Consider the following 72,089-nt stretch of genomic DNA (forward strand, 5'->3'; position numbering starts at 1 on the left):
TCAGATCCAAAAGACTTACACAATTAATTCAGTACAAGATAGGCAGATATCAGCAAACTGCTGTTAAACCTCAAGTCATTAGGAAAGCAGTTCATGACATGACACTAAGAGAAAAATCAACATTCTTCCTTTTATTTAAAATACCGTATATACTCGAGTATAGGCCGACCCGAATATAAGCCGAGGCACCTAATTTTACCACAAAAAACTGGAAAAGTTATTGACTCGAGTATAAGCCTAGGGTGGGAAATGCAGCAGCTACCGGTAAATTTCAAAAATAAAAATAGATACCAATAATGTTTTTGAATATTTATTTCAAAGAAAAACAGTAAACTAGCGGTGTATTCAATGAAATACTTCACTCACCTCATGATGCTGATGTCCCGCTGTGATGATAATGTCCCGTGCAGCCGCGGGAGCGATGTCCCGCCTCCTATGACACACGGCACAGTGATTCCTATCATTGGATCACTGTACCAGAGGAGGTGGGACATCGCTATGTGGCTGCTTGCCATAACAAGGAGGATGTGCGACATCGTTGCAGAGCGGCAGGAGGGGGAGGAAGGGGAATCGTAAGACAGCCCTGCATTACATTAGAACGTGAGGAGGGGGGATGGTGCGGTGCGCGCTGCGCGGCAAACTGACACAGAGGGAGGGGAAACTCACAGGGGCACTGGGCCATTCACGAGTGTCACCCAGCGGCATGGCCCCGCCCCTTTTTCTCCTCCATTTCAGGCAAATTTTTCACTGACTCGAGTATAAGCCGAGGCGGCTTTTTTCAGCCCAAAAAGTGGGCTGAAAAACTAGGCTTATACGCGAGTATATACAGTAGTCTATGAATTCCAGCTATATTAATTTTAACTCCTGTTTTTTAATAAGAGCATTTTAAAAAATATTCTGAAAAATCAGCCAATTGCTAAAACACAAACTAATTTCTTACATTATGATTTAAGACACCTTAGGTGAAGTTATAAGCCCAAACATGGCTGATGGAACTTCTCTTTAAAATTATAGATGGGGATGTTCTTTGAAATAATCTGGTTCTAAACAATTATTTTGATAATTTTAAATACAACTAGCAGTCAGTACATTTCTGATTAATCAAATAGGGTCCAGGTATACCAACTAGAAATACTAAAAGCCAATTTAACTTTTTAATATATTAGTCCATTTGGCAGGATCACCCTGAGTCCTTTAACTCCACAATCTCAGGGTGATTCTGCCAAATGAATGAATACATTAAAAAGTCAAATTGGCTTTCAGTACTTCTATTTGGTATACCTTGATGTCTTGGATGAAGAAGTACAGGGAATGCTCATTGGATCTAGAGATTATTCATTACTCTGGAAAGAAAGAAAGTCTAAAAGATTTTGAGAGAAACAGGCTTAAATTAGCATAATTATACTTAAGAGATACAAGAGCACTTTTTTTCCCCATTTTGAAACAGAAATCACATAGTTATAGGATAAGCTTAGAGTGGCATGGTGGCCTAGTGGTGAAGACACTCACCTCCACTTGGAAGGTTGAATGTTAATTCCTAAGTAACAGATGTTTCTCTCCTAGGGCACAAAGAAAAAATATCTACTGCAAACTCTGCATGGCATCAAGAAGGGCATCCGGCCAGTAAACACTCAGCTCCATCCAATCTCCTGACTCTATCCCGAAATAAGGTATTACAGGGTTGTAAAAACTGAGTTTTAGGATAAGCATACCTAATGTTAATAGTTCTAAGGAAGAAAGAACATATGTAATGTGGTTACAAAAAAAAGCAGATGTAGTTTAAGCCTGTATCAATAAAACCATATTTTTTTCGAATGACAGAAAGTGATCATTCTATTATATTCTACTTTCTTCAGATTCTTCCTTGAATGTCCATTTCTGGGTAGTACATTTTAAGAAATAGAGAATAAAAAGAGACTGGAGTAGCTGGGGACATTTAGTTTTGTGTAAAGAGTGGAGGTAAGAAATATAACACTCTTTAACTACCTGAATTAAATCAGACAGAAGAAAGTGAAGACTTGTTAGAATGATAACAAGGTGCAGGATACAGAACAAGGGATTTAACCCGACTAGAAAGCAATTCCAACACACAACAAAGATGGGGTGGGAGCGCAGAATGTACAGGGGAGAGAGATGTAATCTGTTATTGGTCCATCAGCCACCTCCAGAATGATAATGGGTTCCCCTTCATTGGAGTAGTGGCTTGATTGGTCTGGCATGTTCTAATTTGATCCTGTGTTAAGGAGGCAGTTGCATGGTTCCCTCCAACATCAGGTTTCTATAACTCTGATGTCTGATACCAGTTAAAACTATCCCAAATTACATGTAGGTCATGTGTTAAAGACAAGTAATGACAGATTTGTATGAAATCAGATTTTATTGTAAACCATTATTTAGGTACAACACATATGCTTTCCATTTTCATAAAATACCAACAGTAAAATTATGATCTGGTGGGCCTTATGGTTTCCTTTTGAATGCTGTAGGACTGACATTCATTTTCATTTTGAATCCTTCAAAAAACATTGTGTATTAATTAGCAATGGCTGGATCCAGTTCTTATTCTCCCTCCTTCTACCTTGTGCTTTCTAAAAAGTTGTTTCATGGGACAATAATGGAGGCAGCCGTGGAAAAGGGTAGAACTGGTAAAATCACTGTTCTGACCCCTTCTTCCAGTGAGGAAGATCTCCTGGCTTCCAAGTTTCATTCTCTCAAGTTTTCCCATTTATGGACACATCAATCTGGAATACCCCTTTAACTAAAAAAAGAAAAGAGATTCAAGATGTTTCTATATTTAAAGCCACCATTTCCCCCTCATTTACTGAACATTAACAGTTTTGATGCATTGCAAGTCTCCTATGATCAATGTGGCTGAATCTGTGTGTTCGCCATTATCGCTCTTGTCATATGGAAGCTAAAATCTGCAATTTGCTATGCACAAAAAGCACAAAGACCCAACTTGTAAAGAAGCAAATGTAAGGCTGCACATTCTGGCCCTGCCCTGTTCTTTTCCAGCTAGGCTTAATGGAAAACCTAAGCACTTGCTTGTGAAAGAATGGCTCTGGGACATTTTGCATTGTTTTAGTTTGGTTCACAATTCAACGAGTTTGAGGTCTTTTCCCTGAAGAGAAACACCAGCAACATTTGTACAGGACATTTTACTTTTTACTTAAGAGTAGTCGGGGAGACATTAAAACACTGAAGTCAAAAAAATGAAGGCTGCATTAATGACCATAGGGTTTCCAAAACAATTCTGTTAGATATCAGAAGTCCTGATTTCATGAGGAATGCTAATCTTTTGTTAAGATTAATCTCATTTTATTTTTGTTTCTTAGTCATTTGGAAACGGGAAGGCTACCATTTTGCTCCAGCAAATTCAACATTCTATTACAAATTTCTAAGTGTAGAAAGACCTGAATCTCAAACTCATTAGAAAAAGATCAGCATTATTTTACAAAAAAGCACTGACAGAATCATACTTAAGAAGAACATTATTCCTTCTTTTGAGCCTTAAATCAGGCTGCTGGACAATGCCATTCAACACAAAACAGTAAATCTGAACTCTGTTTAACGGTGGACTATTTAAACACATTTAAGGCTTTAGGTTTAGTGTTTTAGAACCCCCCCCTCCCTCGGCAGCAACACACCTATCCCAAAAGTAGTCTGTACACAATAGACGCCACTGGATAAAATGAAGAAAGTTTTTGCATTTTGCATACTGTTAAAATTCATAAGGCAAACAGAAAATAACAGGTGTTTGGCATTGTTTGTTTCATTATCTCTTAAAAAAAATACATTTTTCTGAGTTTTCATTCTGCTGAACAATTAAGAGGACCATGCTACTATCTCTTTAATGAATTGGTACGAACAAAACCTGCTTTAAAATATCATGGTTGATAAACAGTGATTTACAGTATTAGAATTATATAGTAAAAACATAAAAAACAGTATGGTTGGAAGCAATATTAATCATGGGCACTGCCCTATCGCTTTATAGGAGCTTCTTTTAGTGTTATACTTAATAAATAATTGGGTTTTCTTTTCATCTAAACACAAAAAAGGAATGTCCTGGAAATATACTATAGAATAAGACAACACTTTCTAGTCTGTCCTTCTCTAAGACAGGACCTTAAGAACATCCCCTAAGAGAAGTAAGCACTCTTCACCTTAAAATTACCACCAGTCCAAAAAGAAAAGGGTGGTGGTAGTAGAGAAAACCCCCACTCAAAACAGCAGAATCCACTTTTGCATCCTAAGCCCAATAATTTCTCTGAAAGCTAGGATCAGCTTTAACTTGTTCTCTGCTAAATAAAGTATTCATAGCCAAAGTATACAAAATGCCTTGGAAAAGATCTGAGCTCCTATCAATGAATATGTTTAAGGCTCAAAATATAACCTCTCTCTCTTTCTCTGTTTTATTATTAGATTTTTTTTCTCCTGACATCTCTTGCTGTTTGAAATGAGCATGGAAACCAGCCAAACAATCAATGGGGGCTGGCCCCTGGAGGCTCATGCGGCACTTCTGTAATTTGGTTATCTGCCCCCAGTCAGGACTTGCCACCCTGCAACCTACAAAGGATTAGCTATCTTGCTCCTTAGTAAGTCAGCATTGGGTTTGTAGATTCGGGAAACAACTTACGAGGGCTAGAGAAGAGGGTAAAAACAAAGGAAGCCTCTTTTTTCAAGAAAATGCAGTAGGGAGGAGTATGCCCTACCCCCATACATTAGGAAGGTCCTTAAATATTTAGCTGTTCCCTAGGCCTTGATTTAGCATGCTTCCAGGCACCCTCTTTACATTAGGGATGATGGGAAAGACATTTATGTTTTCTTTCCTTGAGTGTTATCTTTCTCTCCCTTCACAAGTCTTTTTAGTGTATGTGTGTGTGTGTATATATGTTTTTGTAGATTTTCACTGGTGTAGGTATGCTGGTCTTGTTGTATTCAGGTCTTTTCCCATGTAAAATTGAGATTGTCTTGGCAACATTTCGGCGAGGTTTCACTCACCATCTTCAGGCTGGGTTTTGGGCTTAAAGCGTGGTCGGAGCTGCCGTATTTCTATAAATCTTGGTGGGTATGTGTGGAGTGCTGGCGTTGTTTTAGTAAGTGGAATGATTGGTTGTGTGGTTGTATCATGATTGGTAGATTGGTGCTGACTGTGTGTCCATTGTTGTTTCGTGTTGTAATGGGTGGTGGGTGGGGCTCGTTTCTTGATTAGGGCTGGTTTCCAGATGTCTGGTAGGTGGGAGGTATTGTCACATTTATTCATGCTGTGGGGGTTGTGGGGGGTTATTCATGTTGAAGCCTGTCTTGATATTGTGTTTGTGGAGAATTTTGCTGATTTTATCTGTAGTATCAGCAAAATTCTCCACAAACACAATATCAAGACAGCCTTCAAGACGGCAGCTCTGACCACGCTTTAAGCACAAAACCCAGCCTGAAGATGGTGAGTGAGACCTCATTGAAACGGTGCCAAGACAATCTCAATCTTACATGGGAAAAGACATACATACATACATACATACATACATACATACATATTTGTTGTATTTGTGCTGATAAATAAATAAAGGGAGACTAGTATAGATCTATTTCAAGCTATTTAGCTCTCATCAGCTAGCCATACCATTACTGGGAATTGAACCTGTGCTGTATTGCATCTTAGGCAGATGTGTTAGCCACTAAGCCACAGAGCTCGACTCCTTATCAGCCAAGCCAGGGTGAAAGGTATCTATTTAGATTTTACAACCCCCGGTATGCCCAAATATGGGAGGAAGATCACTACTTCCATTATATATATATATAATGGGAAAACTGCTCAACTTCACACCAGTTAGGCAGCCTACGAATTCAATAAATTTGAAGAGAAGAGGTGGGAAAAGAAAAGACAGAAGGATATAGAACCTATTAGTCACTTCACCAGAATGGATGCAAATAGTGTCTTGAAGTGCATGCTAGTGCCAGGGCAGGATGCGTGTAATTTAATCCAGACTAACTAAAGAAGTGTGCACAGTATAGTTTTGTTTATGCAAACCAAGAGCAGTATCTTTCTTCTTGGAAGGGTCTGTTATAACAGTTTTTGAATGGAAATGCATCTGGAATTCAGGGATGCAAGTGGAGAAAATGTTGATTTGTCTTTTGAACAAATAAGGTTAAGGAAGAAGGTACCAAATACTTAGGGTTTTCAGTAAAAGTTTGCATGCTTACAATATGAACACTAGATATGTAAAAGATTTGGTAGCCAGTGTTTATGCCAGTCATTTGGAAAAAAATATCCTGCAATTTTATTTCTTTTGGTAATTGAAGAAAAAATTAAAAAATATTAAATTAAAATTAATTTTTAAAATTATTTCAAAAAGCAATTTTAGAGATATTCTGGTATAGTGTTCTTGCATTATTTTTGATGTGGTGGCCAAGGGTTGTATTTGAACATCTCATCTTGAACTATATAACAATCTTTTCAATTTTTGGCCTCACGTTTGCTTTCCAGATTGGGAAGGGTGAGTAGCCAGGGAAGCTTATGAATGATAGAAAACTGTATCACAGAAAACAGCAGCAGTTGCTTTTCTCACCTCCAATAAAAACATCATCAAGGGAAGTAATTCTCAAGTAACCTGAGAATATGACAGAAAAAAAAAATATTTAAGATATTCTAAGGCAGGCTTTGGCACAGCACTAGTTTGATTGTTTTAAAAAAAATGTGATAAATAAGGAAGGAAAGAAATTTTGATAACTTTTTAAAGCCCTTGATTTGGGCTTTTTCTGTATTTGGGACAGAAAATAAATATGTGGAAGGATAAAAGTGACCTAGTGGAAAGTAGTCAATACAAAACCTAGAAGGGAATCTCTGGGACCATTCTTAAAAAGACAAGAGTTACAAATTTCAGGTCCCTAGATCTAGAACAGGTCTGTCAAACTGGCGGTCTGTGGGCCGAATATGCCCCGCACAGACCACGCCCACCCTGGTTCCGCAAAGGCAAAAACATCCCAGTATGGCCCCGGATACGATCAGGTTTGACACCCCTGATCTAGAATTTGTGTTCATTGTGCTTAACATTGCTTCTCTCATTCCCAGAGGTACAGCAAATTTCCAAAAATAGTTTTAAGTATGACTTTCTAAAATGTAGCATAGATACTCCTCTGCTGTAAACAGGCTTATAGTAACTTAAAGGAGAGGTAAAGAACTATATGCCAGTCCGCTACTTGTCATTGCCATTTCAGAGCAGAGCACAGCAGAGGAGAGGCAAAGCCATTAGTTTTTAATTAATTGAAAACTAAGAAAAATGTTAAGGTGACCACTCTTAAGACACCCTTCTCTCTGTATATAGACAGCACCACTCTGTCCCTAAGCGTTTCCTGGAATAGATACTCAATGGAATGGTTGGGAAAAGTAATAGGAGAAATCATCAGAGAACCAAGTACATTAACATATCACTGTCCCAGTGTCTTAAAAGATTATTATTAATCTTTTTAGGTCAATATTAAGGAATTGCACTGCTGTCTACTGTTGAATATTTTTAGCATCATCAAGAGAGATGAGGATGAGGACAGAACTAGAATTAGCTGGCTCTTCCTACCATTGGCTACTGTTTCCTTTGCCCTACCAAACAGGCAATAGCCATCAGTGCAAGTAGTAAGGAAATGGGCTATCAAACATCACAATTACAAGAAGCCTAAAAGTAGTTCATCAACAAAGACACTTCCCAGTAACCCTAGGTAGGCATAATGACATTAACATTAATCACCAGATATGTTCATTATACTATGCTTTGACTCTGACTTAGCCATCTGAAATGAGACTTAACAAAAAGAAAAGAAAAGAAAAAGAGAGAATAAGCCATAGTAATTCATGGTTTCTCTAGTAGCCAGCTGAACTGCACTGAGAAGAAGCAAAATGCTCTTATCTGTATTACATTAGCTTTTGAAGACAAGGAATGTTTGCTGAAGCTTTGGAATAGTTTTGCTGTGAGATCAAAGGATTTGCAAATACTGAAGAAACCATTATTATCAAAATAGCTTTAAGTGTTTAGTTTATATATAGAAGAAAACCATGTATTTGTTGCTTTTCTGCTAAAGTGCTCAGCATACACACAGAACAACACCCCTGTTTCAAAAGTGATCACTGCTGCCACTTCATTGTTCTTTGTTTCGGATTCTCTTCGGAGCAAGACCATCTCATTCTAGAAAGCAATCAGATGCTACTTCCCTTTGTCCCTGCACTATCCTTCTTTATGTGATATAGACAATGGAAAACCATTTTTGTTGCACATCTGACCTTTTTAACCACACACACTAATCAACAGTACAATTTCTTTGACAAAGAGACTTCTTAAATATCCCAGTATGAAAATATAACTTAAATATAAAAGTTTAAACAGGTTAGAAGAGATCTGAAAAAAAAACACCTTTGCAGCCCATTAGTTCCATAGATACCATTAATTTGTAACTGTAAAACTATTCTGCTTCAGCAGTATGCTGCAAAAATCTGGATACTGGAAACATACTGATTCAAAGTTTGTCAATCCTCCTGTTATTTCCGGAGTGTCTCTGAGGAACCACAGTGAAGTGATGGTATTCTGTGCCTCTTCTGAAGGCTCTCCTCCATCTAAGCCACCGTGGTGACAAGAATTTGTGAACACATGTTGAGAAGAGATTCTTGCATATTTTCCATAGTGCAACTGAACAGGTAAGTGTTTCCAATGGTCTGTGTTCCCTTTGATTCACAGTCTTGAGGCAACAAGCATCCTATGGCCAAGTGAAAATTCACTGAGGTGGAGAGATCCCTCATTAACCTGCAAGTATCCAAACTGCAGAGCCTGTCATACAGGCAGACCAAAGCGATGTTTCTTTTTCTTAACAGACTTTAAATTAGTCAGTCTCCTAAGATCTTCTTCCATGTCAGATTCCTCCATTTCATCATCTGCTGAAATTAGAATCTAAAGACAAAAAGAGATGCAATTAAAATTACACCAAATTTCACACATTTAAAGATAGCTCAGCAAATACTTTGGCATTAAAAGTAACTTGTAGCTTTGATTTAATATAATATAATATAATATAATTTCTCAAAGTATAATTTAAACTGGTTATTTTATCTGAACTTATTTGCTGCAATTGAAGGAATTTAATTTATAAGTGTATGTGAATATTTGTTTCTATTAAAATCACTTAAGATATACTAAGAAATTGAAATATAATTATGGTGCAGAAAGACAGAGAGACACAAAGACTCTGAACTGAGTAGTTCAGGATAAAGAAACCTAAGGGAATTATTAAGGATTCTTTGGGGCAGGATGTGATCTCTGCCTAATTCAGGGAGATACCATATTTTTCAGACTATAAGACACATTTGAGTATAAGATGCACCATGATTTTGAATAGGTAAATTTAAAAAAAAGTTTTTGCACTCTGCAGGCCTCCCAAACCCCTTGCACGCCTCTTTTTTTTGTGTGGGGGGAAAGGGCATGCAGAGCTTTGGGAGGCTCTTAGAGTGTTCCTGGGGGCTGGGGGGGGGGATGGAAATGGCATATTTTTGGCTTTTTTTTTTTTGCTCTCCCCAGCCCTCAGGAGCACTTTGCAAGCCTCCCAAGCCCTCTGCAGGTCCATTTTTGCAAAGGGGGTGGGGTTTCGGTAGGCCAAAAATGCTGTATTCAGTGTATAAGACATACCCAGATTTTCACCCTCTTTTTTGAGAGGGAAAAGATGTGTCATATACTCTGAAAAATATGATAAATTATAGGTTTCTACTGAAAACACTCTTGCTTAATGAGAAGTTCTAGATAACTGCAATCCAGCCTCAAACATTTAGTTTCTGGGAAAGTTGATTAAGAAAGGGATATCTCCTCACTCCAGACACATCTGAACAATACTGATTATCTAGAAACATTTCAATTTGGTTTCTAATTTGTCTCTGGTACTGACATACTTTGGTTGCTTTAAATGGATGAATTATGCTGTCTGCATCTGAGGCTGGGAAGGGATGCAGACTGACTTGTTTTCCTGTTCTGCTGTGGAACATCTAGTGGGATTGAACTGTTTTGCAGTGGTACCTGTGCTTCCTATTGCCTTTTGCTGGGAAATTTATTTAGAGGCAATTATTCATTGCCTAAACTATGGGTATCCAACCTTTTGGCTTGCCAGGACCAAAAGGGTCACTGAGTGAAGAGGAATTGTCTTGGATCTCATAAAAATATACAATATAGTTAATATACATAAATCACATAATGATGTTAAAAGTTTACAATCTTGTAGAGTTTCATTACTAGCTGTCCAGGGTTGCATGCAGCCTGTGGACAATGGGATTGGCACACTTGATATAAACTGTTAATCTTTGGTATCCCACAGAATTTGTCTTATTTTATATGTTTAACATCTGCATGAAATTGATTTGGGAAGCCATTTGGAACTATGGAATAAGTTGACATCAAACTATGACTCCCAATTCTACCCTTACCATTCAACTTCAATAAACTAATTGGTATCCCACCTATAAACATGGCCAAAATATTAGTGCACCTCAACTTTTCCCCACAGAATCCCAATTTGCTGTGAAATATGCTGAAACTAACACAAATGATATCTACCATATGTTATTCCATGGTCCACAGAGCAGACACTTTGCTTTTTTACTAGACCTCCAAGGTCCCTGACAAATCTGTTCTTCTGTTTTCTGATTTAGGATTAACATACTTTTGTAATTAATAAAACAAATTAAATTAGCATGGATATAACTATTACTCGTAAATAATAATAGTAGTAGTAGTAGTAGTAGTAGTAGTAGTAGTAGTAGTAGTAGTAGTAGTAACCAATGCCAAATACGGCGAAACAACTGGCTGCTGTGATAGAATTGTATAATAATAATAATAATAATAATAATAATAATAATAATAATAATAATATGGCATTGCATGGCCAATTTCTGGAAAAATAAAAGATAAAGTGGACAGTTAACAAACTTGATTATGGTTAACAACAAGTACATTAAAGAAAGAAACAGAGTCACTAATTCTGGCTGCGCAAGAACAAGCTATCCGCACAAATGCCATTAAGGCCAAAATCGAAAAATCCTCTGATGATGCCAAATGCAGACTTTGCAAAGAAGCTGATGAAACTCTTGATCACATACTCAGCTGCTGTAAAAAAATCACGAAGACTGATTATAAATTGCGGCACAATTCAGTAGCACAAATGATCCATTGGAATTTGTGCAAAAATTATAATATTAAAACAGCAACAAACTGGTGGGAACATCAGCCTGAAAAAGTCACCGAAAATCAGATGGTCAAGATCTTGTGGGATTTCCGTATACAAACGGACAAAATACTGGCGCATAATACACTAGACATCACATTGGTTGAGAAAAATAAGGTAAACAATCATAGACATCGCAATACCAGGTGATAGCAGAATCGCCGAGAAGGAACATGAAAAAATCACAAAATACCAGGACTTCCATGCCATTTATGTTCAGATATATATCAAAAGCAGTGTCTGCTCTATTCTCTATGAACATATTTGCTATTTGTTATTAGGAATTTAGTCTCTGGGACTGAGTTGCATGCTGCTTTAAATGCTGTTGTAGTTCATTGAAAGAGAAGTTCAAAGTCTGAAAGTTCTCAGTTGTTATTAGATAGATCTTACAAGGAGCAAGTCTGCATTGTTACGTTTACTGAACCATCCCCGATTATTCCTGCAATCAGTAAGCTGCTATTCAGTGTATGGAACCAAGTTCATATAATGCCACCTCTGAACAAGTTGCATAGGTTGACAATTGTTTATTGGACACATTTAAGATGCTGATGTTATTATTTCACCCCTGAATTACCTTAGGTCTTGGCTATCTGAGCGATATTCTCCCCTATTAGAGGCATGCCAGGTCTTTAAGATCAGCAAGACAGGCCTTTCTGAAGACACCCTTGCTGTTGGAGGCATACTTACTGATATTCTAATTTTCAGTAATTGGCAGGTTCCGTAGTTACTCATTATACCTTAAGAAGACCAAAGGTGCATGTCATTTGCCAGATTTTAAGTGTGAATTGAAGTCTGCTTTTAAATTTTTTACTTCCATGTTTTATTTACTTCCCATGGCTGCCTTGATGCTCAAAATGAACAGAAAACAGGGGAACGTAAATAAATAAATAAAAATTAGAACTTGCCTCTGACTCTGATTCCTCATGCGACGCTGCTCTCCTGTATCGGATTTTGCTCCCATTTCTTGAATCTTGACCTGATTCTTTTTCTTCAAGTTTAGCTTTTGTCTTTCCTTTCTTCATAAGGAAGTTATCAACAACCCAAAACATTAATGCCTATTAAAAAGGAGCAGTCATGTTAAGTTCCCCTTATCTTTCATATTGTTGGACAGTTATTAGATTCAAGGGATTTACAGTATAGAAACCTCTATCCAAATATATACAATTACATGGCTCATTAAGAAAGATAGAATTTTAAAACTGAAGTTCACTAGATCTTTTCTCAAGGTCATAAACTCAAAAAATATAAAAATAATTTCAATAGCTATTCAATACTTGTAATTTGCAAGTGGCACAAAAGTCTTTATGCCCATAAAAGTGTGATATGCATTGGAAAGAACTGAACAAATCAGACTATCAAAATGTATTTAAAAATACAATTTGTAAATTGTATTACAGAATCTTTAAATATAAAATCCTGCTAGTTAACTATTAAAACTAATGGCAAAATGCCAAAGCAACTACTGGTATTTAAAAAGTCATTGACATAGCAAAAATGTCTAGAATGCAAAATAAATGTATTGCAGATAATGTTTTTGAATTGTACCTATTATTTCATGAATGTGTATATACACTCCTGAACTAGTATGGAACCCGAGTCGCACAAAACCACGAAGCAAGAAACTCTCTCTGGTAGGTTGACTTTGGCTGTCATTCTTGGCCATATACAGGATTTGACAACATAGAAAGCAACTGAACATCTTTGCAGGATTCATTTCCCTATTTTTAAAATCTGCAGATAAAAATATCCTGAAAGCATTCTAAAGTTCTATATCCAGATGTTTAAAATGTAAACAATCCATTTAATGATAGATGAAATTTTAGCTGCTTGAGCCCTTTTAATTTAATTGTCCTTTTTTTTTGTCCCTTTGTTTCACTGCTGTGTTTATAAATGTTGAAGTTGTATTTCTCTTTAATGATGCTGCCTTCATTTGTATATTTATTTTGTGGATTAATTTAGTATCAAGTAATAATTATTTCCATTCATGAAAGCAAAATGAAGGAAGTAACCTACAATTATTTTCTTTTGAATTTTTGTTAAAATCACAAACATAAAGTACAATCACCATTTTTAAAAGGTTTGTTTATGTAGGAATAATCTAATACCCCTGCATGCATTAAATAGGAGGTTCACAAACTACACACCAGAATTAATTAGTATTGTAAAAATTAAACAAGTCCAACTTTATGGGGCTAGCATATATGTATCTTGGATGTTGCCACTATATATTTGGACTCCAAATATTGCAAAAAAGATCAAATATTCAAAAGATGTTATTTATACTAACATTTACAAAGAAGGGGACTATCAGCATCACAATAGCCAACTCCAACTCAGGATTCTCTATAGGGTTCAACAAAGCTATCTGCAAAGAGGAAAAATATGTTAACATCATGGAATTACATACATATACAACTGAGTTCTGCGCTTATACTGGCACTGTATAAAGTAGTAGATTAATGAGACAATTGGGAAGAATAAATTGGGCAGAAAACAATGCTTTAGATTAAATTAAAAATGGGGTCTTTAGTACCCTACAAATTGGGTTTACTTCCTTTTAAAACAGGAATCTACATGATTTTAACTGCTGGTACAAAAAAGGTGAATATTAATATTAACAAGCTTTAATCTACAGTGATTTAGCAGTTGCTAAAAGGAAATTATTGATTTTTAATTCCTTGAACAATATAGCCTCAGATGTTAAGGTCATCCAGATCATAGCACCAACTTTCCTATCAGCTTCATGCAAATTTTGCTCAGTAAGTATTAATCTGAAAAGGAAAGAGAAGTAACTCATCTCTATACCTTTTGTATTAGTTTATGGCATGATGGAATCATTTAAGTTGTTGACAGGAATGGTGAACGGCCCTTTACAGCAAGGTTTCATGTTTTAAGTGATCATTTATTTAGACCATCATCCAAACTCTGTCAAATAAACTACAATTTTATACTTTGCCTTATAATTTATGTTGTTTACCAGAAATATAATTTGCTATTATACAGTTATAATTTGTATATGTGTATGTTTTATTCAGAAAATATTTCTGGAGAAAAAAGTGAGAAATGGAAGAACATCTAATGTACAGAACATTAAAAAAATAATCTAGTAACTATATTGTTATAATTTAGAGTTCACGTAGAATGAAATTACACAATCTTAAGAGTTGTCAACAAATGCAATTCCATTCAGAACAATGTCTAGTTAGCCTTTGCCTGGACATTTCATGTCAATGGGAAATTATTGCTCCCCTCAGTAACTGATTTCACTCAGCAAGTTTTTCTAACTTTCAGATGGAATTTGCCTTCTTGAACTTAATATTGTTTTACTAATTTGAACAGAAGCACACCTATGTTTTAGTAACGTAGTAAAATCAAGCCATTAAAACTTGATTGTTAAGGATAACCAGAGGCTTAGTTATGAATATTTGTATTACTTTTATTAATGCAATCTTCATCCCGCCTTATGTTTTTCAACTGTGTTGGACTACATCTTCCATTCCCTGATCATGGCATTGAGAGCTGGAGGATCAAATTGGAGAACACAGTACACACCAAAAATATACATTGCTAATTCACGTATTATTGAGTGTAGTTTAAAAAAAAAAAAGCTTCAAACCTCTTTCCACTGAGGTATTAGGAGGACTATAATTATGATTGTTTTCTCAAACATCATGATAATTATGTACAATGCACACTGGCCTACCCAAGCACGGCATTGCAATGGGTCCCCTGCAAAAGAACACAAATGGTTAATACAGGTATCTGCTAAACAAGCTGACAACTATGTTGACATAATCACAAAATTCTGCACATCAATCAGCCTGTTGTCTTCATAAAGCAGATAAACTTTAGATGCGGTAATCATCTTTATATTAGAATATTATTTATTGATTTAATTTGTATAGCAACCCTTCTCACCCAAGTGGTTTTGAATAGCTCACAAGAATCCTTTGAGTTATTAGTTGTAGTCTGCAAAAGACCCATACATGGTATTTCAGAATTCTGAGCCCTGGAATTTGAGTCCTAGAATTCAAAGTCCTTTGTTAGGTTCCTCCTCCCTACTAACAACAAGCTTTCCTCAAGTCAGCTGAGTAAGTATAAATAGGAATTACTTCGTTCCTTTCATTGTTAAACAGTTGGGAATAATAAAAAGGGTTGCAAAGTCATTGGAAATCATTCAAAGACATACTTGAAAATCCAGATTTACTTTCTGTTTATACATGTTTTAAGGTATATTACTTAATCTGCTTTGTTTGTGTGCATGGATGTGAATAGTGTTGTACAAATTTGTTTCATGAAAGCAAAAATTGAATAGCACACAAGTAGAAATACTATTTTTCCATCTAGAATGCCTTATTTGAATTTACATGGCCATCCATCTCAGCAATGCAAATCTGGGTAGTTAATATGAATTAAAGGACAATATAAATACAATGTGTTACAACAGCAGCAGCAACAATACTGTTCTCAACCAACTAACACAAAGTGGCTCTCCAACACACCACTTACTACCATAGTAATGTGAGATCCAATTAATTGGACTTCAATACAAGGAAATAATAATAAAAAAGTGAATTAATAAAATTAAGAGTACTCTAATTTGTCAACTATATGTTATTTCATTTAATCATTTTATTTTAGAAGAATCATGTATTTAGAAATAGTTATGGAATCATAACAGGACAACAAAAATAGTTTGGTTTCATGGTTGCAAAGCAAGTTATAACTTAAGGCTAGAAGGAATACACTGTACTGTGCAATGTTATGAGTCAATTGATTCTTCCTTGAGGGGAGCTTGGAAGAGGATCTTTTTAGTAGCCACTCCGTTTTGAATCACTTTCTGGCAGAAACTGAGTCAGCTTTGTTTCTCCTGGACTCTAGGAAAATGTTGAAGATTGCCATATTCCATATTGGACAATATTGTGACTAAAACAGAATTCACAGGTACAAGATATTTCTGTTTCTTAGGATTTTACAGTTTATTTTGGCTTTTTCCCCTTATATGTTTGAGGGTTTATGTTGAAATTGTTAGCATACGAGCAAAGTAAATATAATTTAAAAATATAAATTGTTTGGATGAGGGTATTCTTATTTTACCTATTATGTAGAAAAATATTTGTTTATCAAATAACTTGGAGTTAACTTAGTTTACACAAAATACATCAGCATAAAAATTGGCTTAGAATAGTATGAGAATTTCTTTCTAGCTATTCAAAACTTGCCTTAATATTTGAATTAGACAAATATTCAATCTTGAATATTCTTAAAGTTCTTAGAAAATGTTTTGTAATACCATTTAAGATTTTTTGTGTCTGTATCTCTTCAAGTGTATTTGATATTCTATATAAAAGATTGCTGAATTGTAACTATTTTAAAAAATAGCTGAAATCATTGTACAATATTTGGTGATTTTAATCATTGAACAATTAAAAAACCCTATAAAATTGTGTTGTCTAAACTTCAAATAAAATCTGTAAAAATATCTGGCTGAGGACTCGGGTAGTTGAGAAGAATCAAGAGAAGAAACACGGCATCAGCAACAAGAGAAAATTTAAATCTTTGCAAATGCAATTTACTATATTATAAGTTAATTATAATGGCATCAGATCTACACATCAACTACTGTTGACAATTTTTTTTCTAACACCCTTCAAATGTAGACACAGAACTCAACTTGAGAACTAAGCAATGGAAAATCAAATACTTTTAAACACCTGTAATGCAAAATGGATCTCAGCCATTTCCTTTTCTGGAGAAGCTTTAAAAGACATACTCCAGATAGTTTACTAGCTAGTGTTGATGTTTATAATATTTATATCTGTGCTACATAATACTTAAGCATTTCATTAATTTCTGATAAAAGTTAGTAAATAAACCTGCATTTCCCTTTCTAAACCCATTTAGACTATTAGATAAAAGTTAATTATAAAGTGGTATATAGTGGTACTTAAAAAGTTTTTGAATGTTTTCAATATTTCTGCATAAATAGGATCTAAAATGTGACCTGTTTTTCATATAAGTCCTAAAGCTAGATAAAGAGAATACAGTTAAACAAAGAAGCCAAAAGCATTATACTTGATTGATAATGATCTAAAGCTACATATCTGTGGGTGGCCAAAGTATCTGAATCTTTAGGGTTATCAGTTCATTTGAAAGGGGAATTAGAGCTAGGTGTCTCTAGAATCAATGACGAGGAGTTCTACTTTATTTGAAGAGCAGGGTTCCGGGTATTTACTGTCTGATGTTGACAACACATGTATGTAGAAGTGTGTCATGGTTTGAACAAAGGATATTTTTGAGGATTTCCAAAATATAATTGTTGATGCTTGTTGATGCTCATCAGGATGCTCACTAGGCTGGAAAGTTTACAAAACTATTTCCAAAAAATTTGGACTCCTCTACAGTCCAAACAGTAGCCAGGCAACTCTTGTACAAAGAAAGGCACAATTATTGTCTTTATAGCAAGTGCTGCCCTTTGCATTTCATCCTCTGAAGGTGTGGTTAGTGACGCGTATTAGGAGGTACCAGTTTGGTATTATCATTTTTGTAGAAATGATGGGTGGTTAAATTAAAGCTACAATATTTCCAGGAATTTCCCAATTGTAATTTCACTGAACTCAATGGGACCCAATTTCCAAAAAAGTATGGACTGAATTAGAATGTACATCAACTTCTGAAGCATATCCTATCACTGAAAACACAGCAAAACAACTAGGCTCCACCTTTGAAAATTAAACATGATTCACACTACAGCAGAGGTCTCCAACCATGGAAACTTTTAGACTTGTGGACTTCAACTGCCAGAACTCTGAGAGTTGAAGTCCACAAGTCTTAAAGTTGCTAAGGTTGGACACCTCTGTATTATAGGTCTACACGGAAATTGCCTTGATAATAAAACAGACAAAAAAGTTTCACATTTCCCTGTGATCCTTTTTATCTTCAGTTTGCCTTAATTTCACATGCCCAAAAGCACATTGGGCAAACTAAAAGAATTTCAGTGTTAAGTAGAACAAAAGAAATAATTTTCTTTTCTTTAGGAAAAGTTAAGTTTAAAGATAAGTCTAAAAAAATTAAATCTTGGTAACTGAATCTGTTACTCTTGCCATTTTGTTAATTTATGCCTCCTGGTACATCACTATCTTATTTGTAAAACACACCGGAGTTTATTATGGTCCTTAGAGATGAAAAAGTTAAAATAAATTATTTCAGTATTTGCATACCAACTTTACTTTTTAAAACTGTAAGAATGGTTAATACTGAAAGTCCTTTTCTCTTTCTGCAATATGTATTCCTCTTTCTGCTGGGATTCCCCTACTAGACTAGTATTAAATAGGCTGGAAAGCCAAAGCAAAAATTAGATTCATCAGATTGAACTCTATCATGACAGAAACACACACTTATGCCTCCCCATCCTTCCTATTGCAAAACTATGCAAAAGTGGATGGAGATATATAGCAATCAACGTAAAGTATATTTTGAAATTAGGAATAGGAGGAAGGGCTTGAAAATCATTTTCTGAGATTGAAAACCAAATAAAATGCAAAATGAGACAATCCAAGTAACGCATAGAAATTGATGTTCAATCTGCACAGTTTTATAGTCGGTTGACTGTTTATAGAATACATGTTCTGCACAGGGCAACTAAATTGGCTACTAACACCTCCGCTGACTAACAGTGGATTAAGAAACCAGATTACAAAACTGCTTTTTACTTTAAAGGTAAGTGTGGCTATTGAGAACAGAAATGACACTCTCCCACTCTTTTAAGCATCCTTGTCAGTTTGGGAGAGACTTAAGAGGATTGTGTGCAGCCATCTTCCAGAGTTGTGAAACCATTACTGATTCTAACCAGTGCTGATGGATCTATTTCAAATTCAAATTAACTAACAGTTAACTGCAATAAAATGAAATGCTATGTTACTGTATGATTAAACTGTTAAAGTGAGGGTAAAATCTGGGTAAGGTTAGAAAATGTAAAAGCTTTAACTTGTGCTTGGGCTGTGTGACCTTTATAGAATTGCATTTACAATGAACCAAAATAGAATTGGTTATATTTCACAAGCGTGCATTTTCAACCCAGGTAGTGTTGCTCTATTTTGAAATAATCTTCTCTACAATTAAAAGAGCAGCATTTCTCCAAAAGCCCAAATACCTGACAAAGTCTGCTCAAGTGCAACTTAACCTGCTGTAATATCTTGCATATGTTATGGTATCAACTCTCTTCTTGAGACTGGCAAATGAAACTTATATGCCAATGGGCTTTCAGTCTGAGAAATGAGTTATTGTCCAGAAATAACAACAAACACTGAATCACTAGGGAACAAGTTCTATGTGCAGGAAAACAGATGAGCTCATGGATGACAAACAATCTGAAAATTAAAGGAAGGTTAAAGATGTTTCATTACGTTAATGTTGAGACAAGCAAATGCTGGTTTTATTATTCATACATACAAAATAAAACATTCTATGCCCTGACCACTAACTTATTTCAGGCTCTCCTCTTGCTATCATTTTCCATCACTGTATCAGATAATCACGTAACTGGCATTAGGAAAACCAATATTTCAGACCCAGCCCTACTTATATTTGACATGCTCAAATTGTTCCTGTATTTCTGCCTTGCAAAGAAGCATTCAGTGAGATACCAGTCCCTCTCTGTGCTCTCTCAACCCAACCTTTCACTTTATAACCTTACAAGGGTCCCTATCTTACCAGAAAAGAAAAATAAGGAGAAGGACAGCACATTGCTATCATCCTATGTGTCTTCCACAATTGCCACACCCTGAAGGCAGCTAGAACAACATTGGGTGTCAAGAGGGAGGCTTACAGATAACACCCACACCAATTCAAGCCAAAGAAATATAATACAAAACAATAGTAGAACACTACTTGTACTATTATTTTTGAATTATCAAACTGAACATTGCCTCTTAAAATAAAATCTGTGTTTGTAAAAACAAATTTTATCAAATTATAAGGCATTTATGTGTAAATAAAATAAGGGTGTTACTTGATTTATATAACATTTTATATATTGCTTTTCTAATATACAAGCATCACTCAGGACAGCTAGTAACATTAAATGTTAGATAGGAAGGCTGAAAAAGAAAGCAAAAAAATGAAGTGTTTTGGTTTTAAATAGCATTTCAACTACATTTTGACCTTTTAACTTCACTACTGCTAAATGTGCTCTATTATTTTTGGAAAAATAAATTTGTTAGCTTCTTAAATGCTGCACGATCCTTTTTTTATAATTTTTTGGCTGTAGAAGACTAACAAGGTTGGCAAATGAAGTTGCCTGAATATCATTATTCTTTAAAGGTTGTCTCTTTGAGAAAAAAGCTATCTTGATAGACTGCTTAAAACTATTTTTAGTTTGCTTTTTTAAAAAAAATCTTGGGGATTATTCAATTAAAAAAAACACATGACGTTCCCTTCTACTGTAAAATAAATGGGGATCAGTTACTGGCAGTATCGCTTATCCTGCACAGGAAACCATACTGTTTTCTGGAGTAATGACTGTTTTGTTGAATTTAATTTGATTCACTACACTTGAATTTTCAGGACTGTTCTGAACACACAAAAGTTGATACAACATTTACGTCATTTAAGGCCAAATCCTCATAGAATTCCTAATGTTCTTCCCTACTCTTCAGTGTCTTATATCTGTATGGAAAATCCAAACAATGAATATATACTCAATAGCTACATTTCTACATTATAGCTGGAATATGTTCAAGAAAACAGAAAATTGCAATTAACATTACATGAACTTAAGAATCATTCTGGCATCCTATTGTCACATTCACCAGGCAGATGCCATGGTAAGACTAGTAGCACACTAAGGCTTCCTTTCTTACATTCCTCAGAAATGAAAGACATATTCTCTATGACACAGGAAGTGATATATAGTTACCATGACTAATTGTCATGTATAACTAGTTGGAATATTTTCCTGAACAAAAGTCTTCCAAATATGCCATAATTATTTGAAAATGTTTTTTAGGAGTTGAAAAGGAGTTGAAAAAGGAAAATGCCTGTTCTTGACAATTTTACTGTTGCTTTCTGGCAAACCATTTAAAAAATAGTGAGGATGCTTTCCAAAGAAGGCTGTTACGTTTCATGGATTTAAAAAAAAAATGAAGTTAGACATTCCGTTAAGCATTCTTAAAATAAATTGTCATATCTCAGCCAACCCTGCACTACTGAATGGCAGCTATAATTTTAAATTAGAAATTTCACACACATCTTAAACAAGCTGAAAAGTATATATACAAATCACATCCAACTTTTAACATTTCTCCAGCAGTGCCATCTATATTTGCACTCTTAAGTCTTTTTAACATTGTTACTGATTTTTTTTTCCTTGGATTCTATAATTTATACTATTTGTTTCAATTCCATTTTTGATATATTACTATTAGTCCCCTACAAATCTATAAAATACTTCTTTCAGCAATCACTCATTTCAGTTTTATGTTGAATTATTTAATCACTTTTATTTTTGATTCCATTCATTCTGGTAGACTTCCATGTTTAACCTTTTTCGCCCATTTCCAAAATAATTTCCATAAATGTCACTGCAATATCTTTGCCTCTTTTAATCCCAGTTCTGTTTAGTTGCATTTTTTGTAAATGCCCTTTTCTCTTTCTATATATTATGCAATATTTTACTCTGCAGCACCATTTTCTTGAACACTCTTCTCCCCTCCATAGCTTCTTCCATTTCATCTTTCCAAAAGCATCCTTCTTCATACTTTCTATCAGCATAACTCTACACATTTCTATGCCACTTCGAAATACAATAGATTTCACTGTATTTCACTGTATTCAAAGCAACTTCCACATTTTCCTTCCTTATACCTACTTTCTATTTGTTCTATGAGAGCTTGTTTGGTTAGTACTGTTCATAGGACTTGCAATTTCTATTCCTGCAACTGTTTCACTTTAGCTTCTTTCCCTTTTCTTCCATGCCCAATTTCCCCTAAAATTGGCCCTACCATATAAAAATGTATCCCACATACGGAATATTATATCTTTCTATCTTCCACTAATTCTCTCATTGGATACTATTAAATTAGTCATACTTTTATACGTATTCCTTTCCAACAGATATGACTAGCAGATTTTGACAGGTTGCTTACCAACTGTCTCATTCGCATCTGTTTGAAGTTATGACAGTGCTGAAAAAATACAACCAATGTCCACATTCATGACATTGGCAGTGCCCTTCAGTCACAGGCTCATCATTCTAGTCAGTACACAATGTCTTGTGTCTGAACTATTATTTTTCTTTTCCTCTCCTTGCAGACCAGAGAGATCGGAGAGAAAGGGATTACAAGGGAGTAAGCAGGCAAACAATGGTAATATACTGGGCTATTAGCATATCATACTTGCAATTGTCAACGCCAACACATTGCTTTTGATATGTAGGCCCCATTGTTTGCCTACTTGCTCTATAATAATCCTTTCCTCTTCAATGAATGTAAATACAAACTTTAATTCTCTTTTTGCTAATAATTCTAATGCCAGAGTGAGCATTACAAAGGGCAAGGGAGTAGATAGGAGGCAAACAAAAGCTATTAGTGTGAACTGATTAGTATTCTCAGTTTCAATCCATAAAGGATAATCATGGTTATATGGTTTTTTACTTATCGTATTTTTTGGAGTGTAAGACTCACCTTTGTCCCTCAAAAAAGAGGCTGAATATCTGGGTGTATTTTATATACTGAATACTGCATTTTTTGCTTCCTGAAACCCGGCCCCCTTCACCAAAATGGCCGAGCACAGCCTTTAGGCGGCTTCCAGAGTACTCCTGGGGGCTGGGGAGGGCAGAAATGAGTGAAAAGCAGGATGTTTTTTGCTCAATTTTGTCCCCCCCCCCCATCTATAAGCCTCCTAAAGGCTAGGCCTGTCCTTTTTATGACAAAAAACAGGCCCACTTTTGCAAAGAAAATCAAAAAATGGACCATTTTTTGTTGTTTTTGGCCCCCCACTCCCTAGGAGCACTCTACAAGTGTCCTAAAGGCTATCCATGCTCTTCTTTTGGGAAAAAAAAAACGGGCCTGTTTTCGTGAAAAACGGGCTGTTTTGGGGAGTTCTGCAGAGTGCAAATTTTTTTTAAAAAAATTGCCTCTTCAAAATCTTGGTGCGTCTTATACACTGGTGCGTTTTATACTCCGAAAAATACGGTAGTGACCACTTTGCTTAGTGATGGAGTTTCTAGTTCCAACTATGTTGCTACACTTGAACCATGCATGCTAAAGAATCCATCTCATTCATTCTGATTTAATTTTATAACAAACAAGTGCTTACCTTTACACAATAAGTAGGGTACAAATATGCACGTTCAAGATTAAAAGCTTGGCTGGGAAACAGGCATATTACGTTAGCCCTTAGTGACTTGCAAGGGTATTTCGGAGATGGTTAATAAAAAATTCAATTTAGTTTTATGGTTAGACATTAAAATATTTTATGCTGCAAAAATGTTCATATCACCTTGAAACTTGCTCTTTCTTATGCCACATATAGTGATAGTATTATTATCCTTGCTATCAATAGTCATCAGAGAACGGAGAAGAAAAAGAAAGAAGTATCTAATAAAGTTCTCAAGTTTAAAAACTAGAAATTAGAAAAAAATATTTGCACTGGCTCATCAGACTTGGACAAAGCATAAAGAACTGTTAAATAGAATGTCGGGAACTTCATATATTTTAAGATTTGGTCATTTATAGTGCTCAAATACCTTTAGCTCAAAATACCAATTACAGATAAATTTGCCAATCCCTATATTTGAAACCTAAATGCGACCTAAATAATTATTTCAAAAAGTAATATTTTTTTTTACCATATTCACCAAAACGAAGAGATTCCCATTGCTGTCGTTCAACAACACTGCTTACTGCTCGGACACCAGCATAAATTACCAGCATTCCTAAGGTGGCGTCTAGCAGAAAATTGATAAGGTATCTGAAGGGACACAAGAGGGACACAGAAAAACACACAAATTTAAAAATTGATTTTTGTAAATTGTGTAGCTTTGATGATTTAAATCTTCATCTATCAACATTTATTTTCAGCTTCTGAAAATACACTCCCATTTTCCAGTCTGAGCAATAAAAACAAGTCAATAATAATAATGGCACTTCTATGTATACAGGTAAAGAACATCAATTTTAGTATAGAATTAGAAGGTAACCTACAGCATATTATTCTTTTAGGTCATTCGTACAGCTGTGGTAGCAGGATCAGCTACTAAGGATTTTTAATATATACTTCATTAAGTTATAAAACTGAGGCAGCAAAAAAAAAAGGAGATGGAAATGGCCTAATTGAAAAAGGAAGTCAATCTGAGCATTTTTGTTTTAATATAAAAACTGTAGCAGCTAATATATAAACAGATATTATTCTCTGCCTCATTTAAAGCTGAAGCAATAATATTTTTAAACACAGTTTTTAGCATAGCATGAATACACAGAGAGGAAAGTATGACATATTCATTGTTGCAGTAGGGTCAGGACAACCTATATTCAAAACCCTGCTCAGCCATAAAGCTGATTAGATAACCTACCACGTGCAGCAACTGCATGAGTAAAAATTGGAGAGGAAACTGTGCACCATCCTGAGCTCTTTCAAGCAGCAGTAGTTTAAAAATACCACAACCAAAATTGCTATTTAATTGATTTGCAAATGCTTGAGTACATAAAATACAGCACAGAAGAAAAATACAATGCTTTATTTTTCTTTAAAAAAAAACCCGTTATTAGGATATAAAAGCCTATAAACAAGACTGAGTAGCTAGAATAATCTGAGCAATTATTACATGTAAAGGCCAGCAGAGGTCACTATTGCTTCAGCTAATAGAAAAGTGGACAATTGCTTCACAGTTGACTGCATGTTAGTCAGTTTTTGTGGTACTGTTTATGTCACTTGACAATGGAATGTAGTATACTGTTTTAATTTTAATTTATTCATCAATTACAGCATCAAAGCAATAGAAGAAAATGCTTTTCTATAGATATTCTGGACATTTTTATCAATTTGATTTGAATGTCAGGCTAAACATAAATGGTAAAAGTTTTCTTGAGTTTGGGTGATTTTATATTAGCAAAAATATGAAAACAGATTACCACTAACTTCATTTCAAATTGGGTTTTTTTTAAATTTTCCAATCTAGCATAAAAGTCGGGGGATTTTATGGACCCCCATCAAAGAACCAATCAGGTATAACCTTGTTCAGCTTTAGTTTTAATAAAATTAGCTAAGGTTAGCTAAACAAATGCCAACTATCATGACAAGTATCAGCTACTTGCTATATTTCAGAGCCTGGAGACTCTTAAATTCAATAGGGCAGGGCTCCTGCACCCCAAAACATCATCCAGAGAGATGAAGGAAAAGTTGGCTCTGGGGTAACAAAGAAAAATGTATTAAGAGCTGGTGAACAGGGAGAAAAGTCCCAAAAGTCTTTCCAGAGAGCACTAGTCAACCATGACTACAAAAGTAAAACATTTGGAAGAAAAAAGAAGACAAGGAGGATTAAAGAATTCAAGTGACACAGTATCATTGATTATTGTCTTCAGGATTCAAGAAGAGATATTTTTAGTCCCATATCAGGTCTAGCCAGTACTTCTAAGATAACAATATACTAATTTTGAAAAATAAAACTTGGTGCATATCTTGGCATTCTTGTTAGCGGAACTTCGGTAAGATTTTTCTCCACTTACAGTGAACAGGGATCCTCTTCAGTAAGGTCTGATAAATATACATTGGCAAAATGGATGAACATCATCCCTATGGCTTGTTTGGAAGTATCCAAAAACCTACAAAAATTAAGTTTTTAGACATCAAATTGAATAATCGACTGCATATTTTAATTTATATAGTTATAATTTATATCTCTTGAACCTCCCCCCTCATCCATAAACATGGCTGATGTTACAGTTTTATTTTAGAATAAGGGGCAAGAAGAGTTATGGCGTTTCAGGTTTAGCTTTGAGAGAGCAAAATACTGATATTTTAAAGATTGCAAAACATTTAATGGCTTTTTGGAATCAAGACAAATTTCTCTTTAAATAGTTCACTTCTGAAATCTTGCAAATTCTTTGAGTGAAAGGGCTAGCATCATTAGACCACAACAGCAATTGACAGTAATCAAACATTTGAATAAAATATGCATCTCATTATTCTAGAACATGGGCGAATTTAAATGGGTTAGACTAAAACCTATTTTTAACAAATGTACTGAACATCGTACAAATAATAAATGTACCATACAGGTAGTTCTCAATTTACATCCACAATTGAGACCAGAATCTTCAGTTACTGAGTGAAGCAGACATTAAGTGAGATGTCACATGACTGCTTGGTTCAAACCTCTTGGTTTCAATCATTAAGCAATCTCCTAGGTCATTAAATGAACAGAATAAAAGTGCTGTCTGCCAAAGGGATTCAGTCCTACACAGGACCATAATCTTTTGGGAGGCAGCCCTTTTGCTCTCAAAGAAGCTGACTAAAAGTTTTGTTCTGAAATCCAAGCAGGACTTTGGCATTGAGCAGAGGTGTCAAAGTCACATCATCATGGCAGTATCACGTGATGTATCGGGACTTCCTCCCCCCTTCGCTAATCTAGGTGTGGGCATGGCCAGCATGTGACGCATCCGGCCCATGGGTCGGGATTTGATAGCCCTGGCATAGAGCATTTGCAGCCAGCCCCCAGAGAAAGAGAAGCCCCTCTGGTTTCTGGGGGCTGGCTGCAAATACCCCATGCTGCAAACATTCTGTGCCAAGATCCTGCTTGGATTTCAGGATGGACTTTCCCTTCTGGTTTCTCCATTGACTTTTTGGGAAAGCTGACAGGGAAGGCTGCAAATAGCCATCATATGATAGTGGGACCCTTGGCAACATGTAAAAGAATTGTGCTCAGATTACAATCAGGTGGCTTTGATATATATCAATATAGCCTAACTTCAGGCATATGTTACAAATCCCTTCATTTAGTGCCCTCCAGATTTTGAATGGTCACTGAATGACAGCTATTTAAATGAGGACTCCCTATTATGGAAGTTCTCGTGGATCTTATGCTTCATAAGCTTGTTGTAGAATTGCCACCAGGAAAAAGTATGACATTTTATTTATTTATTAAATATATATGCTTTAGGTTTAGCAATAAAGAGCCTTACTGAATTATGAAAAGTAATGACACTTTCAGTGGCCTTTTGGGAACAAGACAATTCAAAAATATTGTTGCAAATAGATGACTGAACAAAAACTGGAATCTATATTGCCAATAATATAATCTTAAGTCTCTATTACTTACAGAGTATAACTGCTACTCCTACATTTTAGCAAGATCTTTTACAAAAGAAAGAGTTGTGTTAATATTTATATACATCATTGTCATATTACATCTTTTATAATGAATTACTCCCAGCCAGCAAAAAGAGTAGACATTTACCAAATTCTCCAAGGACGTCTTTCATGCTTTGGTTCTCTGAAGCGTTTCACTGAAAGAAAATTAGCAACTATTAGTAGGCTATCAACTAGTCTTCCACCCAGATGGAATCTATATGCAACAATGGTATATTCCACTATTGCAGATTGGCGTCTAAGGTTTAAGGACATTCGTAAAATGATAATGGTACTCAATACAAAGATTCTGTTAGTAATTAAACCCAGGTGTGTTATTGTTAATGCACACTTTCTTTCGCCCTTGTCTCTTACAATCTGCAATTCAATAAACAGAACCACTTTAAAACCAGTCCCATGGCTCATCTAGGGTAGGGTAAGACATTAATCATTCTATTAAAAGAAATGAGGAATTTCATGCAACTGAAAACAACTGAAGAAAACTATTTAAAGCAAATTGACAATAAATACATTAGAAGGTGATAAGAAAAACCTCAGCAAACAATTAGCAGTGTGGTTATTATTTCAACTAACATGACCATTTATCTTTAAAGCCAATGCCTAAACTAGTAAAAAAAATAGCGCGCGCGCGCGCACACACACACACACACACACACACACACACACACACACACCTTTACCCCATTCAATCATATTCAGTTCTCCAAGAAAGGTTCCTGCAGTTTTCTTTGCAGGGTTTTTCAGATGTGGTTTGCCATTTCTCCTTCCTAGGGCTGACAGAAAGTGACTACTCCAAAACCACAGCTGGCTTTGTGCCTAAGGTGGGACTAGTCTACCAGTTCCTAGCTGGATGCCTTAATCAGTATTGTACACCAGGAGAGGGGAAGTATGGTCCCTGTATGATCTGTGGACTTCAATTCCCAGAATTCCTGAGCTGGCTGGCTGGCTCAGGAATTCTGGGAGTTGAAGACCACAGGTCCTAAAGGGGCCATAGTTCTCCACCCCTACTGTACACCAACCTGGCTCTCAGAGAGATGCAGTTCAAACAGCACTTTTAAGAATATCAACACTGCATTCTGAAAATGCGAAACTTTGGCAAGATAACAAAACGCAAGATAACTTATAAACAAAGATAATCATAGGGGTAAGAAGAAAAGAAAAGAAAATCAAATTTTTTAACTTTTAAGAATATCAACACTGCATTCTGAAAATGCGAAACTTTGGCAAGATAACAAAACGCAAGATAACTTATAAACAAAGATAATCATAGGGGTAAGAAGAAAAGAAAAGAAAATCAAATTAAACTACAGAAGGTCTCATTTCTTATACATCATGCAGAAAATAGAAGATTTATCTAATATCTCCAGTCATTCATCTCATTCATCTCATATATTGGACAATGTATAGTCCAAAATAAAGCCATTTTATTCTGTATTCTTCAGATTGCCCCTTACATCATCCAAATTCTTGCAGTCTTGATTCTTCTGTCATCGATTTGCCACCAAAATCAAATAGTGGATTGACCTTCACTTTATTATGACTGGAACACTCATGATTCTTATTATAAGGGAAAAAAAGTTTAAATATGTAAGCATATTTCCAGCCTCTTGCCTTATTATTTCCACATAATATTCCAAATATTTGAAAGAAAAAATGAATTGCTTAGAAATGATATCCCTCAGCAAATTCTGAAACACTTTTTTCTAAATCTAAGGAGCTTCATAATCAGTTTAACTTTGAAAGGGTTTTAATGACAGCAATAAATCAATGTTTCAAGCTTAGAAAATGAGCATAGTAATGTATTGGTCTTTTGCCAATATTCTACTTAGCATTACACTTTGTCTGTTGTAACAAGTTAGGGGAACCCGAATAAACAAAAATCCATTTTTGCTGTGGTTTATTTTTTAGTTTTACTTGAAAAGCACAATTTCCATCCAAGGTCATCCAAATGCATCCTGATTTAAAGCTTAAGTGTATAAACTAAAACTCTTTTTCTCCATTGAGACCATATAAAGTTTTGGTCAGGCCCTGGATTCAACACTATAGAACTTATGGCTGGCTATTGTCCAGTCCAGGCAATTTTTCCTGAGTAAATTCGAGTTCTCCAATAACTTCTACTTGGGAAAACCAACAATGTGTGTGAGTTTGTGCATTTATATAGATGAACAATGGGCTTCCATCTCCCTGCAGCTGATTTCTAGCAAGGGAATGTGTTTTCTTCTCTTCCCTAGCACATACTCTCAGAGCCCTATTAATGGCTGCATCAGAGCTTAGGCGGCAGTAAGAAGAGGGGGAGATGGAGACTGTTGTCATTTTACCACTGATATTAGGAAAAAGAAATAAATAATCCTGATGTGGAAAGGGTGTTAAATCGTCTGCTTTCCTTTCCTTAAAGCAGTTCTTGCTCAACCCAAATCTAGTTTTAACAGCCTCTTCACATCTGATGAGACAATCTTTCTATACTTTCAATTTATATCCCTTTAGGAATTCTCAAATTTATATTTTTCAGGGATGTGTCCTCCCAAGTCTCAACATAGATAATTACAATACCTGAATGAATTCTGCCTGGCAGGCCTAGAAATGACATCTGCAACCATTAATATATTTTTTCCACAACGTTGCTTCACACCAATCCTAATCAATACCTTTCATTATCTATCTCACAAATAAAGCAAGCTAAAGAATACAGGTGCTCAACAAGCATAAACAACTCATTGATCATCTGATTAGGCAAATTTTTCCTGGATTTTTTTTAAAAAAACCTTTGTTGTCAAGCATAACTACTACTCATACAGAGGAAGTTTCTCCAAAAATCCAAAACAAGCAAATATAGGGCATGTGGCATCTTAGCGCAAAACTGATCATCTGAAAGAGGAGGAAGAGAAGAAGGAAAAGAAGAAGCAGGAAAAAAGGAAAGAAATTAGTTATAAGAAGGAGTGAAATTAAGGAAAACACACAGTTGAAATTTGAGTTTTATTTAGTTATATGAACTAAATTTTGGGACATAATTTTCCCCAAGCATGGAATAACTTCTAACTCAAAACACAGCATCGTCTTAAAAGCTCACAATTTATTTAGAGCATTTAATCTTATATTCTACATAAATAAGCAAGAATTTTAGAATTTTCCTTTTAGTAAATCATTTTCCTATGATCAAATACCCTACAATTCAAAACCACAGAATTTGAAGGGTTAAGATAAAATGACCATATACCATGTTTCCCTGAAAATAAGACATGCCTTGAAAATAAGGCCATGCCAGATTTTTGAGGTGGGCAAAAATATAAGCCCTCCCCCAAAATAAGCCCTAGTGAAGGGGTAGGTTTAGCCAAAACTTCCCTTCCCCGGTCACCTCAGGGCTTCTCAGCCCCTTAATCGGATCAGCTGAGCTACCACATTCACAAAACAGCTGATTCAGAGTGCCACTCAGGCCTCTGCTGGTCGCTTTTACAGCCAGTTGCAGCTGCAAAAGAAGCCGGAGGCCAACCAACACAACCCACATGCTTCATGCCCTCCTTATCTAATGGTGACAGTCACAGCAGGCAATTCCGTCCACGTAACAAGTCTGTGCTGAGCTTCAGGACAGGTAAGAGGAAGGAAAATCTTCCCATCCTATGTTCAAGCCATTTGCAAAAACGCCCCATTTCGAGCCTTCAGCATATTCCAGGATTGCAGCATTCAAGGCTCGGAATGGAGCATTTTTGCAAATGGCTTGAACATCGGATGGGGAGATTTTTCTTCCTCTTACCTGTCCTGAAGCTCAGCACAGACTCAGAACAGGATAAGAGGCAACCCCCCCCCCTTTTCCTGGCAATCGTTCTTTCTTTGGGATCTCAGCGCAGACACACCTCCCCCCAATGCTCTATCCAAAGCCTTCTCTGCTTCTGTGCAGGGCTCCCAAGGAAAGGATGGTTGGTGTGTGTGTGTGTGTGTGTGTGTGTGTGTGTGTGAGAGAGAGAGAGAGAGAGAGAGAGAGATCCCTAACACACACACCCACCCATCCTGCCTCCTGCACCTGAAAAATAATAAGACCTCCCCGAAAATAAGGCCAAGCCCTTATTTCTAGGGTCAAAAGAAAATAAGACCCTCTCTTATTTTCGGGGAAACATGGTACTACAGGATCAGGAAGGACTGGAAGTCAGATCATGCCAACTGGTGAAAAGTTTAATGTAATATGTAGACTTTCAGAAAATCAAATTTAGGAAACCTAGTAACCATGTTTTTCCATACAGGTATACAGGTAGTTTTCAATTTCCAATGATTTGTTTAGTGACCGTTTGAAGTTACAATGGCACCAAAATGTGACTTATGACTGGTTTTCACACTTATGACCATTGTAGCATCCCCATGGTCATGTGATCAAAATTCAGATCCTTGGCAACTGATTCATATTTATGACGATTGCAGTGTCCTAAGACCATGTGGTCAGCTTTTGTGACCTTCTGACAAGCAAGATCAATGGAAAGCCATTTAACAACCATGATATTAATTTAACAACTCCAGTGATACACTTAACAACTGTGGCAAGAATGGTTATAAAATGGGACAAAATTCAATGAACAGATGTCTCACTTAGCAGCATCAATTCTGGAGTCAATTTTGGTCATAAGTTGAGGATTACCTATATTTGGTATCAGTAATAATATAAGTGCCCAATATTTTGCAGACTGCATGAACAAATATATATAATAATTTACAAAAAACCAAAAGACATTCTAATCTAAATCTCACATTAAAAAGTAAAAAAATATAATGAAAGAAACTGTTTCCCATATATGTGCAAATTCTGTTTATATGTTTTTGTAGCAAATCTATAAACGCATAGTAAGCAAGTTCGTAAAACTCATAGTAAGTTTTCTCAGGTTTCTACTATAATGAAGACTTTTAAACAAGGGTTTGTACTAATCACATACACACAGAGCTTTTGTGAACTTCCAAAGAAAGGAAAGAAGGATCTGTGGAGTCCTTGGTGCTCTCTGAACTTGGTTGTTTTATCTCCTGGGTAGTTCTCTGACTAGAATATATAAAATGGATCTGGAAGATTCTGTTTTGAAGAAAGCACTTTGGCAATGGATGTGTGAGAGTATAATGCAGAAACTTACAAAAAAGTGAAATTATCAATAAAATAGCACTATTTTTGATTCCACCATGCACATAAAGCATTTCATATACTGCTTTTTATTCTTTAAACTTCTCACTTTTCTCTTCTTGAGGATTTTGTCTATTCCATCCAATCACAACTCACCAGTTCTCCTTCCTCCCAGCCTTTGCAGTTTTCATCTATTTGTTTTTAGTTTAATCCTCATATATCTCTTCTATATCAAGGTCCCCAATCCCCATGATCTGTGAGATGCCAGAAACTGGGCCACGCAAACAAGTGAAGCCTCATCCGCAGGATGCAGGCAGCACACGAAATCATGCCCTCTCTTGTCGGTGAAAAAAATGGTGTCCACAGAACTGGTGTCTGGTGGCCAAAAGATTTGGGGCGGGTGGGTGGGTGCTGTTCTATATGACCAAATTACTTCAGATCTCTCTTTCATAGTGATTAACCGCCTTTCCCACTCTGTCCACATTTATCTAGCAATTGTTTATCCTTGACCCCTACCTCATGTTGTTTCACTATACACACTGCTTTCACATTTCTGATGCATTCATGCCACTGACTTTTTTGTTTTTCTTAATTTACCCATCCTTGCTTTTGCATAATAAATTGGGCAGAAACATGCTTTTTATACACAGCCACTGACAAACTTTCATTGCTTTCAATAGACCACATACTATCAAAATTTCCATGTCATAAAGTTTCTCCATCTGTTTAAGCATTTAGAGAATCTTTCATCAAGGAAAATATGTACTTGCATTCGTTTTTCACAGTTCATGTATTATTTGCAATCATGCACATCATTTATAACGCAATTACTTTGGTTATTGATATATTAATTTACAAAATTCATGTATTCAACCTATACAGCTCTAATGCCATCACAATTACTCTTGACGTATTTACCCATCAAATACATTAAACAGCTAAGGAACACTGCAGATTCTTGTCTTATTCTCTCCTCAGTGCTGAGCATTTAATTGCATGTTTTACTTCTACCCTGCATCATTTTTAGTGCATTCAGCAACATTTTAAGTCCACATTTATGCAAAACATTTCACACTTCAAGTCTACTTACTCTACTATAACTTAATATAAATCAATAAATGCACAATAAATTTCCTTTCTCAGATTCAGCTGTTTTTATTTTCTGAAAGAGGACAACTGTCTTATCTCCATTCTTTTGCTTAGCACAAAGACACACTGCCCTGGAACAAACTTATATTACATACTTGGCCCCCAGTGCCAAATGCATGCAGTACTGGATAGGTTTAAAGTAGTGCAATGAAATTTATATTTGCCAGTAGACGAAGTTGAACCTGTAAAAGTAGAAAAGTATTACAGGAGAATGGAAAGAAATCCCATTTCTTTCTGAAAGGGAAGAATGACAATATTTTATTTATGATATTGCTTCATAAATAACAGCAATCTGAAAAAAAATCTAAGGGATATCAGTCTGCAACACTTCTAGCAAAAGCTAATGTTAGTTACGAAAGTAAAAGTCTCCAGGATGCTAAAAAGTAATAGTCATGAAACATAAAAGCTTATTTCTTGGATAATTTCTTTACTTGGAACATTATGTTTCCTGTAACATGCATCAGGACTCTTCAGCCATTAGGTCAATTATGGCATACTAGTTGAGTTTATTTATTGATCAGAGATAACTAGTTAGTAATTCAGAAAGTCTCCATTTCTACTCACAGAATTTGATTTGTTTTCACTGCTGCCTTCTGAACTGAGAAAACTCAGTTAATAGGAAGAAAGGAGGTGATTTAGAAGGATTCAGTACACTTATTTTATAGGAAAGGAAGGGGGTAAAGGTAATTCTTTATTGTTACCTAACAATACCTAACAGCTCTAAAGCATGAATGGGAAGGCTTCAGTTTTTATTTTTCCAGATTCATTTTTCAATTTTCATTTGGTTGGCTGTTTATTGTTAGCTTGTTTGGCAGTTCCTTCATTGGGATCTGCTTCTTGATTGTTGGTCTAATATTGGTGTTAATCTCTGCTCATTTGGGTGTTGATGGCTGATGAAGATATGTTCTCGTCTTTGTAGCTTATTATCTCTTTTGAATGGTATATAGGTCCAGGCATCCAAGAATCTGTAGTGTTTTTGAACTTTGCTTGGTCTAGGATGGTCATATTTCCCAGCTGAAGCTATGATTAAGTCTGTCCAAGACTCCTATCTCTGTGTCTTGTTATAATGTCAACCAGAACTGCCATTGCTAAGTGGTACATTGTTTTTTGACCCCTTCCTCCCATGTATTTAATCTTAGAGCATCCACATTCTCCTTTCAGATGAAAGAGATGTGTAATCCTATTAGCTGGGAGAAGCAGGTCTCATTGAAATTGGTGAGATTCATTTCTAAATGACCTGTGTAGAGTTGCAGTAAGCTCCTACATACCAGGGAGCAACACACCTGAATAGACAAAGCCTAAGTAATAGTGCATAAGAATAGGTATGGGTATGAAGCATACAGAGCAAATAGTAATAGCATGGCAAATAGAGTTGTACAATTTTATCACTAAAGGGGGAAATATGCTTAAGAGTTCATGAGGAAATATACATATTTACATTTTGATTTAAAGAGACAACTTCTGAGATAAGGAGCCTAAAATCTGCATACTAATAGCCACCTAGAGGATAATTTTTAAACAAATGCCTCATCTGGCTTGTTTTACAAATTGTAAAACTAATGAAAAGATGGATTTACTAGTAAAGAGTTATATTTCTGAATATAGATTTTTGAAAAGAAAATATTTATTAGCCATTGATTCTTTATCCTTAAACCAGAATCTTCTGGTAAAAAAAGTAACATCTCTAATAAAATAAATACTGATTTATATTGGAGGAGCTGTCCATGGTCATTATACATTTCTTTAAAAAACTTAAAAATAACCCCTCAAAGTTCAATCAATATGAATGGTTTTCTCTTTCAGAAAATTAATAGAAACTATATCATTTCTCTTATTGTCTTTTCGAAGTCTATAGCAATAATTCAACTTACAACCTATCTTTATCCATCATTAAAAATACACTATGCCTATTGTTGTATTTTATAAATATGTCCATAAATGACCTTTTTAAAAACAATATTCTCATCTGAAATTTGAAAATTAAAAATCATCACCATAAATCTAATTCACTATTTCAAGTAACAGCACTTACGTAGGGAAAATGGCTAGAGCTATATGTTCCAGAGGTATTGCCTGTTTGAAGGAACTACTGTAGACTACAAATAACTTTTTGAAAAAAAATCCTTAAAAAGAATGTCTAGAATAAATCAAGAAAGCTATGTATGTTTACGTTGAGTAACAATAATCTCAGGATTTATGTAATGGTAGTACTATTCATGAAAAATTGAGAAATGGTTAAAATCCAAAGAAACTGAGATTTAAAAAAGACCATGTTCATGACTAAGCATTCTCATTAATCATGGAGTTCTTGATAGGGAGAATGACTGTGGATGACTGGAACATTGAACAGAAACATTTTGTACTGTAACATTTTACTATAAAACCCAATAATTTTCAAGTTAATTCTAAATTTAGGAATGTTGCATAATTAAAAACAGAATTCTTTACAGGACGTGTTACATTTTATTAATGACATCATAGGTATCTGTAAGAAACTGAGACTGTAAGAGATGACAAAACATGCATAGTGATGTCATGGTGCAAAATCCAGCCATATGTAGTGACTGAAAGCCTAAGTAATGATATATGCTCATATGTGATCAGTTATAGTTTTGCTGCTTGTAAATCAGGTTATGCAAATAAAAAGCAGATGCAAGAGACAACAAATATTCTTCAAAATACTTTATATACTTTTTCTTATAAGCTTTATAAAACTACAAACACACAAAATAAAACTTCAGTAACTTTAGGTCCTCGACAATCGAGCCCAAAATTTATGCTGCTAAGCGAGATATTTGTTAAGTGAGTTTTGTTCTATTGTATGACATTTCTTTCCACAGTTGTTAAGTGAATCACAGCAGTTGTTAAATTAGTTACATGTTTGTTAAGTGAATCTGGCTTCTCCATTGACTTTGGGATCCTGCAATGGTCGTAAGTGTGAAAAATGGTCATAAATTACTTTTTTCAGTGATGTTGTAACTTTGAATGGTCATTAAACGAACTGTTGTAAGTTTAGGACTAGCTGTAAATGATTTTCCACTTTATACTGACTATTCATAACTCAGACCCAAACAGAAAGTTAAAAGCTGCTGCTCTAGGACTAGTATAAACCATAAAATCACTTAAAGAATTTTCAAACATGAATCATTCTGCTAAGCTGAAAACCTCTGAAACAAAAAAAACCTCTAAAAATGTTTCTAAAAAAGAAGACATGAATTCAAGTGTTAGCTTTTATGATAACTTTCCAAATAAGCCCAAGAGATCAGAAACTAACATGGCAGAATATTAGAATATAGCCATATTCCATATTCCAGCAGATTTTAAACAGCCTATGTACAGAGTAACACACTTCCAAAAGTCATGCATGATCATCCTTAAACTGAAAATGAAACAGTATTGCCAATCAAAGCGCCATATCCAGCAAGTCTTTCTTATAAACTATGTCAAACATATTCACAATTATTCATACCAGAATGTAAATACAGCGATTAAATACAGAAGTTCTACCAGCCAGTATTTCCAAATATATTAGCTGAGTGAAAAGAGTAACATCAGTTTGTTTGGGGCAAATATTTAAATCCAGTGAACCAGTCTGGTCTTGGCAATGCAGTGCTTTCAAAATATTTCCGATTACAATTTCTTTTTGCAGTTCCCCCACCCCAGACAATGGCAAAGGATACTTATTAGGTACAAAGGAAAATGTGACAAGCCTACACCAGGCCAAATCCAAAAATGCCGGGGAATTTCTAGAAGCCTGACACACTGACAAATCAGCCATCAATATGCTTATAGATATCAACAACATCTATAGACTATGCAAAAGAGATAATCAACCAGCACCAATAAAAAAGAGACCCCAACACCTCTTCACCAGTAATCAGCGCTCAGATCAGCACAGACAATTAACTCCAAGGTTAACTTCAGACCAGCAATCAAGTAAACAATACCCCAATCAAGAAACTGCCAGAGCCATCAGTAAACACCCCAAGGAAGAATCCTTAAAAGCACCCCCACCCAGCCAGACATGCAAGACGCCAGAATATAAACTGATAGCAAACAGAATTCCTTACTAGCCCTGATGATGTTACCTAGCTAGGGTCATGAAACCTCTGCAAGAAAACAAGCTCAGAAACCCAAGGACCTCCCCACCACCCGAAAATACCTATATCTACATCTACGGTTCTACATCTAGAGCCCAACAGCGCAAGCAGGTAGGTGTCCCAGGAATGAAGAGAAAGAGCCTCCTTCCAAAGCACACTTGGTTCTTCACATACAGTATTGCCAGCCGCCAGACTACTGGCGTGCAAAGCATGACCGAGCCTTTTCCAGAGCAGAGAAGAGGAAGGGGACGCGCAGAGCCGAACAAAGCCCAGCAGCTCCCCGCTCGGCACAGGGAAAAACCACCGGAAAGCCGGCCTATCCCTCTTAGGGCCGGCCGTTCGAGAACGAGGAACGAAACCCAGAGACAGGGGCGGGTCACGACCTCACTAAGGGAGCAGTGCAGCGGTAGGCACCGGGGGTAGAGGCTGCGAGCAGCAGAATCAGAAAGCGGGGAGGCAAAGGCTGGAGCGGTGACTGAAGCGGAGCAGGGAGGCGGTGGCCCGCCAGAGGCCAGAGCAGCGACTCCAACAACAGGGGGAGAGAGAGAGAGACGCGGGGCCGGACGGAGGACTCACGCAGGAGGAGGCTGAAGGCCACAACCCCCAGGAGCCCCTGCAGGAATATGCCGAAGTTGTTCATCAGTGCTCCGTTCTTGCAGCCGCGGTCTTCCGGCCCGGACCTCAACGTGGAGGCGGAGGAAGAAGCGCCGCCGCTCCGCTGAGGGTCCAGCTTGGGCGTGACAGCCAGGGAGCCGTTGGGGGCAAGGGAGCCCCCCATGGCCCACTCAGCGCGGCGCGCGGCAGGTGCGCGCGCGGCGGCTGGGAAGCGAGCCGTAAAAGCCAGGCGCGCTCATATGCTCCGCGGCACTTCCTGGGCAGGCGGCGGCGGCGGCGGCGGCGGCGGCGGCGGCGGCTGCTGCTGCTGGGGAAAGGGGGGTGGGGGAGGAGGAGTTCCCCACGCGTCACGGCACCGCCGCCACGTGACGTACCCGATCCAGGATTGGCTCGTTGGACGGCTCTGGGGCGTGGCTTAAGGGGAGAAACCTGCCCGTGAGTGCGTCTTTTCGTGTGGCTCACTGAGGAGGGCGGGCAGAGCCACGGAGGTTAAAGAGCCTGCGGGGCTGCGCGCTTCGTTGAATGCGGAGTTTAAGGGGTTCCCATGCTTGGTGCAGGAGAAGAGCCGGGCTTCGACGGCGGCCCTGCTTCTGCGCTTGCGTGTCTTCTGTTTCTAGCGGGGTTTCCTCCAAGCAAACCTTCGTTTGCCTTAAGGCGTTCGTGACCGGCGAAAAGACGGACGCAGTTAAGCCGCTGAATCCCGGCACGCCTGTGCAGCTCTTTGGGGATTTTCTTTTGAGGACACGGATTTAAAAACCGGTCAAGAGAAGGCAGACCGCGGCAGAGCTGAAGGGTGGAAAACGGAATTTAATTGTTGCTATGGGTGTTTAATACTATGAATGCAATTCCACCTACGGATAAGAATTGGAAGCTCGATTTTTATTTCGGATATTAGGGTTTTTTTTAGGGCAACGATTTCAGGTATATATTACGAATGGCTGTGCCTGTATTGACACGTATATATTTTGTATGGCTAACCGTGGAAGCCTACACGTGTCTTTTCTGAAGACTCAATATATTCTGCATATTTTGCACTCAAATGTAAGGTAATACCGTTGCTTTCGTTAAGTTCTAGGTACCAAGACGAGCTGCAGATGACCAATGCAAGAACCCAGATATCTCGGATAAGCTTTTGTGTTAATGAGCTATTTTTTTTCGTTCATTCCTGTCCGATTTTCGAAAACTACCTAGACAAGTCCTTGCAGTTTTTCAGAAGTGGTTTGTCATTGTCTCTCTTCTAGAGCTGAGAGAAAGTGACTGGGCCAAGGTCACACAGCTGGCTTTGTGCCAAGGTGGGACTAGAACTCATTGCCATCTTGTTTCTACCTGGTGTCCTAACCACTAACCAAAGTGGCTCTCAAGCAAATATTAGCATATTCCAAGGTATATTTGTGTATGTGTGGAATTGAAAACAGAGCTGAAAAGATTGAAATATTCCTCCTTCCCTTTTTTAGGGCAAGGAATTTCTAATATGAATTTCTAACAGAATAACCTCCAAGCTCTCCTGCCCTAAAAAAGGAAAGGAGGACTATCTGAACCTTTTCAACTCTTCTTAAGTATTCCACTATTGCATTTCTTTTCCTCACTCTGGTATTTTCAAGGCAATTTGTGTAGTCAAAGCATTTCTTGGTAGGCTTCAGGGGCTGGGGTCTATGGAAAGCTCTCTCCTTAATGTGGGCATCAGAGATTTCCCATTCAGAGCCTCAGGCAAGCTATGGGGGAGGGGTTTTCTTAGCTGCCCACATTGTTAAGTGTGGCAAGGTGCCTGCAACTGGTTATCTTTGCCAGAAAGAGGGGCAGAAGTGTGTGAAGAATGGAGTAAGGAAATTCAGTGGAGTCCAAGATCACTTTTTATTTATAGATGACTTTGGTCCTCAAGATACATAAAAGTGGCATTGGAGACTATTTCAGCATCCTTGGCTAATGTATATTAATATTACAAGGAATCATGCAATACAGGTTTTGCAGAAAAAAGTATCTTTCCTCCCCGATACATTTATAGGGGTCTAGTATACAGTTTTGGGCTAATGTGAGAACATGCTGCATGGTTGCAAAAGTTGATGAGACATGGATTACAAGACTAACACCTTAAAAATGAATTAGTCTTGGCAGGGACAGCACAATTTGAAAGCTAATCTAGCCTTGTTAATACTTGGATGAATATTTTAGGCAATTCTAGGGTTTAGATGGAGACATCAAAAACATCCCACAGAAGCATCATGGTAAATAATGAATAATCTGTATTATAGAAATAAAATTTCTCATGTAGAAGATAAGAATGCATGTGATACCCTGTTTTCCTGAAAATAAGACCTCCCCAGATGATAAGCCCAATTGTGCTTTTGAGCGCATGCGCTAAAATAAGCCCTTCCTGAAAATATTGCAACACAGCAGGAGCCATGAGGTGATTACGCTTGCTGCCTTCTGCACCTCAACAATAATAAGAGCTTCCCAAAAATAAGGCCAAGTGCTTATTTCAGGGGTCAAAAGAAAATAAGACCCCATATTATTTTTGGGGAAACATGGTAGTTCTGGACACATTGTAACTGAACACTGAACAATGGCCACCCTTCCCTCCCCATAATAAGAGGATAACTTTGGAAGCAGTACTACAGGAGGCCTTCAGTAATGTAGTTATAAAATAAATAAGCTGCAAAAATAAAGAAAAGATCTAGCTTTAGTTAGAAAGAAAAACCAAAGGACAGAACAGAGTTCTATCAGTCCCCTGGAGTTTTTCAACAGACTTAGATCAGAAATGATAGCTCTTTAATAGCTGCTAATAGTATCCCAGAAAATTGCCTAAATGTAAACTACACAAAATGTTATTTTGAAACAAGATATCCTATTCTATTTTTGTCACTCATCTTGTGCACCAGATTCAGTATTAGATTCCATTGTCAAATTCTGAGATATCCTTTGGCCAGATGGGCTTTGCTGAACAGATACCCGAGGCTACACCTCAATGAAATTATGCAGTTTTGAAGCCAGGATTAGCTTTCTAATAGTTTTCAAAACTAAACACAGAAACCTAGATGGGAAGGATTGTTCTACCAAAACTTTGTTGAAATGTGGTATTTATACTGAAAGCAACAATATTGGTTTTTGAAAATTAACATTTGTGACAGAAGTGTTTCTTTGCAGACTGAATGCTGTTAGAACTGAATGCTGTTCTCTTATTTCTCTTCTTCTGAAATGTTGTGGTCAAACTAAATAGGAAAAAGTTGATGCAAAAACAGATGGTCCATTGTACAAACTGAGGTTTGCTTGTGTGGCCATGACAAGATCCTGATGTATTTCAAATCTATATTAGGGTTGCAAGTAAAAGAACACGTTTTATACACAACCAATGCCTGTTTTAAATCTATCCCATTTATCTGAAGTTTCAAATGTAATGATTTGTGTTACAGGTTTGCACAAGTCAAAACAGTGATTTGTTGAACTTTTATATTTAACTGGATAAAAGCAACGTATTGTCCTACAAGTTGCTCAAAAGAATATTAGAATTAGAACCAACGTCTAGTGAGCAAGTGCTAATATGGGATACATAGAGCCTCTGCCCAGTGTTAATAGTTTCGAATGCAATATAAAAATATCCTCTCCACTTTTATGACTGTATCATTGCTCTTAAATTTATATATGATGTAACATTAATCCAAATTTATCTCATTCATTGTTTTTCAGGAAATAGTATAGCATCACTACACTACACTACACTACACTATTAGCACAGGGGAAGAACTCTGGAAAACTAGAATGCTTATTAGTATAAAAAAGCTGTTAACCTCACACAAATAGCATCTGTCTGTAGGTTTGGGCTTTACTTGCTTTCAATGTGTTTTTTCCAGGAAAAAAAGCACCTCTCAACCTCAATTTATATAAGTGACAAGACATCCTTGTCAAGTTGATGAAACTCTTGATCACATACTCAGCTGCTGTAAAAAATCACGCAGACTGATTATAAATTGCGGCATAATTCAGTAGCACAAATGATCCACTGGAATTTGTGCAAAAATTATAATATTAAAACAACAACAAACTGGTGGGAACATAAGCCTGAAAAAGTCACCGAAAATCAGATGGTCAAGATCTTATGGGATTTCCGTATACAAACGGACAAAATACTGGCGCATAATACACCAGACATCACACTGGTTGAGAAAAATAAGGTTACAATCGCAATACCAGGTGATAGCAGGGTCGCCGAGAAGGAACATGAAAAAATCGCGAAATACCAGGACTTAAAAATTGAAATTCAACGATTATGGCACAAACCAGCAGTGGGAATTCCAGTGGTAATTTTGGATGCTATTCCAAAAGTACTGGAATTACATTTAAAACAGTTAAAAATTGACAAAATTAGAGCCGAGGTGGCGCAGTGGTTAAATGCAGCACTGCAGGCTACTTCAGCTGACTGCAGTTCTGCAGTTCGGCTGTTCAAATCTCACCGGCTCAGGGTTGACTCAGCCTTCCATCCTTCCGAGGTGGGTAAAATGAGGACCCAGATTGTTGTTGGGGGCAATATGCTGATTGTAAACCGCTTAGAGAGGGCTGAAAGCCCTATGAAGCGGTATATAAGTCTAACTGCTATTGCTATTGCTAAAATCACCATCAGTCAAATGCAAAAAGCTGCACTGCTTGGATCATGTAAAGCATGTAAAGAAGGATGTGTATTTGTTTTAAATTAAAAATGAAAAAAATATATAAAAAATTGTTCATTTTAAATATTGTATTATTTCATGTTTTTTTTTGCACTACAAATAGAGATATGTGCAGTGTTCATAGAAATTTGTTCATGTTTTTTTCAAAGTATAGTCCGGCCTCCAACTGTCTGAGGGACCATTATCCCTCATTAATTCACCATTGGAGGCTGTGTGTGTGTGTTGATTCTCACCGCCTTCCAATGTCTCCCAATGCCGATCTTGGGGGTTTTAGTTGCAGTCTTAATTGGTGCAGTTTTCAGTCTGGTTTATTGTGGGGTCATCTGAAACCTATGATCAGGAGTTATTTTGAAGGAAATCCTATTTGTTTTATTCTTTTTTTAACGGCCTATTTTAAGGAGCCTGAAGCTGTTGTTGTAATAAAGTTAGGCAAGTGGCAAGAAAGTTTGTGCTTTTTTTCCCTGGGGGGGGGGGGGGGGGAGAATCTTAAGTAAATAGATTCCTTGGGTTGAGTAAGTAAGGACAAAGGCAAAATGGACTGCTAAATTGGCCACGCCCACCCAGTCACATGAACACCTAGCCATGCCCACCCAGCCAGCCTGTCCCCCCCCCCAACAGTGTGAGGGACTGTAAATCGCCCCCTATTCAAAAAGTTTGAGGACCCCTGGCTTAAATAAACACTAATTTAGCACTGTTGACTATCCTATAGGGCTGCTCTGTTGTTATAGTGGTTAACTGATATGTCTGCCTTTGTGGAACAGCAATGTGTTTAGTTACAATGCAAGACTTTGTTTCATTTTAAATGCTTTCAAAAGCAGCACTGGACAACATAACAATCCTTTAAATCTCAAACCCGAGTTGCCCCCAAATATTTTTAAGCTTCATTTTCTTCTTTATCTGAGATAAAACAAAGAAAATCTGTTATTGTAATTACTGTACTATTAGGTGACAGTTTGAATTTCTAGTGTTTTAATGCAACAGCATTCTCAGTGTTAGCTGATGGGAGAAATGATACTGCATCTAATTATTTCTACATGCTTAAACTTTAATGTGATAAAAGACTTATCTTACTTGTTTGTAACAGTGTGGTGCTAAAAAATATTTACCAGATTAAAAACTGAGTAAGGGAGGAAAAAAAGAGAAGGATGCCTAAAATTTGAATACTTTAATTTTATATTATTTTGGGATACTGGAAAACATCAATATTAGTTTTTTGAATGTGTGAGCATTTTTCAGCTGGAGATGTATAAAATAAGAATATAGTTAAGGTATCCAAAATAGAAATATTTCCAAGAAAATTATTAAGGTGGCAATAACCAATTAGCTCCAGGATTTGAAAACTGTAGTTTTTTTTTTTAAAAAAAAACAGTGTAAAATATTTGGAAATTCACAGATACTGCTATGAATTTTCAAGTGTACTTTTTCTTTAGTAATGAAAGCTCCAAACAGGCAACAATATCAAAGGAAACTGGCACCAATTTAAGTATTTTTAATTTTCTTACAACCACTTAAAACGGTCATGAAGTACCACAAAATTATATACATTCATTTACAGAACAAGTCAAATAATCTAAAATATTTTAAAACCTTTACCTGATGCACCTAGGCAACAAAGAAGGTGCTTCAGTAGACATTTTATGTGCATATCTTCTACTTTCAAATTTTTTACCCTCAGTTCACACACACGCACACACATATATATTAATTAAAGTAAAAATACAGCAAGCAGAAAAGACAACACAATATACATCTTTAATCTTTTTAGAGCAAAGCAGGAAAGTGCATGTCCAATGAGCTATTACAACTAAGAAATATGCTGGCAGTACCTGCCTTAGAGGCTCTTTTAAGAGGTTTTGATTGTCTATGAACATTAAGGAAACAATCAGAACAGGAGAGAATATGTGCGCACAATGGGTGGAAATGAAACAATAGCAGCCGGAGAAGCTGATGAATACAAACCTTCAGTAATTCTAAGGTATACAAGGTTCCATAGGGCAAACAAAAGGATACATTTTTCATCCCCCCCCAAATCTATCTTAAACCTATTTGTGTGAAGTTCGAGATGTATAGGGGTTCCAGATTCTAGCCTTGCACAGGACAACAGTGGAACTTTGAATTTATTAATTGAAGGAAACAAGTTCTCTCCTGCATGGAATTTGGTTTTTACAGGTTTTTTAAAAGAATTGCTTAAAATAATATAAATAATACAACCTATTTCTAGCAAGCATGAGGAGTAAACACTGTGCTGGTGCTTCTCCAGTGCTAATAATTTTGAAACATGATATAAAAAAAGAATTCACATTCATGGCCTTCAGTATACAATCCATTTGTTATAAATCCAAGTCAAGGGAAGGGGGAGTTAGATTGCTGCACATGCAACAAATACTACTGAATTATAGATATAACATAGTTTTAAAACTAGTTTTGTCCTTTCACAATCCATTCTGATCCCTTACCCTTAAGGCTGCTTTCAAATATAAAGGTCATTTATGGATATTTTGGGGAAACTAACACCAACATAAGCACCTGGAATATAGTGAAACTTACACCAGTGAGGTTTCCAGGAAATGTCAGTTTCTTTGTGCTTAGCAACTATTGGGTATTCTAAAAATTTTCACAGCAGACAACTATCTTAGACAAAGCCAAAAATGGCTTTTAAAGACCTTCATTTAAAATGTTGAATTTTATATCTGCTAAAACATTTGGCAGTACATCTTGAGTGAACTCATACAGTGTTATTTACAGAAAGAAACAAAATGGCTGATATCCTGACTTTAGACTTTACATTTTGGCAAACATCTTTTGCAAAAACTTTTTACTCAATTCCTCTTAACTGATAAAAAGTTTGGCCAGTAATAAAAAAATAAAAAAAATCTCTGACCTTGGAAAATTGTGTGCTCAATTCAGTAACTATATGAAATATTGGATTGCATCTTTTTCCCAAATCTTTAGAATCAAAAATGGCAACTACATAGAGTAAAATTACAGAAAGAATAGTATGCACATTAGTCAACTTCAAAAAAGTAGCTTGTGTTTTCAGAGTAGGCTAAATGTTGGGGTTTTTTTCTATCTTCCAAAATTTTTAAGTGTTTCCTCAAGACCCAAATCATGAGAAAATCCAGTTTGCTGCCAGTTTCTAATAATTTTTAATATGCTTTTTCTATAGCAATTAGCACCAGATCTGAAAAGTATCTTTACCTTTCCACTCTCTCTGCTTTAGGTAAATATTAATGCAGGCCTTGAAACCAACATAATTTTTCCTAGCTAGAATGTCACTGGCCTTGTAAAAATATACAATGTTATCTAACTTGAGAGAGTTTCCTTAATCAAATTTAATATTCCAACAGGCTTTGAATGTCATATCAGTAGCAAAGCAGGTAAGTCTAGCTGACTTATCAGGGCAACAACAGGAAAGAGATGAATGATTTATAAATTACATTTTACAAAACTCAGGTAATATTTCAGAACTATATATGGAATATTTTACAGATTGTGTTAAACCTGTTAATCCACAAGACATGCTTGAATTGGCCTGAAGAAATGAAATTTATCCGTTTCTCACGCGTTGCATAGAAATGACTCATTCAAAGTAACAAGTAATGAAAAGCATATTTTTTGGGGAAAATCCTTAATGGTTATACTAAGACCAAAATGATAGAACAAGACAGGAATGTCAGCCTATAAATATAACCTGGCATTGAAAATTTTACTCTCAGCAATATATGGCATATGAAAGCTTTACTTGAAAAACCCTGAAAATCTTAGACATACAAATTTGAACACATGAAGGTATTCCAATTGGAGCTAATTAAATAAAGCAAGAATTACACTGAGCCTGATATTCATTTATTTTTTTACAAAACCCCCCAATATTCTTTCTGATGCCAAACAGGCATTTATACTTTCACACACATGCATGTTCTTATAAATAATGGAGCATCTGAATAGTACTAATTTCAATATACAAATCTAATTGCAAACTTGGCCCATATGTTCAGTTACATATCATTTCATGTATTAAACCTACTTTGACTGAAACCTGAAGCATGAAGTCATTCTGTCTACTTTAGAATTCCATATAGCTAAATAAGTTGTGAAGAAATTTCTTTCACTCTCTTCCTAAAATTATTCAATATGCCCTGCAACATGACTCTCCAAGTCACCAATGCTTTGTTCTAACTTGTGAATAATAAATACTGAATGGCTGAAGCCACAATTTATGTATGTAATAGGTAGAAATGCAGAAACTGTTCTGGTTCTTCTAGCTTCCATAAAACCTAGTTTTCCATTCAAAACATGTTAAAGCATCAGCTTGTTCTTGCAGTTGTGGGTAGTAGCTCTTTGTATTAGATCAGCATATTAAGCTGATGAACTCAGTTGAGTTCTCCATACGTTAAGCAAACTAAACTGCATCTCCTAATGTGTTTGTATGGCATGCAAACTATGCCACCATTTTTCTTCTGTATATACTTTAAGAAAATCAAGTTCTATGGGTGCATTTACAAAACTGTAACAATTGATAAATTTACTTATTTGAGACCTGGAAGGAGCTCAATTCATTCTTCTGCTAAGGATACAAATTCAGTTTTAAGCAAATAGCAAGGGAAGACTATGTAATTTTCCCTAAATAGCTACATATTTCCTAAAAAATATTTCTGGGGTGTGGCAATATTTCTGTGCAACTTTAGCTTACCCATAGCACATATCAATATCCACAATTTCTAAGTTTTCCCTCTCTACTTTTATCTGCAACATGACAGGCACAATCTTCATTTATCAATATTTCTCCATAATAAAGAATGCTACTTCTTCAGTCTGTGACTATCCTGTAGCTGCTAAAGGCTACGATTCTGTCAGGACAGTAGAAAAAGAGGGGCATCCATAATTTAACTACAGAAAAGTCAGTAGCTGTATCATTCTTTTACTTGCCTTGTAGCCTTTTTTGGTTTTAGAGGTAGAGAGCAGGCTCTAAAATAAAGCAGAAAGAAGCTGCAATTTCACTTTTAACCTTTTGGCCACACCATGTATCTTGGCAAACAGCTAGTCTACTCATTTAAATTATCTTCAAGACTAAAAAAAATAAAAATAAAAAAGAGGACGGTCATTCAGCAAGCAGCAAAGAAATGCTCATCTTCTGCATTCCTTTCCACATGCTGTAAATTCTTTCTGTCCATACCACAATTGGAGGATTTGTTTTCTCCTCGCAAAAGATATTTAAATCATCTTTTATTCATAAAAAAGCCCTGATGTACAGAATGAGTAAGAACTACTTTTTTAAGCCAAAAGACAGCTGCAAAGATAGTTAGGATTGCATTAATATTTTGCTCCAAGTATTTTCCCCACTCAAAGTGCAAAACTGTAAAGCCAGTTCATAAGCAGTTTCCATCTAACCCTTCTTGGTTCTTCCTGCTGAAGGAAAAGCAGGTTACTGCACTTGTGCTTCAAAGTTTCAGGTTCAGCTTATCTTCTTCCTCCTGTTTTAGTTGGCAAACTGCTGGTAGAAGGCAAATTTAACCCTTTCAATGTGATGGCAAAGTTTAATGGCTGGGCCAAGCTTCAAGTCCATACACTCCTGAACCGTGGGAAGAGTGAGCAAGAGAAGTGCCTGCCCATCTATTTCCTATCAAAGGAAAAGGAAGAAATAGCAGTTAGCATTAAAAGAAATGTGTTTTTCCCCCAAATCATTTAAACATTTCATTAATGCATTACAGATAGTCCTCAAGTTATGAATGTAATGGAGCCTGCCCTGAGCATTTGTAGGGGCGAATTGCATAATTTGAACACGATCGCTCCCTCCTTTTGTCCACACATTCACTAATCAAATGTGCAACTTGTTAAGTGCACATGCGGTATCGTGGGGTGGGGAAGGCCATGGGCGGCCTAGTGATGGAGCAGGCTACCGGCTTCAGACCACCCAAGTCCACCTCCAACCCACTGAGATACCTTATTCTTCCTCCCTGGGGTCCCCACAATTGCTCTTCCCACATTCTGCTGAACTGGGTCACTTATCTTATGAAGATCTGTCTCCTCTCCAGCCTCTCGTTTCTTTGCTTGCTCCCTCCTTTGTCATCAGCAAAGTGCTTGATTAAGGCTTTGCTGACCAAAAATGAACAGAGGGTCATGTGCACCTTTCTGGGGCCCCTTTTCTCGTTGCTGAAGATGAAGCCTTTGGCGAAGAAAAATGAAGCACGGAGAGCTGCACACTCCCTTCTGGGTCTTTCTCCTTGAGGATTGTGTCCCTCTAGACTTTGGCAGCACTTTGCAAAAAGCCTTTGCCAGTAGAAACAGAGCTGCAGAGGGACATGCCTACCCTCCAAAGCTCCGCTGGCTTGACAAAGGCTTTTTGCAAAGGACTGCTGAAGCCTACAGGGTTGCAAGCAAAGAAACCGTGTGAGAGAAGAGATCTTCTCAAGGTATATGAATGCCTGTGAAGACCCGGCGGTGTGTGTGTGAATAGGCTGGACAAATGTTGCAGAGCCTCTTCAGTCATTCATATGGGCGAACAACTGCCATGGTACTGCAACATTCATAATTTTAGGACCTTCATAAACACTAGGGGGTACTTATTATGTAACTTCGAAGGTTTGTTACTCAGGGATTACCTGTATAACTTTGGTAAGAAACTACATACATTATAGTAACTAAAATAAACTGGCTGTAAGGAGAGGAATAAAAAGAAAAAGAAAGAAAAATGGATATGATATCAATATAAAATGTGTGGACTTCAACTCCCAGAACTCTCTAGCTAACATGCTTGGTAGGGAATTATGGGAATTGAAATCCATTAAAGATGCCAAGATTGAAAAACACTGATCTGAGGAGCCCATCATCTGGCACTGTATCAATTGTTTTATCTTGTCTATCCGTGTACTTTTCTTGGTGAAATAGAGGAGCGATTTATCATTGCCTATAAAAGGATGTCTTTGGTGTTATCATACTTAATATCATCCCACAGCACTGCTGTCCAATAGAGGTTCCTGCTTGCTTTAACTGGCAGCTACAATGTTCTTCATTCCTTAGGTGATGTTGCTGAGATTCCATACACTTGGCATATATTCCCAGTCTCCTTTGCTCATCCTTTCCGTATACACCCTTACCCGCCACAATGAGGCAACACAGCAGGGTTTTTCATGTGATTTTGAGTTAAAACTTTATCTATTAGCAATCAAATGTGCCAGGAGCTTTCAAACTGAAAAATACTGTCCCTGCTCATTATAAATTGACCCCAAAACATGATCATGTTTTCCTGGGGTCAGTCATTTACTTTCTCACTGAGTCCAAAGAGAGCAACACTTAGAAAAGATATCATTTCAGAGAAATTCTGTTTTTTTAAGTTTTTATGTTTTTGTATTATGTATTTTCTACCAATTGCATTATAAGAATCCTGTGAGTGATATAAATACATTAATTTAAATTAAATAAACATATACATTAGGTCTTTAAAGGAAAAGACCTAATGATACAGTTAAAACATGGGAAATGGTCTCCCTTAGTCTAAAGAAAATCTGAGGAATCTTAGCTTCCCATTAATAGCAATAGCAATAGCAATAGCAGTTAGACTTATATACCGCTTCATAGGGCTTTCAGCCCTCTCTAAGCGGTTTACAGAGTCAGCATATCGCCCCCAACAACAATCCGGGTCCTCATTTTACCCACCTCGGAAGGATGGAAGGCTGAGTCAACCCTGAGCTGGTGAGATTTGAACCGCTGAACTGCAGAACTAGCAGTCAGCTGAAGTGGCCTGCAGTACTGCACTCTACCCACTGCGCCACCCCCAATAATTTATATATATATGCATATGTATAAATTGCACTTATGCATGTATAAACACAGAGGTAAAAATGATCAAAATGTTACTTTAGTTGACATAATGGTTTCAAGGAGTCAATTATCTATGGCCAATAATAAAACATACCTGATCCAGAAATATTCTAGCTAATGGCGCACAATCTGTAGATTTAAGGAACCGCACAACATCTGCTACACTCCATTCCAGAGGATTGCTGTCCAGCTGTAATTTTTCATCAACTTCTATCTTTATTTCCTATGCCACAAGACATAAAGAGAAAAATATCACTTTTTCTTCCTTAGAGATATCTTTTCCAAAACATAAAAATGTTCTGTATGAGTTAGATAATCCACTGATCCAGAATTCTGGGGGTAAAAAGAAGTTCTTTTGCTGAGGCATAACATATACACTGTCCTGAAAACATGACAGTGAACTTGAATGCAGAACATATATTACAGGTAGTCCTTGACTTACAACCACAATTGAACTCAAAATTTCTGTTGCTAAGCGAGACAGTTCTTAAGTGAATTTTGCCAAATTTTAAAACTTTTTTTTGCTACAGTTATTAAGTGAATCACTGCAGTTGTTAATTTAGTAACAAAGTGAATCTGGCTTCCCCATTCACTTTGCAATGTCAAAAGGTAAATCACGTGACCCCGGGACATGCAACCATCATAAATATGTGACAGTTGCTCAGTGTCTGAATTTTGATCAAGTGACCGTGAGGATGCTGCAATGGTTGTAAGTGTGAAAAACAGCCATAAGTCACTTTGTTCGGTGCCATTTTGACTTTGAACAGGCACTAAATGAACTGTTGTAAGTCGAGGTCTACCTGCAGTTCAGTAAGTTACCCCAGTTTTGCAATTTCTTAAAGTAAAAAAAGGATTCTGTGCAAAGAGCCCTGCCAAAAGGATTAGCAAAAGAAAAAAGGATGACAAAAAGATGCTTGAAATTGCCATATAATCAGATTGCTCTAAATCCGTGATGGTGAACCTATGGCACGTGTGCCACAGCTGGCACATGGAGCCATTTGTTAGGGCACATGACGCATTGCTCTGTCAGCTCCAGCACGCATGCGTGCGCTGGCCAACTGACTTTGGCCTCCTTTTAAGGCCGTTTTTCGTCCTCTGGAGTTCGGGAACAGATTTCCAGTTTGCTTGTAGGGCCGTTTTTCGCCCTCCGGAGCCTTCAGAAGGCTTCCCTGAAGGCTCCGGAGGGCAAAAAATGCCCCATGGCCAAACCGGAAGTCACCGTTCCTGAACTTCCAGGTTGCCTGTTTTTGCCCTCCGGAGGCTTCAGGGAAGCTCCTGAAGCCTCCGAAGGCCTCTGGGGGGTGGGGAGGTTGTTTTCACCCTCCCCAGGCTCCTAGAAAGCCTCTGGAGCCTGGGGTGGGTGACAAAAGTATGCCAAAAGTGGGGGAGAGCTCTGGTTGCGTGTGCATTTGTGCAGGGGGGGGTCACACACACAGCATTATCGCCGTGTGCACACCCACACACGACCTCCCTGCACTCCTCCCCTGGCTTTTGGCACATGATGCAAAAAAGGTCACTCCTCTAAATTATAAATAATATATAAGAGTGGCCCTGAAATATATACACTGAGACTGGGCAATGTAAACTTTTGAGTTTAGTACAGCAGAGATTCATGGCTGTCAGCTTCTAGAAATAAAAGACCTCAAACTGAACTGAAAGGGGAAAAAAGTGCAATGCAATTGCAAACTACTATTGTTATTGTTGTCATTCCTGTTGTTGCAGTATAGATGCAATATTCAATCATCACTGGGAGTTTTTTTATTTGACAAAGTATTTTGGATTTAATTTGATGGCATTCATTTTTCATGTATCTTTGAGAATTAGTCATATAACCATTAAATAATCATAAATGTAGGTAACTGAGGATAGGCAATATCTGATTTATATTATTTAAAAGGATAATCAAGACTGTGATTCTAATCCATTGCTGTATGATCTGAACCTGAATTTTATTTCATCTGGATCACTAGCATATATCTTTTTCTACATTCTAGTTGCTCCTATGTGATATACTAAAGCAGATCATAATTAATTATATACTATAATGGTATATTGTAATTACAATTATTATACATAATGATACATTAAAATTAGTTAATTACAATTTCACAAATCCTACAAATATGTACCCTTAATTTGTGATCAGAAATAAGTGACTTTTAATTCTACAGACTTAATACAGCATCTTCTGTAGCAAAAATACTTACATTTCTGATTATTTTTACTAAAGCAGCATTGTATTTTCTATTATTTCCTTTACTACCTTTTTGTGTTCTGAGATCATGGTAAAGACCTACTGAAGAAGTTTTGCTTTATTTCTACCATTGGAAGAAAATGTCAAATTCACACATGCAGATATATCCACATAAATTATTTGAATGCACATGGAAATTAAGAGGAACAAAATTGTTGATAAAGGTTATTAAATTCAGATATAACAAGGACTAGCCCATAGGCCAGATAGGTGCATTTTATGTGCTTTAAATCACAAACAATTAGTTAAGAAATAACTGTCAATCATCTATCTTTAAATGTAGATTTAATTCTTGGAGAAAGGAAAAAATAAGAAAATTGGTTTTTCAGATTTTTTTTTAAAAGGTTAGCTTGACCAAGTGAGCTGAAATCACCCCATCTCTCAATTGGTGCCAATTTAGGAAGAGAGACATTTAAGGGAAATTGTACAAGTTTTACAGGCAGTGAAATATACTTAAGTACATAGTAAATAGATCTAGCAAACATCAGAGGGAGAGAGAGAAAGAAAGAGAGAGACCAAGAGCATAAAGAGGCTGAAGAACAATTTTTATCAGACTGTCAGACTCCTGAATGCGAAGTAACATAACTAAATAATACAATGGACTTGCAGGGCTGGCACAACGTGTAACATATTCACACTGGTGTAATGGGACTGGGTGTTTGTTAATATGACTTATTGGGTTAGGGATATTTTGTTTTTCTTTTTGTCTTCACTGTGAGTTGTATTGTGTTTTGGGGGGGTGCACTGAGGGAGCTCAACCAATCTCATTATACATATGTTGTGCACTGACAATAAATAACAACTATAGTAACAATCAATTATAATAATAGTAATAGTTACTATTATTACTATAATAGTTGCTGAAAGAAAGAGATTTGCTGAAAAGCTTGATGATGGTTACATGTTTTACAATCAATATATACCTTTGGTGAAGGTGGCCTATTTTCATCATCTGAGAAAGAAAAAGTCCGTAGTTTTCTTTTCCGTTTGTCCCGGTCTGGAGCCCCAAAATGAGACTGCTCACTCTGTGTTGGGGAAGATGACTGTGATTTCTTCTCTGATACTTCAGACAGTTCCTCCTGGTGCTCAGAGGTACTGTCTTCAGTAAGAGACTCCTCGTCTATCTCATCCTGATCATCCTCATCGCCACTTCCCTGAGAAACAATACAGAACCACTCAGAATAGCACGGATTAGCAACCTCTTTATCCCACAACCTCTATTTATAGACTTGCATATTGAATCTATCCCCCCCTAGTTGCCTACTTGGGGTGATCCCACTGGTGTGTTATCTACAGAGGTAGAAGATCGCTTCTTCTTATGAACAAAGAAGTTTTTCCGTTTTTTTCTTTTCCTGTTTGCTTTTTTCATGCTTGCCTCAATGTTGCTGTGGATACTAGGTGGTCGGCCAATCCTTTTGTTTCTCCGCTTTCCATAATAATGGGCTGCAGGTGGTTAAAAGAAAAAAAAGAATTATTCTCATGAAACACAATTCATCATTTGTTAGTCCTTAAAAAGATAAGACCTTAGAAGTCCTCTTATTATATAGAGTGCTTATTTTGGTTGTGTGCAATCTTTACATTACTGTAGTAGCAATGCTGGGATATGCCTTAGGAAAAATAGCAGAGTATTTACAAAAAACAGGATGGGTTATCTGCCAATTTACAAGTCAAACTTGTCTGCAAGAATTAGGATTCAGGTTTCTTAACACAACAGTTATGCTACCGTGAGATGTAATCAAAGAGAAGAGCCATTTTCCCCAAAGGAACAAATAATACAAAGAAGGGTTATCTGGAGGGGGTATCCAACAGAAAAAGTAGTGTGTAAGGTGCTAAAGAAAGTGAATGTAGCACTTTATTTTTTACTAAAATCTGAAACAAGCCCCCCCCCCCCCCCCAAAAAAAAAAAAAAAAAAAGCTTTCAGCAATTACAGTGACAATGGTTGGATTCACATATGTGCTTAGCCATAACATGCTTTACTAGATTTTGGCTAAGCTTGTTGTGTGAACCCAGCATCATATTGGATTTCTCCATTCAGTAAGAAATTATCTAACTCTTATGAAGAAGAACTGCAAGATTATCTTTGAATATTTTTTTCAATTTAACGCTGTCATAATTTGATTTGAGATACTGTAATCTCTGAAGCCCAAAATGTGGGCACTTCATGGTGAAGTAGAAGACCATTAATCATAAATGGTATCCATGATTTATTATTGATTAAGTACCATGTTTCTCCAAAAATAAGACTGCCTGGATAATAAGCCCAATCAAGCTTTTGAGCACATGTGCTAAAATAAGCCCTCCCCTGAAAGTAAGCCCTTCCCAAAAATATTGCAACACAGTAGCATCCATGAGGTGACCGTGCTCGCCGCTTCTTGCACCTAAAAAATAAAGACCTCCTCGAAAATAAAGCCAGGCGCTTATTTCGGTGGGGTCAAAAGAAAACAAGACATGGTAGCATTAATTCATGGGGCAGTATGTTATCCAAATAACTGGATGTAATCCAGTTATATCACTATAGGCTTTGTTACTGTTTACTCAAAGCTCAAGGAAGTGCCAACTAGCAGCCATCATAAAGCTATTAGGATATTGTGTACTTATTGAAAAATGCTCTTTCTAACTGCCTACGTGTTATGGAGCAAATAAAAGCCAATAACACAATTACTTACTGTATTTGGTTTTTGTTAGAACAGAGCAGTTCTCAGAACATTTGTCTAGCACCATTTGGGGGCCAAAAAGATTTGGACAACATTCCAGTTTGATGCAGGTCTGCCTGCAGAAGTCTGCAACTCGATCAGCTGTTCTTACCACCTCCACTGTAGCTCGGTAGCTCTTTCCTTTATATCTGTAGCAAAGGAAGGTTTCATTAATAAGGAAACATGATGTGGCTTTATACAGTACAGTAACTAAACCAAATTCTACCCTATTATGGCTTACAGCCCATGGCTTATGCTATTTTGATTTGTAAACCATAGCCTATATTGTGCAAGTCCAATGAACTGTGGCTTATTGAATAAATAATTATTAAACAACGGATTAAAATGTGAGTCAGGCCAGTCCTAAACATAAAGAGAGGACGAAATTTGAGTAAATGGGATATCACAATATGTTAAATTTCTTGGTTTAAAATAAATAAATAAATAAAACATTTATTTATTCATTTAGATATACAAGGATTCCATGCTGACTGTTGACAGCACAGAAATAAAAAACAAGTACAGTATCTAACAATGAAAGAAAAAAAAAACACAATTATATGAGGGTGTGGGAGCATTCTCTTCCTTGATAGCTGCCTAAAGAAAGGCTTGTCATATCTATGACTTGCAACTCCTTACAAGCTTTCCCACTGACATTGCTTATTGGAAGCTGGCAGAAAGACACAAGTCCCAGTTATGTGAGGTCCTCACCTACTGATGCATAATTCTCACTTAACAACAAAAGGGATTTTCATCTGTGTGATGTGATTACATGGCATCATGCTTTATAACCACATTGCTTAGCGATGGAAATTCTGATTCATGATTACCATTGTGAACTGAGGACTACTTGTATACGCTACCAGGTTTTTTTTGTTCTTTTTATATTACTTTCCTTTTTTGCACATTAAAGCAATACTTATGTTAAAATGCTTGCCTTTTTTGGTTTATTACAAATATTATAGTCTCCAGCTTTTCTCTAAGAAAGGAACATCAAAGGATCTGAAGGCAGCACTGTTTTACTAACAATTCAAGACAACAGGGAAAAGAGACTAACCCATTATCAGTTAGAGCTGAAAGAAGCAGTAGTTTCTGAACTACTGAGGTATTTTCTATTTCAGGTATTATTATGAGAAGTGCTCTGGAATAGCCTTAATATTATTTTATCAAGCCACTTTCAAAGCAAAAGCAAATAAAAGAAATTGTAATAACCCAGCCTTTCATTCCCTTTCTGCTTGAGTAAGCCTCTTAACCTTTGACTGAATAAATAAACCAGTTGCTTAAGCCAGCCCAAAGACGGTTATTAAGTTGGTGTGCTTGTTATTTCCATGCAAAAACAGCTTCAGCGGAGCAGAGGATTTAATTAGGAAATACTAAGATGAGACTAGCAGCTTTTTCCTTTCCCACCACTTCCCATGCAGCCTACCAAAACCTGTTTCTCCAGCCTAAATTGAATTACAGAGTGGAGATTGAAAGGAGCTAGTTGGTCTGTCACAGGTTTTATTCCCCTGGTGGAAAGGCAGTCCTGAATCCAAACAGTGCTGATATCTCATGTGATTTGTCAACCCTTCAAATGACTTCTAATATGAGGACAACTTTTATCTACAATTAGGATTTCTACTGCAGCTATAAAATATATTATCCTGGCAGCTTTTGATTTTTAAGGATGGGGGGGGGGGGCATAGGGATAAAAGTCCATTCATGCAGGAAAGTTCTAGTATACTCGAAAACTTTCAAGCTTCTGCCAATTAAGTCCTGAAAGTGCCATGCCAAAACTGTGGTCAGTACAACTAATTTAGCCCTAATAGCAAAATATAAATATATGGAGTATTTTACTTTGCTTTCAAAATCTCCCCATATCCATGCCACGAAGCTTCTTCATCTAGTTGTATTTCTCTAAGAACACGACTAGGTTTGTAAGCAGCGTTGATCAATAAAGAAAGAACCTAAATTCAGAAAGAGAGAAAAATAGATGTAATATTAATGTGCTCAATAAGATTTATTTTAATATATTATTGTGACTTAGTTGTTTAACTCTATTTATATGACCAGCATATAAGTTTGTAACAATAAAGGCAAAACAAACCTTATTATTAATTCCTGTAATTTTCTTGGAAAGGTTTTAGAAGCGGATTGCTCTTATCTCCTTCCTAGGGCTGTGAAAGAGTGACCGGCCCAAGGTCTTCCAGGTGATTTGATGTCTAAGGTGGGACTCAAATTCGCAACCCCCCACTTTCTAGCCTGGTACCTAACTACTGCACCAAACTGGCCTTCAACCAAGCACTTAACAGTGTCGAATTTGAAACAGAGATTCCAAATCTAGTAGCATTCCACCCTAGGTGTAATACAATGTTTTTATTAATTTTCGTCAATTTTAATGAGGAATTACTATAAAATAGTACCCTAACAAATGATCTTGTAATTGATTTAGAATGCTTTATTTCTATGCACATTTCATTTCTTTTGTTTGCCAAGGAAATAATGGCCTTATACTAAAATATAATATACAGTATGTATAAAATATACTAAAGATAAATATATATTCTTAATGACAAATAAGAAAAGTATGGAGTCTGGACGAGACAAGCTTCTTCCATCCAAATGTCCACCAAATGTCTAAGACTACAATTGTAAGATTGACAATGTTGTCTGCTAATAATAGTACCAATATATCAAGAAAGCAGTAAGGGGATGTTGGTGACAGCGGTGAAGTATAGTGCAGGTGAAAAGATGGAAAAAGATTGTGAAGAGAACTTCACTGAGCAGGAAGATTATGGAACTGGCAGAGGAGATACGGTAAGTAGTGAAGCTGAGAATGAGTTAATGAAGGGGAATTTGAAGAAATTTCGCAAGAGGTAGTAAAACAGCAGAGGCCATTTATTACAGAATGAAAAAAAGAAAAAAAAAAGCATTTCTGGGGTTGGTCAGGATGGGATTTAAATAAAGTAATGTACACTTCCCCGCCAAGAAAAATTCTGAAAAGACCACTGACATATAGACCTTGAATATTGAACATGACTGCTTGAATATCATAAAAATTATGTAGCAATTCTGAATCTTGAGTACTAGACAGTATCTGACAATGCTGCCAATAAGAAGCATTACCAATGACATCTAATGTGTAGCTGAAATTCCCGAAGGCAGCTATAATAATCTGGGATGTTCTCAAAGGGTTATAGATTTGTCATAACAGAATCAATTACCGACTCATCAAATTTTGTATTTTGCCTTGGGCAGTTTCTTCTGCTACAAAATTCAATCCCTGGTACATATCCCTAACACCCATACATCCCTTAGGCATTTCTAGAAAACATAAAATTAATTATAAGCCCTATAAAAATCTATTTTTTCCTTTAGCTTTTTATTTATTTGTAGCAAATTTGTACTCAATTTACCCTTTCCAAAAACAAAATATTCCAGTGTGCTTAAAAAAACCCCTCATTTTAAAAAATATAATAGAAACTATTTCATAGGGAAAAACAAAAACACTCACATACACTAACAGCTTAAAGTTGTTTCTTATGCCAGTTCTAACTCAATCTATCAGTCTAGAAGTGCAGTGAGGTATTATTTCCCGTGACTAGATGCTAGTTAGTGAAACGAATGCTTTTCCTTCCACTCTGGTGCCAATCAGCGAAGTGGAAGCAGCTTTGAGTAGGGGTAGGGAATAGCGCAGGCAGAAAAAAGAGAAAGGAAGGTGGAGTAGCAATGAGAGCAAACTGTAAAGAATCAAAATATGTAGGAACATGGAATAGGAGCCACTGGGCAAGGACTATGTTTATGTATTAGTCTCCAAGATGATTAGGGTGGAGGAGGAGCTTTAAAATGTCTAATAATGTATAAATGTATACATTATATTGCAGTCCTGATCTAAAACTATACCATGAGTGTTTATCATAAAGTATTATACAATAACAACAGCAATAGCAATAACAGTAGACTTATATACCGCTTCACAGTCTTTACAGCCCTCTCTAAGTGTTTTACAGAGTCAGTATACTATATTGTCCCCAACAAACTGGGTCATCATTTTACTGACCTCAAGAAGGATGGAAGGTTGAGTCAACTTTGAGTCTGTGAAAATCAAACTGCTGGCAGTTGGCAGAATTAGCCTGCAATACTGCATTCTAACCACTGCGCCACCACGACTCTAACTGCAATTGTTATATTATAAAATTAGTATCAATAGCCCCAATTTAATTTCATTGGAGGAGGGGATTCTTCAACCAAACTGCTACCACTATAAAAGCCTTATGATGAGTTCTAAAATCTAAAAACTGGCAGGAAGTTGCCTCACTTAAGTACTGTGGGACCAGCTAACAACAGCAACCAGGACTCCAGGAACTGTCATTGCTAAGAAATGTGCTTGTGCTTTATGACCACATTGCTTAGCAACAGAAATTCTGGTCCCAATTGCTGTCATAATTCAAGGACTATTTACATAGTACATGGAACAACTCTGGAAATAAGAGGAATGGAATAGGAAGAGATCCAGAGACTAGTTTTTTCTTTTTTTTTAAAGGATACTGTGGAGCTGCTATTTCAATCATGCATGACTTTCCAGGCATAGCTCTTGAAAGTTTAACAATCTACATCTTTGTAGTGCAATAAACAAAGAACAGCCCATAAAAACCCACGGGAAGGCTCAGAATAACCAAGTAAAAACAGACAGGTACAGCAGAATGAGAGGATCCTTTTTTCATAAATATCACATGCAAATGTGAGTATGATGATCAAGGAAAGGATTCCACAAACCCTGCTGCTGATTTTTCAGTTTTCTCCACAATTATTGTGGGATGCTCCTCCAGAAAACAGAGGTGCAGTATAATGTACAGTGTGCATAGTGACTTATATCAAGAAACAAGTCAACTGAAAGTTAAAACTGGTCTAAGTTTCTGATACAAATTCCAGGATCTACATATTTTAGCCAGGTATTTGCCCTGAAATACATTGTTTTGGACGTTTATTGTATTGTAAGTGACTCACTGTCAGATTGTGACACTCTTACTTTTGTTCCTACCTTCTCCTAACAAAATCCTAACATTCTTCCCCAAATAATACCCAAATGAGTAAATGGTGCTGCAGATACACAGCCATGCATTGCAGATGCCCTTACCTCTTTAAGAACAAGGACGCAATTCCCAGGTCCTACAGACTGTGGGAGTTCTGCAATTCTCCCTTTGTTAAGATAAGGTCCTGAGAAGCATCGGTGGTTAAAGTAGATCTTTGGGCAACAGTATTTACCATTTGTTACAACTGGAAAAATAAAACAATTTCTGAATGCAAACACCTTCTTAAAACATCCAATAAATCAACAGAAAATAAAGTAACAGGCAGTTTCCTATATAAAATGTATAGCAGTGGTCCTGAACTTTTTAAGCACCAGGGATTGGTTTCATGAAAGACAATTTTTCCACGAACGAGTGGTGGTGGTTTCAATTTTGCTCATCAACTTCTAAATACTGGTCCTCTTTGAAATACACATTTGGATGTTTGCTGCTACATTCTTCCCACTTGGTTATTTCAATCACTGGGAATGTTAAATAATCCAATAATAGCAATAGCAACAGCAGTAGCACTTAGACTTATATACCTGGCAAAATTGAACTGCTGGCAGTCGGCAGAATTAGCCTGCAATACTGCATTCTAGCCACTGCGCCACCACAGCTCTTAATCAATGGTATACTAATTAATCATAGGATGGGGAAATGCCCCAAATAAAGAACGCTGCTTATCTGAACTGCTGGTGGAAAACATATTCGGACCAAAGTCTGAACAACTAAAAATTATTTATAAGAAAATTCCTGAAATGTTAGGTAAGGCTTCGCACTTTGTGGGTGAGGCACTAAAGGATGCAAACTTCCTTTTCATATTCCAATTCAATTGCAGAAGCCTTTTCTTAGAAACGATGAAAACTCAATTCCAACACATTCTGTAACAATTGGGTTACATTCAGAATCTTATAATACATTACTGTCCCCTTAGAATAAAGGGGACAGTAACTGTAGTTTTCATATTAATTAGTCATGCTAAGGCTGGGATGACTCCATGACTGCACTTCAAAGCCAAACAAAAGCTAATAGATGCAAGAAATATCTGCCTCATTAAAAACATCGCTTAATAATCCTGTAACGGATGGTTGTCTCAAAAACAGGATTTTCCAGTGTTATACTGATTAAAGATTAAATAATACTGTACTTATAATTACTTTATTGCTCAATACAGCAAAATAAATCAGCAAGCACCTTGGTAATGTGAGATCGTTGAAGTTAACTAATCTTACATTATAACTATCCTTGGGATAATAATTACTTCCCTTAAAGCCATAATGTCACCTGGTTTATAAATGGCATAGATGAAAATGAGATTATCTTGATGCAACCCCTCTACATTAAAAATAATATAGTTAAATTCCAGAATGAGCAAACCTTCTACTTGTGTAAAGATAGTGCCTCAAACTATACCTTTTGCATGCACTGCAAACTATGCAAATAAGGTTTTAAGGTGTGCCAACAGATTGGTTTATATATTTCAGAAATGGGTGTAGTTATTCAACATTCATTCGTTAAACAATTTAGCAAATGATTAAATTTCACCATCTGTACATATGAAATTTTAGTGTATGGTTTATAGAGTTACCAGAGTTATCTGTAAAGGAATGACAGTCCCTCATGGAAAAAGAAAAATGTTTTAAAATGCATGCAAGAAAAGCCTCATGCTCACCGAATAGTTCAAGAAATCTAAGTCAATGACAGATCTTTATAATTAGTTCAGAGCAATCACTTTCCATAAATATAAATAAAGCATACAGATATCATAGCTAGATAGGGTAAGTTGCAGTCTTACAGTCTAACATGTAAACATTGTTTTCTTACTAGTGTCCGCTGAGTTCAGTTCCTGGGTCTTTAATCCTTCACTGACAGTCCTTGAAGATAATATCCTGACAAAAAAAAAAAAAGGGGGGGGGGAGACACGGACGGACAGGAATGGAAGATTAAAATTTGAATTTTGCAGAGCTTTGTACCATATTGTTTTTTAAAGCAAATATGATATATAAGACTCAGGCATATTGAGAATAGGGGCACATTTCATTATATATAATGTATTATGAGTAATTATGTATTATGAGTAAGTGGACACTGAGCAATTCTCCTACCCTTTCCGAAATGTTAAATTCCTGAAAAGGGGAGGGGGGGGGCAAAAATGGAAACCAATGTGCCATTACCTCCAGGATCTGGAGAAGGAACATTACTTAAAGTATTTATCATCTAAAAAGAAGACAATCCTGCCATACATCAAAAGTGGCTGCCAGGGGCTACTGCAATTCCTAGGAATAGCAATAACCTACAAACCCACATTCACACTCAGACAGGAACTTAGAAAGATCAAAGACAGAACATGGAAGGAAGACAGCACCAACATAATATACAGAATCAGTTACAACAATTGGAACCAGTTCTACCTGGCAGACAGGACAACAGTTAAAAAACTAGAATCCATGAACACCATGTCAAACAGCACGACCCAAAGTCCCCGATCACTCATCACACTGACAACACATAACACCAGTTTGACTGGGATGAAGCTGAAGTCATCGGCCATGCCAAAACCCATCAGGCATATGAGTTTATCGAAGCCTGGCATTCTATCAATGGGTCCATCAACACACACATTGACTTAGAACCAGTGTACGAACCAATAATGAAGCGTACCATCCAAACCACCAATCTATGATAGTACCAACCACTCCCACACCAGTTAAATTTCATGCCTCACAGCAACTAGTCTTGCGATTCAACCAATCTTGTGGCTCAATGAGTCTTGTGATTCAACCAGTCACAAGACCAAATGACCACCCAGTACCTATATAAACAAACAAAACACTTCACCCAAAACCCTGCTGAAGATGCAACCTAGTTTGGTAATGAAACGTCTGAGAGCTGAACAGCAAACTCAGAGAACAAATCTCTGCCTACAGACAACACTATATTTAAAAGAGCTCTTCCATGCGACCCCAAATTGACAAGAGACTATGAGAACTCTAGTAAGACCAATCCTGGAGATTTCTCATTAATTTGCTAAACAAGTGTGGGCATATATGCATTCATGTATGCTCAGTTTCTGGTTTGGGGGAGTTTATTGGTTTTTGTAATAAATTTGTATTTACGTAAAACGTCCAGACTCATTGTGAGTAACTTGGGAAGCCATATAAATGTTCTAAATAAATACATGTAAATAAACAAATATAAAATTTATTCTTCCCAGAAGTTGTACAACAAAATAGGGTCAGGCTCAGGACAATCTCCATTCTCAACCACCAATTAAACAAATTGTCCATACATTAATGTATGCTGTTCAGAACATTAGCGTGGTTAAAAAAACATGCAGTGGTAGATAAATGAATTAAAATATATTATAAAAGATATCACAATGTAAAAAGGACAGAAAGAGGTACTGTTGAAAAAGGGTTTCAAAATACCCAGTTCTAGTTATCTGCACTTGTATTTAATGTTCTGAAAATGAAATCATTGTTAATTATAAATATTAAGTTTAATGCTTACTGTTTCTCTGGTTGAACAACTGCAATTTTCTTTTCCTTATTCACTGTAAATCAAAATGAAACATGCTGATTATTAATCTAATATGAACACTGTAAAATATATCCTATGAGGACGCAAAACAACTGCAGGTCTTTACATGATAATAATCACATAATCACAATGAATTGTAACCTAGTAACAAAACATCAATATGGAAATGATGATTTTCTTTTTGTTTTACAAATGGGCACTTCTTCAATTCAGTTCCTAAAAATATTAAAGTCTTTAATATAATGCACTTATTTTAGCAAATATCCTCTAAAGCAGGTGTAAGGCCTTAGGCCCCAAATGAGTTTTAACAGGAGTTTTTAATTTAAAAAACAATGAATTGGAACATCAAACTTCTTATTTGTAGGGATGGCTTTGGAGCTCACAATAAATTTGATAGCATGGCCAAAAGAACAGGGTGGTGAATAGGGGGGGATTGACTTTCGATTTGATAAACAGGCATATTTCACAACTTCATGGCATCAGTTTTGCAAGTGCACAAACACATACTGTCGAAATACCCACAGTGACCTCAGCTCTAAACACTTATCTTTAACTTGCTACCGTGTTTCCATGAATATAAGACCCATCCAGAAAATAAGCCCTAGCCTGATTTTTTTTAGCATGCTCTTAATATAACCTCTACCCCCACAAATAAGCCCCAGTGAAGACTTTCATCTTCCTGGGGGAGGGGGTGGCATGACCAACACAGGAGGTGAAGAGCGCATTTGGACAGATGGTGTACGGCAGCAGCCACAGCCCGTGCAGCGGTCATCCCCACTGCTTGTGACCACCGGCCCAGCCCTCCAAGCAGAGTCGTGGGGGGAAATATGTGATTCTGACATGTGGCAGCACCAGCAGCAGGCAGAGGAACAGGGGGAGGGCAGGTGATCCCGATGTGCCATGCGGTCTTTTGTCCCATCACTGCCACGGGTAGGCTGAAAGATGGTGAGACCTATTAACACCCGATTTAATGGAGGCAGGTGATTCCAACGTGTGGCAGCATGGGGAGGGGGTGTCCCCATGCTTCGGAATCACCTGCCTCCATTAAATCAGGTGTCAATCTGTCCCACCATCTCTTGGCTTGCCCATGTTGCCCCGAAAATAAGCCCTACTGTGTCTTTTGAGGCCCCAAAAATTGTAAGACCAGGTCTTATTTTCGGGAAAACATGGTACTAATTCTCAGGCATTCTTAGAATGAAATAAAACCACTAATTTTATGCCTCCTATGAGCTTTACAAGCATGCTTATATGTTGCAATCCAAGGTGTGTATTTTTTTATTACGTTTCACAAATACACATAAAAATATTTTGAAGTATATATCCCTTGTCTAATACAGCTATGCACCAGTTTGCTGCAGTGGTCCAAGTGCTGGCCTAGAAATCAGGAGACCATTAGTTCTAGTCTTGCCTTAACTATGAAAGCCAGCTGGGTGATTTTGGGTCAGCCACTCTCACTCTCAGCCTAACCCGTCTCACAGGATTCTTGAAAACAAGACGAGGAAGGAATATTATATATGCTTGCCACCTTGAGTAATAAAGTAATAAAATAATAAAGGCAGGATAAAATAATCTAAAGAATATTCATACCTACTACTCTGCGAGGAGGTCTAAGCTGGTATCCATTAGTTTCACACCAACCAACTGGAAATATATTCATAGATTCCACACTCACTATGAATTCAGGGACTGGGATTTTAGAACCTGTGTAATAACAATGATCATAATGTGTGTAAGCACAATTGTCACCACTACTACCATTATATTGCCATCATCTTACAAGGCTAACCAGCTAGAATACTTCTTATGAACTCGCATTCTTCATTCCTCTGCACTTGTGAGCTGTCTCTAATTTTGTCACTTAGCTCCATCAGGCTATAAGTATCTTTTTATAAGGTTTTTAATTATCAGGAATGGTAAAAAGAAATACAGAAAAATTAAATGCAGCTATTTCAAAACATTTCCTGAAGGAAAATAGTTTGCTGTGTATTGTTTATGACACTCAACCAAAATACTTCTGTAAATGTGACCTGTGGAATGGCAAATCAAGTTAAAAACATTTATCTTTCTCTTCTCTGAAAGAATACTTACTTTCCAGCTGTAGCCAGAGATAGGAATCCTTCACCTTTGTAATAGTAGCCACACAGATTTCTTCTGGGTTTTCTGAATTCACAGCCTCAAGTTTCATGTTCTCCTTAAAACCATGCTCAGAATTAAACTAACAAAAGCAAAACACAAGGTACATGGTTTATTATGTGTTTTCAGAGCCTCACATTAAAATATTAATGAAAAAATAGTTCAAAATAATTTTAGCAGTAAAGCGGATACTTAGAAGACACCACAGAACAGATGGTTCATATCTTGTGAGTGTGAAACCTTTTAGACAAACATGAGGTTTCAACTGAACAACCCAAATAATGACTTACATCTTGAATAAAATGCACAAGGTCTTTAAATGCACAAGAACTTGTCTGAAAAAGTTCTACCCTACCACTTCAACCCAGAAGTATTGATCGGCCTAAGATCTGAATGTAAACAATTGCCTGTAATGTATATTTATAATCACATTTTCCTCTTCCCCTCCTGCCTTAGATAATGCTGTCCCTCAATGTAGGATGCCTTTCTACAATTTTCGGGTGTTAAGAATTTTCAGGTGTATTTATGAAGGCTTTCCCTTCATAAATACACACTTACAAATATACACCCATTTTTACTCCTACCTAGCTTGTTGGGTTCTCTAAATAAAAAGTAATCACTAAACCTAATATGTTGGGTGCTAAACTGAAGAATTCCAGTTAAGCAATCTACCAACCTTTTTAAAAAGCATTATGATGATGATTGGTTGTGCTGTCAGCCACATATTTAGGCTTGTTTTGGCATTTTTATCCTTTTTATTATGTTGTTGCTGTAGAAAATCTACATTATATTTCAATATAATGATATTTGGACAATATCAATTGGAGATTGTTACCGTATATACTCGAGTATAAGCCGACCCGAATATAAGCCGAGGCACCTAATTTTACCCCAAAAAGCTGGAAAAGTTATTGACTCGAGTATAAGCCTAGGGTGGGAAATGCAGCAGCTATGGTAAATTTCAAAAATAAAAAATCAGTGTTATTTGAAACTCAAAGTTATGTTTATTCAAGGGACCCGCTTAATTAAAGTGTTCTATAATATCAGTATGACTTATAATACTGCAAGTCTGCAATATTAAAATACTTGTATAGGGGATCCCCGGGATCCCCCGAAGAGATCAAATCACAACCAGTATGCCACCTTCTTGGTATATTGTTTTTATTTTCACTGAGTTTTTAAAAATGAGCATTATTTCATCCTTTTTTTCTTTATGTTTGATTGGTATCTGCAATTTGTGTTAATTCTGTTCATACATATAATATAAATGAAAAACCCAGCTCTCTTAAAAAATATTTTAAGTTCTTTCTGGTGCTCCCTTTTAGAATTGGCCAACTAATATTTCTGTTCACCCAACTAATGTCAGACAGAGTTAACTGAAAAAGTAATTTTTCATGAAAGGACATTTTCCTAGGATTTTAATTGTTCTTACTGTCAGATTTCTCGTTATTTCCAGCTTGAGTCTCCTTCTGACAAGTTTCCATTGCTTCTTGTCCTGTCCTCAGGTGCTATTGCTGCCGCCGCCTCCTCCTCCTCCAACAGCACCAGCACATTTGCTGCCCAGCGCTGCGGCTGAGGTGAAGCCGCCAAAGCTCCCGCTGGCGCCCCCGCAGCGTTGGGCGGATATCCGGCAGTGCTGTTGGAGGAGGAGGAGGCGAACCAGCCTGCCACCGCCGGCCACCGCCAGCCCCGCCGCTCTTCCCGACCCCTTCCAAGCCCCACAGTCCAGCGGATGGAGCAGAAGCAGCTCCGGGGCTTCGCTGATGCTCCCCGCATTTTCTGCACGGGGATCCCTTGGAGAGGGGATTCCAGCCTGCCATCGCCAGCCACCGCTAGCCCCGCCGCTCTTCCCACCCCCTTCCAAGCCCCACAGTTCAGCGGATGGAGCAGCGAAGCCCCGGGGCTTCGCTGCTCCATCCGCTGGACTGTGGGGCTTGGAAGGGGGTGGGAAGAGCGGCGGGGCTAGCGGTGGCTGGCGATGGGAGGCTGGAATCCTCTCTCCAAGGGATCCCCGTGCAGAAAATGCGGGGAGCAGCAGCGAAGCCCCAGAGCTGCTTCTGCTCCATCCGCTGGACTGTGGGGCTTGGAAGGGGTCGGGAAGAGCGGTGGGGCTGGCGGTGGCCGGCGGTGGCAGGCTGGTTCGCCTCCTCCTCCTCCAACAGGCAACAGCACTGCCGGATCCAGTTGTAGACTCGAGTATAAGCCGAGGCGGCTTTTTTCAGCCCAAAAAGTGGGCTGAAAAACTCGGCTTATACTCGAGTATATACGGTAGCTAATTTTGTTAGCTAAACCTTGCTAACTCTCTAGATGCAGATTTTTTTTTATTTACAAAGGAGCAATCCTAATTTGCAGCTTAAATTGCATATGCAAAGAAACATCTTACTGTATCAGCAGCATTTGTAGCCAGACACAAAAGAACACTGTTACACTAGCTACACTATAACTTCTGGAAGAATACGATGAATATTAATTACTAAGAGTATATGTTTAGATTTCATAGTTTAAACAAAGTAAGGGTTTTATTAGTATGTGCTGTGGCTAATGGACTTTAGGAATAAAATATGCATCAGTAAATAAAACCTTTCACATTACTTTCATGAATGCTTACCAGAGGAAAGCAGCTTTGGGGAGCAGCTTCAGCTCCGCATTGCTTGAGATAATCTGCCCAGTCAAAGTCTTGACCTGGATAACCTGTGAACAAGGGGGAGAAATAACTTTATCATAGCATTTTAATCTTATTCCGTCTTTAAAATATTGAATTATCTTTCATTTCCTCTGCATCTGGCTCATTAATAATGTTGTAAAATATATGAGATTAAATTGATGATGATCAGCGTTACCTACTGACATTTATAGTTCTTTGACCCTGGGTTTGGACAATCCTCATCTAATATTCTAATACAGGTAGTCCTCGACCCTGGGATACTGCAACTGTCATAAATATGAATCAATTGCCAAGCATCCAAATTTTGATCACATGACTACGGGGAGGCTGCAATTATCGTAAACGTAAGGAACAGTTATAAATCATTTTTTTCAATGCTATTGTAACTTTGAATGATCACTAAATGAACTATTGTAAGTTGAGGACTACTTGTATATCACACTGATTTCCTTAAACATGAGCGCATTTTTTTTTAAAAAAAAAAAAGTTCCAAACTTCAGAAAATTCTTCCTCAGGTCTAAACTACAACTGAATTATGCTACAAAACTATCCATCTCCAAAATAGCTCAATAAACAAAATTAAATTATACCACAAATTTAAATGCATCTAGAAGACTGATACGAATGATGGTAGATTACTTATACACACCAGGTGGAGGGTTGAGATGTAAGCCATTTTTCAGACTCCACTGCACAGGGAAAAGTCCAGCACTATTGACATGACAAATAAAAGGCTGTCTTGTGGTACAATCTGGTCTCAAATCATCTATTTCTACCAAGAAATATTTATCATCAAATACCTGCAAAAATAAGAGAAATGACTTAGATAATATAAAAATAGAAATCATATATAGTTTCACAATCAAGTTACAACTATATTTGTTAAGATATTTCCTGTCTATGTTATGTATTTCTATAGTTTTGTCCCTTGTGGAGAGAATTTTAACAAATTGTATTAAATATTAGCTATCTTAAAATAAAAGGTGGCATTTGACAAAATTTTGAACCGCAGATGTTGTCACTGAATATGACAGAAGAACATAGGAAATGTTAGCTTAATTTGAAATTTTAATTAAACTACACCAACCATAGCTTTCCCTGCTATAATGGGGTTTAATATTCTGTGCAAATAAGTGCAGTTGTTGGCCCCAGAAAGATTGCAGAAAGATTTGCCTAAAACATCTTACAGTCTATAAGAAAACCCCTAATGAAAAAAAGAAATAGAAAGAATATAAAATGCTATGTCTGAAATTTAAAATGACAAAATAGAACAAAAAGTTTAATTCAAGTCTTCAAATGAAAAGAGAATGAGACTGTCAGGGCCCTCCAATTTTTAAATGACCTAAAATATCCACCTGAGGAAATGAAGATACAATATATATCTGCATTTCTTCGTTTCTTTAGTCAGGATTTTAAAAATATCTTGAAATTAAGAATTTAATATCTGGCAAAAATTGTGGTTTAGAATTATGAATACAGAAGGACAGCAGGAGAAAGTATTTCTCTCACACCCCGAAACCTTAGCACTTAGCATAGCACTTATATACCGCTTCATAGTGTTCTTACAGCCCACTCTAAGTGGTTTTACAGAATCAGCCTATTGCCCCCAACAATCTGGGTCCTCATTTTACCCACCTTGGAAGGATGGAAGGCTGAGTTAACCTTGAGCCAGTGAGATTTGAACTGCCAAACTGCAGCCAGCAGTCATCTGAAATAGCTTGCAGTACTGCACTCTAACCACTGTGTCACCTTAGCTCACCTTTCTATCCGGAATACCCCTTTTGGGACTTCTAAGGCTGTTAAGAACATTCTAAGCCTAAAAATAAAATGACAGTTGGTCTTTCCTGAACTGTTGTTTTAGGAGGTTTTGCAGGATTAGCCAGGATTGGGTATTGTGATGTTCAATTGGCCTCGAGACAGAGTTAATATGAAGCCATGCCTCTGTGCTCCTTGCTTCTGGTTCCCAGTTTCAACAAGTCAAGACCACTGCAAAACACCTGAAAACAAGTCATAAGGGAACACAACCTACCCCCTGAACTCCCCCAACCCCTGGACCAACGCTAGGACGAGAACCTGGCTAATCCTGCAAAACCTTCTAAAACAACAGTTCAGGTAAGACCAACTGTCATTTTCCGGAGGAATTTTGCAGGATTAGCCAGGATTGGGAGATATCCAAGTTAACGTCCCTTGGGGGGGGCACTATTGGTCCGGGACTCCTCATGCGCTACCACCTGTTGTACCACCCTACGACCAAACGCCGTATCAACCGATGCAAATGCGTCTAACCTGTAGTGCCTGATAAAGGGAGATGGGGACGCCCACGTAGCCGCCCTGCAAATCTCCACGATAGGCACCTGTGTGGCCCAGGCCGCCAAGGTAGCTGCACTTCTAGTGAGAAAGGCTCTACTCAACCATGGCCCGACTGAGCCAGTCGGCTTGATGGTTGTTCACTCCTGTGATGTGCTCCACCCTGAGCGATCGAAGATGACTCTCCGCCCAGGCGCTGAGTGCCATCACCTCGGTTCAAAGAGCCCTGGAGTGTGCCGCCCTGTCAGTTGACGTGGGCCTTCGCCGCCACATTGTCGGTTTAGCACCAAGATGTCTTGATCCCGAACATGGTCCTTGAAGTGCCGCAATGCCAAGTGAATCGCTCGCAGTTCCAGCCAATGTATTTTGTGTTGGTGGTCCAACAAGGTCCAATGCCCCTG

At 37.1% G+C, this 72,089-nt stretch overlaps 2 protein-coding genes and 1 long non-coding RNA gene across 5 annotated transcripts in view; 1 reads left to right on the top strand and 2 right to left on the bottom strand.

Annotated features, from left to right (window-relative positions):
- The first annotated feature begins 1,252 nt into the window (after positions 1–1,252).
- On the top strand, positions 1,253–8,753 carry LOC116503096. Of its 2 annotated transcripts, none has more exons than XR_004254650.1 (3): positions 1,253–1,670; positions 1,857–4,598; positions 8,466–8,753. It is a non-coding gene; the product is annotated as an uncharacterized LOC116503096 (long non-coding RNA). The 2 variants fall into 2 exon arrangements; XR_004254649.1 differs by having other exon boundaries at positions 8,469–8,753.
- LOC116503094 (store-operated calcium entry regulator STIMATE-like) lies at positions 6,755–38,848 on the bottom strand. Its single transcript, XM_032209271.1, has 8 exons — positions 38,527–38,848; positions 27,701–27,749; positions 25,971–26,066; positions 24,095–24,216; positions 14,864–14,976; positions 13,535–13,612; positions 12,153–12,302; positions 6,755–8,933 (listed from the first exon to the last, which is right to left on the bottom strand). The coding sequence occupies exons 1-8, from the start codon at positions 38,726–38,728 to the stop codon at positions 8,817–8,819; spliced, it is 927 nt and encodes a 308-aa protein (XP_032065162.1). The 5' UTR covers positions 38,729–38,848; the 3' UTR covers positions 6,755–8,816.
- An 8,809-nt stretch (positions 38,849–47,657) lies between these two features.
- Positions 47,658–72,089, bottom strand: part of SFMBT1 (Scm like with four mbt domains 1) — a 111,354-nt gene continuing 86,922 nt past the window's right edge. For both annotated transcript variants that reach the window (XM_032210867.1, XM_032210868.1), the window contains exons 9-21: positions 70,031–70,181; positions 69,325–69,407; positions 66,672–66,798; positions 66,171–66,284; positions 64,554–64,596; positions 62,868–62,932; positions 61,109–61,248; positions 57,829–57,938; positions 55,966–56,141; positions 54,563–54,741; positions 54,222–54,452; positions 51,139–51,267; positions 47,658–48,843 (exon numbers count right to left, since the gene is read on the bottom strand). In XM_032210867.1, coding sequence (XP_032066758.1) covers positions 48,703–48,843; positions 51,139–51,267; positions 54,222–54,452; positions 54,563–54,741; positions 55,966–56,141; positions 57,829–57,938; positions 61,109–61,248; positions 62,868–62,932; positions 64,554–64,596; positions 66,171–66,284; positions 66,672–66,798; positions 69,325–69,407; positions 70,031–70,181 — 1,689 coding nt within the window. In that variant the 3' untranslated portion in view covers positions 47,658–48,702. The remainder of the gene's footprint in view (positions 48,844–51,138; positions 51,268–54,221; positions 54,453–54,562; positions 54,742–55,965; positions 56,142–57,828; positions 57,939–61,108; positions 61,249–62,867; positions 62,933–64,553; positions 64,597–66,170; positions 66,285–66,671; positions 66,799–69,324; positions 69,408–70,030; positions 70,182–72,089) is intronic.

This window comes from Thamnophis elegans, chromosome 2 (assembly GCF_009769535.1).
Source record: "Thamnophis elegans isolate rThaEle1 chromosome 2, rThaEle1.pri, whole genome shotgun sequence".
Lineage (NCBI taxonomy): Eukaryota > Metazoa > Chordata > Lepidosauria > Squamata > Colubridae > Thamnophis > Thamnophis elegans.

Coding starts and splice junctions, on each gene's coding strand:
- LOC116503094 (XM_032209271.1), bottom strand. CDS start 38,728: ATGGGGGGCTCCCTTGCCCCCAACGGCTCCCTGGCTGTCACGCCCAAG. Junction 27,750..38,526: donor GGCCTTCAGCCTCCTCCTGC/GTGAGTCCTCCG, acceptor ATTTTCTTTCAG/TGAAACGCTTCAGAGAACCA. Junction 26,067..27,700: donor AGACGTCCTTGGAGAATTTG/GTAAATGTCTAC, acceptor TAATTTTTGTAG/GTTTTTGGATACTTCCAAAC.